The sequence below is a fragment of the Cryptotermes secundus genome, unplaced genomic scaffold (assembly GCF_002891405.2).
Source record: "Cryptotermes secundus unplaced genomic scaffold, Csec_1.0 scaffold66, whole genome shotgun sequence".
Classification (NCBI taxonomy): Eukaryota; Metazoa; Arthropoda; class Insecta; order Blattodea; family Kalotermitidae; genus Cryptotermes; species Cryptotermes secundus.
Genome location: NW_019731262.1, coordinates 2,750,099 through 2,822,187, shown reverse-complemented (window position 1 = coordinate 2,822,187; position 72,089 = coordinate 2,750,099). Strand labels below are relative to the sequence as shown.

Genomic DNA, 72,089 nt, shown 5'->3' with positions numbered 1-72,089 from the left:
ACACTGCCACTTTCAAAATATAGTACTTAAAACTGTAAGTCGGGATAGCGCAGTCGGTATAGCGACTGGCTACGTGCTGGACGACCGAGGGGTCGAAGTTCGAGCCCCGGTAGGGGCAAGAATCTTCTCTTCTTCTCGTCATCCAGAGAGGCTCTGGGTACCACCCAGTCTCCTATGTGGTGGGTAACGGTGGCTCTTTCCTCCGGCGTAAAGCGGCCGGGGCGTGAAGCTGAACATTCACCTCCAACTAGTGCCGAGATGAAGGAAACATGGATCTATACATCCACTCCCCATACGGTTTCATGGCTTAGTGCTTAATTAGTTAAGCACTGGGACGTTGCCTTTTTAGTACTTAAAATTTACAGAGGCATTCTTCTTAGGATTATGCATGGCATTTCAGCAAAATACGAAATATATTTACAGATAAGGCGAGTAAAACTGACGTTTAAACAGTATAAGTACCCAGATATATACAGGGTGTCCCAGGAGGAAAGGTTATTATTCAGGAATGTCATAGTATCAGTTATTCTAAGCAAAAGTTGTATATGTACGAGAACTTGTGTCCTAGTCCGAACGGTTTCCGAGATAGAGCTATTTCACTGTAAACTGTACAAACGAACAACACGCCATGTCCTCACACGAGTTGCAAAGTGCATTGACTAACAGGAGGGATTTAAGAAGTAATCTGTTGAGTATTAGTTCCGTAAATATTACTTCAGGCATTCAAAGGTTAATTAGCGGAGATACACAGACACACAGACAACATGGTGATCTCATGAGCCTACTTTTATTTTTTCTTCATAATAAGGAAAGTAGGCTAATAAAACATGTTGTAATTTTTTTTATGAAACTAAACAGAAAACGTATTTTGAATCAAAAGTACGCAATTCCTAAGCCTTTTCCACCCTGCTGTCTATATCAGCCGTTCTCTGGCAATGGCTTCTAACAGTGGATATTCTTTAGCTTCAGGCGCTCAGATTCTCTCTTCACAGTTTCCCGTGCAAAACTCAACTGACTTATTTGGAGTCAGAGTCAGAGTTGCTTTACGACTGGCGGTTTACCGGAAATCAATTCGTCTTGGCGCCAAGCCCCATGAGACCCACAACCATTACTTTTTTGAACTGAACACTTACGATTATAGTCCTTATGTAACATCGTCTCTGATGAGGATTCGTGCCGTTTACAATTGCTACTGGTCCTCACCAGCGCAGTCATTCTCGAGTCCGAGTACCCCGGGTCTCATGACCACATTTTACTGTCTCATATTCGAGGCTCCCCCGATCTCGAGGGCCAGGGCCCCGTAGTTATATCCCCCAGGAACAGAGTGATTCAATTATACCCCAAGCACTGGATTCCCTTTCCTTCGCATCCTACGACTCGAAGAGCTCTGGTGGAGCTATTCGAACAAGCCCCCGCACGAAGTCCTCAACTGACTCATTGCTCCAGCTGTCCTAGTTACAATTCTCGGCAGGGACCGCATAGAAAACACCGTTCTTCTGCTGTTGTGTGCGCAATCGTTGCAGGGGGAACGTGTTTACAGAGCTGTTTATTTGCCTATCTCGCAGTCATTGCATAGCAACGGCTGTACACGTTACAATATTAATAATCCATTTACACTCCAAATGGTTGTTAGGTCCTTCTTGAACATAAAATGGAAGATTAAGCGACATGTCATACTGAAACAGAAGAAGAAAGTGTAAGCGCGAGTTTTTCGTTCTGCAAATTGATTCCCCTTTCCTTCCCCGCAGCCACTCTCTCTTCACTCAGAGCTATTCACTCGTGCTCTCTCTGCTTCTTAAACGAAAGTCGCAACCACGAATTTTGTTTAAATTCCCTGAGGTGAAACCAAGAATTGAGGCACGATTGCCGAAACTTAACTCCACCGTCTTCTCTCCTGCGACTCTACATTCTTCTAATCAATATAACCTTATACACGAAAGAACATAACTGTGCCTGTAAAATTGTTTCCCTGGGTTTAATTAATCAAGTACCACGCCATGAAGACATATGGTGAGTGGAGGTATAGCTCCACCACTCTTAACCTCAGCCTTAGATGGAGCTGGGCGGTCAGCTTCAGCCCCTACCGCTTTACTCACAGGCAAATACCCCGGTACACATTAAGGAGTCTGGATGGGCCGTAAGGCCCTGTATGGATGTCATGGACAAGAGGAATATTTCTTTCCTCTAGGGGGAATTGAAAAGTTGTGCCTTTGCTTAATTAACCGTTTAAACCTCCGTGAATTGTCTGCGTGTCACGTGGTGTAACGCTAGATACTGCACAGTGAAGTTAGTTATGGGCCTCTTTCTTGGGTTTGGGGATCTCGCGACACTGACAAGAGGATTGTAAGGTAGTGTAGACAGCTTGACGTTTCGGAGGGTCATATCGTCTCCAACTTCAGGGTCGATGAGCAAGCAAGAACTCCTGCTTGCTGTTCGTTTCTTATTGGTTGCTTTCTTGGCTTATTCTTCGACCTTGAAGACTTAAGTAGTAGGTTTCTCCGAAACATCGTCAAACTACTACATCACATTCAAGAAGATAGCATTCTCAACCTTTGATCCTGGATCCGTAAATGTACAAGAGCTGCTTGGATGGTACACGTAAGTCAAATCGCCTGTATCAGATGTGTCTGTATATGCAGCCGACTCACGTTCATCCATAAAATTTGCAACTTAAAGCCATCTCCAAGATCGCGATGCGTGACTAAACTTGCGAAAGAAGAGACGAAGGGGGGGGGAGAAGGTATGAACAAACCCTTGGTCATTTCATTCCAAGTCCCAACAGGTGATTTTGGCACTACGTTGGAACACTATGTAGCAATACATATATACAACCTGTCAGCCATGTTGTTTCGGCCCTGGATATGTGCATGTTGTTTGGTCACACTCCTGGCACATGCGCACTCCTCCTCTTTCCTCCCGCCCTCAATGCCACTGCCTCATCTCAACCCCTCAACCCCCTTAAACTTGTGGTCAAACAAATGCGGGTCTCTGATTCGCAAAACGGTTCAGTCCGTGGGGGAGGGGTGACAGGAGGGGTTGCATGGTTTCACTATGAGAGCCCCCGTTCAATTTAAGGGGGAGTTAGGGGGGAAGTTATGTCCTAGGCTGGGCAAACATGACGGAAGAGGGATGGATAGCGTTGGACCTTTATAAAGGTGGGGAGGAAGATCTAATGTAGGAGGGAACGTTTTGATATAGAGGGGTAAGGGTATTAGTAATCAGCTTCGAGGGAATACCGCCAGACTGCGATAGTACCGTAATGAGGTCCATCGGCAAAGATAAAGAGGGAGGGAAAATTTCTTTGTCCTCCCTTAAGAAAAATTTCCAACCCCTTCGTAAGAGTAAAGCTAAGAACCCTTATGCTGGACTGGCATTTATTTAGAGTAATAATATGCACTCTCTCTTCCACAGCACCCCTCTTTCGATGCGATTCCACCCGTCTATCCGAAGCATCCCCTCCCCTTCTCTTACACATCGGGTCAATAAATCAATAACAGAGGACTTGAACCGTCATGAGTCTTGAAAGGGGATGAAGAAATTTTTTTTTTGTATTTTCTCCTCTCACGGTTATTTTGAATTGAAGTTTCATTAAAATGGAATAGATGTGTTTAAAGGAATCACACAACATTTTCTAAACCTGAAGAAGCCGCCGCTTTGAAATGCTTTTAATTGGTAACCAATAGCACAATGAGATTCTGTTGGTAGTTGTAACTTGTATAAAACAATTTAAAAAAACGTGAAAGAAGTTAACACACTAGGGGTGGTCAAACTTTATAGACGAAAGACAGTATTAAAGTTTTGCAAGTGTTTCACATGGATGAAAACAAACGTCAACGTATTCTTCAAGCTTTCCTTCACAAGCGGCAAAATATAATATGCATAAGATATTACTCATCACATTAGTGCTTTAGATATTGCTGCTTGTAGCATGCGACATTATTTTTATTTTAGTTTTAACAATGTATTAATTACTGATGTTATTGGCATAATTTTCACAATACTTCTGGCGGAGGGACAAACATATCCCACGGGCCAAATCTGGGAAGAAAGACCATGTTTTCCACTCGTATGCTAAAGAAATATCTCATTCTTACATGAACGTCGTTTTAGTTATTAGAATCATCTCGTTGTCTACACAGACAGGGCTGAACAGTAGGACTCTTGCCAAAAAATTAATTGGAAAATTAAAATTGGAAAATGGAGAAAAGCGGTCGTGGACTGATGAGGCACCATGGACTGATAAAAGTGGAAAAAGGTGAGGCAGGATAATCGGTGTCCAGGTTGAGTTTCGAACCTAGCACCTCCTGAATACAAGTTTATAGCGTCAATTCTAGAAAAAAAAATGTTTCCTAGAGACAGGTCTTAAAGAAACATGATAATATTTAAAATGTGTCTTACTAAAAGTCCAGCCGCACTAGGCCCTTGGGTTTACTCAGCCTCTAACAGAAATCAATACCAGGAATTAATTAAATAATTTTCCTGGGGAGTAAAGCACGGCCGCCGCGTAAGGCTGACAACTCTACCGCCATCTTTGAGCCGATTGTCTAGATAATGTGGGACCCTCAGCGTCTCACAACCCTATGGGCCTTCACGGCCTGGTACAGGGATAGCTTTACTTTTTTTTTTGTTACTAAAAGGACAATCTTCCGGGATTGAAACACTGGCAGTAGTCCACCGACGTTTCGGAGGAATATAACGCTTCCACCATCAGGGCCGAAAAGTAAGCTAAGCGGGAAGTCATTAATGCTCGGCGACCAGCAAAATGTATCGCGCCCAGAAAACTAGGCCTGATACACGCCAAAAATGATATACGATAAGAGCCATGTTCATCTTAACATTCAGCAACTCGAGTCTTACCATACACCCGCTGTTTTTCTGCTAAGTGCTTGGCTGGTTACAGAGTAAAGAAGATACTTTGCCTCGTGAGAGGTCTCCAGTTTTCTGTACAAATGCACCATGGTTTTGCGAAAACCAGTTCGCCGTTCTGATACGGCAACTTCTCCGACATGAGTGTTTAACGGGTTATCTATACGCGATCACACAGGCGACTTCTCTCTCTACTCGATAACGCTTCAATCGAAACTCTTTGAGGCCTCCCATATTTAATTTACATGTTTATTTACGTATTTACTTATTAATCGACTGTCTGTCTCACGGTGTCTCATCTTATGGTTGGAGTATTCGTGAAGAATAATCAGAAAATGATGTGAAAGGAAGCGTTTGTGGACTGATTTAATGTAGAATCCCGGTATTTTGTTCGAGGAACTGAGGGAAACTATGGAAAATATTAGAATAGTCGGTCTCTGAGTAGAGAGTCGAATACGGGACCCCCAGAATACGGAAACAAGCGTGTCGTTCACTCGATGTGAGATCTTCTGAGTTATTATGGTCCTGAATGAGATTATCAATGCTTCGACAGAATATCCTGCATCCGTTTTCTGGATAAAATCCAGAACAAGACAGGACTAGTGTCGCAATCACCTACCAGGCTACAAGATATCATAGCTGGAAGACCATGATGTCAATGAATGCAGGAAAGAATGCTTCGTTGCTCTCGTAACAGTTTACGTTTGCAGGCGACGGAGTCTGACTTCCTGGTCCCATGACAATACATACAAAGCAAAATACATAAACTCCGTGGATTCAGTCCGAAAGTGAACTATACCGACCGAGCGACCGCCGCTTGTGGGTGAAGTTGTGCCAACTTTAGCGGATAGAGGGTGCTACGTGGTCAGCATAACAAATCCTCAAGGCCGTTAATTTCGTTTCTCTAGACGGGAGCCGCTATTTCCTTGAAACAGCTCCTCAATTATCCTCACCCACTACTTCTCAGAAAATCTGGTAACGCCGGGAATCGAACTCGGACCTTTGGATCTGTAGCCCGGAACTCTCACCACTAGACCACAGAGGAGGCCCACGTGACAATACATTAACATTTTAATTATATATGCTATTATTCTGCGTACTAAATACTGGTCATATGCAATTATTTCTACTTCAATCTCCTTATATCTTATCATCCTCTCCTATTTCTCTTTACTTTCATCTAGAAGAAATTATTAGGCAAATGTGGACTCTGTGTTACCGACAGGAGCGTAAGCTTCAGTGCTGCCATCTTCTAATTCAATTCCCAACTTCTTGCTAACATGCATAACGATAGAAGAACAAATTGTAGCCTTTGTGTGGTCTTGAGGAAAAAGAGCCTAAGATCAGTGTCACACAGTATTAAATGGGCTAAGCTAGAAAATGTTTCTTCCCTCAATATCCTCAATTGATTTTATCGATCGCCTATACGATTACCAATACCATTCAGAGAAGCTCTGCGGTAGGTTGGAAGATGGATTACAATGGCTGAGAAATTGCATATATGAGATGGGGAAGCTACTTTACCTCAGTGAGGACACAGAAACTGTGTTACTGATACATTACTGATCTGAGACGTAGCTACCAGGGAGTTAGGTGATGGGTGTAAAACCGGTCTATAAGACACGGTTCTTGCAGTTCAGTTTAGCTAGAAATCTTAGTGTAATCCTAAGAATAGAATTTATAGGGCAGTTGGGAACGCAGTTCATCGATAAAATAAGTCAGTATAATTTGTGGTATCAAATCGTTCTCTTTAACTAACGATAGATTTATACTTTTACACAAATAGGTCACGAAACGGGCATATTTAGAGAGGCTGAGTTTTTCACTTCAGAGGTGACAAAACGAACATGCTAAAAGAAATTCATGGTTCAAATCAGTGACTTTAAAAGAAGGATCAAGGAACAGCTCCGACTAGGAAACAGTCCTGCCCGCAGTAGGCCTATGAGACTTATTAAGAATAAACCAGGCCTATGTTAGGATGTGACACGGTGTAAAAGGTGAAGTTATCCCTGTGCTTAATTAAATAAGCACTATTCCATGAAGATATATAGGGGAGTAGACGTATAGTTCCACCATTCTCTGCTTCGATACTTGATGGAGGTGAGTGGTCAGCTTCACACCCCGGCCGCTTTACCTCCGAGGGAAAAGAGCAGCCAGTACGCACTGAATGTGAGGCCAGGTGGGCCTCACAAGCGGTCTGAAAGCTAAGGATTAGAGAAAACTACTTATCTTGCCGGGAATCGAACTCAAGCCGTCCAGCCCTAGATATAACGACTGACCTCTCCCGGCTTCTTGTGGAACAGTGTTTTCTCAATGTAATTTGGTAAATTAAATTAAATTCGGTGGAATCTGCTTACTTCCTCTTCGGAATAATTTCTTCCATTATCCTAATCATACTTAACTAACCAACTTCATACAGCAGAATCCTTCTTGATAAGTTGCAATGTTCTCAGACAATGAAGAAATCTTTTATCTTTACTTATCTTTCATTACTTTGTTGGGCTTGAGGCTCTCAGGACGCTGACAAAGAAAGAAAAGTATCATTCTCAACGATGCAAAGCCATGCACTCATATAGAAATCCTCCAAAATTTCGGGAGAATGTACTGACTCTTATATTTACGATCGAAGTGTAAGCCTAGCAAGAAACCAGCAATAACCATTTTCGAATATGAAATAGGTAGTACATTTCTCCAGTACGTCAGTGGAATTCTACCAGACTACACGGCGTTACATCCCAGTAGACAGAAATCTTCCTGCAGTACTTTTTTAAGCGCTTGATATTACTTTCTATCATGATCATTCCTTCAAATTCATGATTTAGTAACCAAACACTTGACCATTCGATAATACGTAACATACATGGCTGTTAAACACTGTTACTTAAATCAGGAACAACCTATAACTACTGCATGTGCCGCAAAGTCCATTATCATAAACACGAAAGGTAAGCTGTCCCCGTGCTTAATTAAGTATGACGCCATGATGACGCATGTGGGAGTAGAGGTAGAACCTACGCATTCTTACCGAGCAAATTAGCCTAAGCGATAACGCTTCTGGTTTCTATTCGGGAGGTGACCGGTTTGAATCTCGGCAAGGCCACAGACTATCCTGACTGAGGTTTCATGTGGTTTTCCTCAGTCCCACCAAGTATATTTCTGAATAGCATTCAAACATTCAACGCTGTATAGTCGGACTAATTCGATCGAAGCCGCGCGGTCCAAGGCATGAACAATCTTCACTCGCTCGAACGCTGGGATCGTGGGTTCGAATCCCACTCAAGGCAAGGATGCTTGTGTGTGCGTTTATTCTATGTTTGTGTTGCTCTGTATGGAGGTAGCGGCCTTGCGACGGGCTGATCATTCGTCCAAGAAGTTTTACCGTCTGTATAAAAAAGATTACGAAACTGGAGAAGAGGCCGGGGCCCAACAAAGGGCTCTAGAGCCATTGATAAATAAATGGATAAATGAATAAATAAATAATCAGACTAAATGACGGTGTCGTTAAACAAGCTACAAATGCAAATTAGTCTATATTGAACATTGGCACTAGATTGAATTGTGTCAACAGCTTGAAGCTTCGGCCGCTTTAACCAGAGGAAGTATCCCTGTATGCCCACTGGCAGCTTCTATAAAGTGCGTTGTACCTTGGATCACTCTTTCGTTCCGTTTGACATGAAATTGTTTTCACATTTGTGTAAGCTCTGTATGAACGTGTGTGCGCGTGCGTGCATGCGCTCCGTAACTGAAGCGTAACCTACCCGTAATGTACCTCGCACCTCCTGTGCTATTTATTCTATTGTCTGGAAGAAAATGTTGGCTATTAATCAGACGGTGTTGCCGTAGGAAACGCAAGTAGCGAAAGGGAAGAAATGGCACTTGGCTGGAACCTGAGAATGATGGTAATGGGGTGGGTTGGGGAAGTTAGAGGATTTATGTTACAGAAGGGCGAGTGACGTCATTTAAGATTCTTGAACGACTTGTTTTCAGCTGTCATTAGGATCGCATTTCCTGTGTTGCCGTTCGTTCTGTTTTCCAGGATGGAAACGTCAATATATGAGGAAATAATTTACTACAAATACAGGGTATTTCATAATTCTATCAACGCTCAGGCCCGATATGAGTTGTACGAAAGTGTATCTCTTCTGTTTGCTATTTCCTGTCATGGACATGATTGTGAAATTTCATGCGTTTCTTTCCAGTAGCGATTTACATGCCGTATAAAACGCAGAGAATATTTTGGGGCTTAATTCTATTACATGGAGGCATTAAGGAGAAAATGACCAATGTAAGCACTGCATTTTATTGTTAGGATTTTCTTTTTTTTTACCTACTATTCTAAAGTCGGCTTATGCTATCTCCATGCAGGCTGTGTGTCTGTGAATCCTTCTTATTTACTTTTCAGGGTCTGAACCAATATTTATAAAAACTGGTATGTATATATATACACACACACATNAAACTGGTATGTATGTATATATATATATATATATATACACACATATATAACATGACACCTGAGAACATCTCAAACGCGTAGTTCATAAATCCCTCCCATCAATGTGTATGTCTGTCTGTCCGTCCTATCTTTGTTAGGCAAAGGCTCGGTAAACATGTTCCCGCGGGCAACGAATAAAGGTAAAATTGTCTTGTGGTTAAGTAATTAAGCACTACATTATGAAGGCGAATGAGAGAGAGGATGTATTGACCCACTCTTGAACTCGGCACTAGCTTGAGGTGAGTGGTAAGCGTCACACGCCGACCGCTTTACCCCCGGTACCCATTGGATAGGATGTTGGGTGGATCCCAGAGCCGGTCTGGACAACGTGGAAAAGAGAAAATTCTTGCCCCTGCCAGGACTCGAACTCCGACTCCTCGGTCGTCCAGCCTGTAGCCAATCACTACACCGGCTACGCTATTCCTCCCGCGGCAACGAATGCACACAATAATTATTGTATAATAATTATTTATAATAATTATAATTTATAATAATTATAATAATTATTCTTCTATTATAATAGAAGAATTTTTAGACTCGTGTGTTTGTGGGTCTGTGTATCCCCCTATCGTTGCTGGGTAACAACTCGGTAAAGATGTTCCCGCGGCAACGAAGAATTATTGGAGGTATAATTTTCTGTGTTGTCCGTGCCGTATCAGAGGAAAGTAGGCGATTATTTGTTCCCTGAACTTCTGATTTGAGTACTGAGAACATTACGTCAGGTTTTAATTTACAATATTAAAAATTAACTTCTGGAACAGAGGGGATGACGTTTCCCCCTTCTGCCTCCGCAAACTGGAATTTCACTACTACTTTGTTTTAAAAAGAATATATTCCATTTACAAAAACGCACAAAAAAATCGTAAAGAAATATTTTGTGTGTCTTCGATCTCTTTCACAGGGCATAAGAAATATCTACTTCACGCTTCCCCTGTGGGGTACGTGTATCCCCCTTTCAAAACCCTATTCCAGCTGTCACTCTATCGAATTATAGAAATTGTAAAGCAAGAAGAGCAATTTAATTCTAGTTTCCTTAAGCCGCTCACCACAAACCAAATTCTTTTTGTGGGTAATTTTACGAATCTGACAGTAGCTAAACAACATAGCGTAGGGTGAAAAGATGACTGATGAATTGGGAAAGATTTGGACGGAAGTAGAAGTGGCATAATCCGAGGTCTTATCCAGGCATTTGACCAGACGGACTAAGGAATAGCACGAAATAGTCAGGATAGCTTGTGTCCTAGCTTAGAACCGAACCAAGCACTTCCGCAATATGGGTCTGGAGCTACACAGTTCTGTTCGATTAAAATTCTTATACTAGGATGCTGTGACTGCGTAAGTCCTTGACACACATGACCTGAAGATTGGTGTGTGTAAAACTGTTGAAAGTTTACACTTACATTAACAGTGCAACCATCGCCCACTCGATACTAATTACACAGTTTGGACTAACCATGGGTTCCATTTTACTGTATTAAAGTCGTTTAATGCCCATCGAAGATGGAACTGAGCCTTCACAATGAAACTTTCGTATGCTACAGATTGAGGCAGCGGCACGTCGTAGTCCGAGAAGTGCTACCATCTAGCGCCATATAGAGGAAGTACTAGTAACGGTACTAGCGCAAATACGGAACGGGTTCGACTGCGCCCACATTCTCATCTCTATCTTAAATTGATTTTACAAAATCTACTGTAGCATTTAGGGCTTTAGGAAGCGCACCATCACCTTCATAGTATGCTAGCCATTTCTTATAAAAATTATATACAAGATATTTCATTTGGGCCCCTAGCGCATCTATCGTTTGTTTTCCTGAAGATAACATCTGTGCACTTCTATTTAAAAGATGATTTTGAAAAGATGTCGAAATTTATTCAAAATCATTCGAACGGCTTTCGAGAAAATTACAATTTTGTATTTTTGCAGCTCAATTGATGGGGTCCCGATTTTTTATTTTTGAGCTGGAATGTTCAGATTCTCTGCACACAGACCTATGATGGATAAACTTGTAAACATCAAACATGAATAAAATACCTCCAAATGTCCAGGCACTAGCGAGGCTTACATTGTGTAGACAGACTTTCGAAACCCACGTTTGTTATCAGGAAGGGCTGAAAACATGTGATTCCGTTAAAATCTTGCGATCAACTTCTTTGCAATGACAATGCGTATGTGAGGAAGTGAAAGGAGGGGAATGTGATTTGTTTTTATTGTTTTCTTGATTCTCTGCAAACACATCAGAGAGTGCTGCAAGCTGTCAGAACTGGCGAATAGGCACCGGCTGTTATGAAACGCCTTTTATATATCTGCTATAGCGATGCTCTAGCTTCTGGTGTCTCGTACAAGAAACCAATTTATAAACAATTCTTTATAATATGAACGAAACCAGGATAGCTCAGTCGGTACAGTGACTAAGCGACTACATTCTCTACAGGGACAAAGACACTTTCCATCTCATACTACTTCATGACAAAGACAGTCAGCTTACAGATAACGGTCTAGACTGGTACGTATTCGAGAGGTGCTCGGTTCGAATCTCGTCTATCCGGACCGACAGTTTTCATACTTGTCCTTATTCCCTTCACCCAAACATCGGAATAACACGGACCATGAACGCTTCCTTCCAAATCCTTTCCGTTTCATCATCCATCACTATATAGTGTAGACACTGGCAACATTTTAAAGTGAACCACACAGAAAACAGCATCAGGACAGGCTCTGAGAACTATCCAGCCTCCAATTCAAAGAGAAGCAGTTTCTCTTTCCTCGGGGTAAAGCGGCCTGAGCGAGAAGCTGGCCATTCGTTTCCGTCTAGAGCTATGGTTAAAAATACACAGAATATGAGATTATCACAGCAGTAGTTATGAAGATTTATATATCCTGAGATATAACGCAGTGAAGTCCGTTGAAAGACTACCAACGTTTCGAAGGAAAAATTTGCTTCCTTCTTCAGGGCAGAATAATAAGTTGAGTAAGAAACCAGTGTGAAACAGGTAGTAAGCAAAGAGCTCTGCTTAGCTGAGCGACTACTGGCGTCTCAAGAATGATTCTGCTGCTGGGATTCTTCACACAAATCTGATACAAGTATCTCGGCACAACAATATGTTTCGTCAGAAGCTTATCGTAGTTCAGCTGGTCGAACGCTTTTACGATTTTTTGTGGAATAAGAATGTTCAGTAACTCATTCATAACGGTCTGTGACTGAACACCACACAGATTCAGCTCAGCCCAGCTCACAACCTCACATTTTATTCCCATAATGTCTGCTGTAATATTATCCTGCCATCTGTTCTCAGGTCCATCAAGTGATCACTTCCCTTCAGGTTTTCCTATAAAATATTTGTATGCATTTCTCACCTCACCCAAGCGTGCTACATGACCCTCGTGTCTTATTCGATATGATCACCCACAAAATATAGATTCATTATAAACACTGTAAACGCGCATGTAAACGTTAGGTATATATACACTGACTGTAGCCCATCCCATTTTCAAAATTATATTCAATCGTGGCCCCAGTATGAGACACGAAGTCTAGTTCAATCAATCGTATGCTCGAGGCCTTAGGTAGAGCTCGTCCTGCGTCCTGCTGACATCTGTTGGAGAGAACATGAACTACTAAGCTCGGTTACAGTGGTGTCCTAAATAGCGGACACGCTTCCACAGCAGTTGCCAGGTGTTCGACAAACGTAAATTATTTAAATTCACGGTACATTGTCGGTTACTCCACAGGCCATTCTATTACTTCACAAGTCTTCCTATTACTTCACAAGCCCCTCTGTTACTCCTCAAGCCTTCCTGTTACTTTCCAAGCATCTCTGTTCATCTTCAGGCCTTCCTATTACTTCACATATATTACTGTTACGTCACAGGTCTTTCTGTTACTTCACAAGCCCCTCTGTTACTCCTCAAGCCTTCCTGTTACTTTCCAAGCATCTCTGTTCATCTTCAGGCCTTCCTATTACTTCACATATATTACTGTTACGTCACAGGTCTTTCTGTTACTTCACAAGCCCCTCTGTTACTCCTCAAGCCTTCCTGTTACTTTCCAAGCATCTCTGTTCATCTTCAGGCCTTCCTATTACTTCACATATATTACTGTTACGTCACAGGTCTTTCTGTTACTTCACAGGTCTTCCTGTTATTTTACAAGACTCTGTCTGTATTGTTTCAAAGGCTTTCCTGTATCTTTCTGACTCTATTTTATGGCTACCAGGTGATTTCTACAAGTTTTCTAAAATTCTGCATGCATTTCTAATCTGTCCCGTTTTTGCTTCATTCCCCTTGACTCTTTCACTCTAGCTATACTGGGCAAAGAATGCGGTGAAGCAGTGAAGTAGCAGGGCCCTGAAGCTCATCACTCAGGTCCACGTAGTGTCAAGGTTAATTTTTTTGTGGTTTACTCAACTGTGCTGCCACTCAGATTATACAACGTTGAATAGAAGGATAACTGATGCAGGATATATTGAAAATGATCTAGAAGGAAGCGGTCATTGATTATTCCAGATATTACCCCGGAGGATGTCTACAGGGACTGAGGAAAACCACAGCAATTGATAGGATAGCGGATGTCCGGCCGAGAGCATAACCATTCATCACCCTGATACAAGTCTCCAGCTCTGTTTGCTACCTACACTTTGTTTTGCTTATTCTTCTACCCTGATGATGGAAGCAGTATGTTTCTCCGGAACGTTGGGGAACTTCTGCAGGACTACATTATGTCACATCGCAGTCACTGCTGAAAGAACCTCAGATTCAACATGTCGTGTGAACAAAGACTTTTAATTGTAGGATTTGTGGTTCTCACAGCTGTCGTAATGAATCGTTCTATCCTCTGGGATATAGCGCTGTGCCTCCGTCTTCAGGACAGAAGAATGCACCGAGCAAGAAGTCAGCGTGAAAGCATGCTGCTTTCTTGCTTGGCTTATTCTTCGGCCCTGAATATATAGGCGACATTTTGAGTTGCAACGGACTACAAGGCATTATACGTACGTGTATATTAAAAGACAGAACTTTTCAAAACACGTTACGACTCACAGGGCTACGGTGGAAGTGTTCGAACCCGCCCCCATAGCCCCTTGTGGAGGCGGGTTGTCCCTGTGTTCAACTAACTAAACACTACGCCATGAAGGCGTATGGGGGAGTGGATGTATACATCCATATCTTGACCTCGGCACTAGCTGGAGGTGAGTGGTCAGCTTCGAGCCCCAGCCCCTTTACCCCCGGAGAAAGAGCCCCCGATACCCAATAGACAGGAGGTTGGGTGGACACCAGAGCCGGTCTGGATGACGTATAGAAGAGAAAATTCTTGACCCTACCGGGACTCGAACTCTGACACCTCGGTCGTCCAGCCCGTAGCTAGTCGCTATACTGACTAAGCTGTAGTAAGAGGCCACAAAAGGGGAACCCGGCGCCTGGGAGTATAACCGGGCCACCCTGTTCCTGGGGGATATAATTACGGGGACCTAGCACTCTAGGTTGGTGGGGGAGTCTCGAATCTGAGACAGCAAAATGTGGTCTTAATTTCTGAGGGACTCAGACCTGAGAATGACTGCGCTGGCGAGGCTCAGGAGTAATTGTAAATGACAGACCCGTCTTCTCGTTAGAAAAGATGTTACATAAAGACTATTAGCGGAAGGGTTCGGTTGAAAAAAAAATAAGATAATATTTCTCATCGCGAGTCTCAATGGGCTTGACGCCAAGACGAATTGACTGAAAGTAAGCCGTCAGTCGTAAAGTAAGTCTGACTCTGACTTTCCGACACGTTAAAATGTTTATATCTGTTTATTATGATGATTCGTTCGGCATCTTGCATTACATCTGTATGAACATAGAGGAACATGTTCACGTAAGATTTGAAGTTTTCACGGCGGTGACTATGAAGAATGCCGTCTTCTGGGATGTGGTGCCGTATAGGTATTATGTTAACCCACGTTTCGGAGGAATCTATCGCCTCCATCTTCAGGGTATGCAGCCACCTACTCACGCTGGTTCATCGGTCGCGGATTTCTTATACCCTGAAGATGGTTGCTATACGTTCCTCCGAAACGTCGGTTAACACAATATCTACATGGCGCCACATCCCAGAAGACGACATTCTTCGTAAAGGAATATGTCGGTTTCTGACTGTAATATTTGTGGCTCTGTTAGTGGTATTTGTGTTTAGCAATGTTCGAATTTGTCACCGTGCACGTGTTTCTTGAGTTATTCATATTCTCGTAGGTCAAAAGTGCAGCAGTCACAGATCATGCTCATAATCATTTATAAAAGTGATATATTGTGCATGGCGGGGAAAAAATGGCTAGAAATATTGAAGCTGAAATGATAATTAATTAGCGAACATGTATGTACTGTGGAAAGACATACAACGACATGACATCTTAAGCGGTACTTTGCGGCCAGACTTACGGTCCGTGATGTTACTTAAATGCGTCATTCCACTGAGAATTGATTCAATGAATATGCTAATGACAAATAAGACATCCATGTATTTTTACTTATATAAATTCATGGAGTACTGTAGAGAATTTTTATTAATAATTTAAACATTGAGATCCAACTAATTAGGACACAACCTATATGTAAATTATGGAGAATTCTTGCAACTTTTGCGAAATTTAATGCGTGGATAATAAGATACGAGAAAATCCTTAAATGCCGTTGCTAAGATACGGGGAGAATCTGATACAGGGCACTCTTATTAAATTTATCTTCATTTCTCTAAAGCTGGGTCCTGACGGGATCCGAAACCAAGACTGACTGTGCTCGGTTGGGTCGGATAAACTTCTGCTGGTCCTCGCCAGCACATTCGTTCTTGGTTCCGAGTCCCGCAGCACTCATGGTCACATTTTACTCTCTCACGACTCTTGAGTGTAGTGAACCTCGGCCTACTCCGACTGCGTTGACAAGTACCAATAGAAACTTCCCCCAATCGACCGAAAGTGTAGTGAACAGTTGCAACTAACAGAGTCATGAGTTAGAAAAGTATGGTCAAGAATCCCGCAAGACCTGGAATCAAAAATTACTGTGCTGCCGAGGACCAGCAGGAATTTACCCAACCGACTGAAGCTAGAGTCAGCAATATTTTTTGTAAAGTCAGTACTTGTCTACCAATCTATATGGCGTCACGTTCCATGGGAATAATTTCAATATCTATCACCAGGAGAACCACAATTTTCCCATTTCCTACCTTGTTTTCCTCAGCCCCCTCCAAGAAAAAGCAGGAACAGTATCTCAAAAGAGTACTAACTTCCTTATTCCATACCAGACAACTTGCATTTCAGAAATGGATCCCCAAACTTAATGTTTGGAGATGAGATAATCAAGGGGGTCGGTGACAGAGGAGTATGGGTCAATGATGGAATGTTGATTAATGAGGCAAAACAACAAAAAGAAAAAAGGAAAAAAATCGGTATCATTTTATCCACAAACAATCTCATATGAATAGATTTTAAAGGGTTCTGACGATGGTGTACAACACACAGATTTACTGGATTTTTAGACTTTTTCCATCATCCGGTGTTCTAGAGAATAGAAAACACGACGTTTCGGAAACTGGATCTGTTTCTGTCTTCAGGTGAAGGAGAGAGAAGACACCTAATCAGTTGGGTCTCTTAGAAAGAGCTAATCTCAATCACTGAACTGAGATTAGCTCTTTCTAAGAGGCCCAACTGATTAGGTGTCTTCTCTCTCCTTCACCTGAGGACGGAAACATATCCAGTTTCCGAAACGTCGTGTTTTATATTCTCTAGAATACCAGAAGATGGAAAAAGTCCAAGAACCCAGCAATTCTGAATCCCATGAAGTCAGGCTGAACTTTAACCGACGCTCATCAGTGAGAATCCGCTGTCATATTGTCGCAGCCCCCTCATTTTGGGCCTATATCGCTGTAAATTCTTCCACATACTCTTCATCGCTCAATATTCATGGCCACTTGACGCTAATCTATGATGCTGAATTAACTTCTATGAATAAATCTGTAAGTTATCGTGATTCGTGAGGCAACATAAAATTTCTCAGCCACGTGTTGTACATACCTGTAATTGCATATTCTCTGGTGTATATCATACAGATTTCCGAATGTGTTAGCAGCTCGGTTGTACCGTGTTCTTACTAGCTTAAACAGCCGCTCGCGTCTAATAAACTTTCCACCTGCTGAATACACAGCTAAGTAGATCCTGATGTATAAATCAGTTATATAAAAGAATGCATGTGATGTAAAGGGGAGGCGGCAAACACGCTTGCTGTTGCAGAATTTGCTGAGGGAGTTATACAAACCGAGCAATAATCAGGCATAACGTACCACACGCAGAGACCACACACACGACCTAAAGATATACTGTTATTATAAGCTAATACATATTATTAAAAGCCGGTAAGAATATTACCTAATTAAATTAAATTATTGCCTCAAGTTTGCCTTATATTAAGCTTTTTTGTATATGTACGTTCGTTACAATAACGAATAGAAATCTTATAACAGGGGAACAGGAAATGTGTGACGTTGTTTGCGTCTTATATGGATCAGTGACTGGGATCAACTCCTTCAATAGGACCCGCCTTTATAGGTAATCCTGACTGAGAACGGAAGCAGACTCATGTATCGAAACCTTAAATCCTACTTGACAATACTGGAGGATACCCACAAAACTACAAATACAAAGTATACATTATCAAAAATAGTTTTCATGATACTTATAAAAAAGGTAAAGCTGTCCCTGTAACAGACAGTGGAGGCCCATAGGTTTGTGAGTCGTCGAGGCCCACACAGTTTCTAGACAACTGACTGATAAATGGCGGTGACGTTGTCAGCCTTAAGCGCCAGCCGGCCACCTTTACCCTCAGGAAGATCCCTGGCTCTCATTTCTGTTAGAGGCTGAGTCGAACCCAGGGCCGTAGTGCGGCTGGAAAGTTTAGCTTAATTGGAAAATACAATAACCTCATCGGGAAATCGAACCCGCGACCTTCCGATTTGTAGCACAGTGAGTCAACCAACTACGGCACCGCGTGCCCCCTTCATAACTTGTAACCCTCTCCAAATGCTATTAGAATGACCAAATCGAAGATTAGATGGACATGTAGCAAGCATGAGAGCAAGGGAAATTGAAAACGAAATATTGAAGAGAGCACTAAGAAGACCTTGACGAATGTGGGAGGATACTATTAAAATGAATCTTATGCAAGTAACGTGGGAAGGTGTGAACAGAACTCATCTGGCTGAGGATGAGGACAAGTGGCGGGCTCTTGCAAATGCAGCAATGCATCTTCGGTTACTGTGAAACACTGCGATTTTCCTGAGCAACTCAGCAAATATTAGCCTCTCAAGAAGGACTCGGCTCCACGGACTAAGTTCGTTAGTTCTTTTTCAGTTGCTTAGTCATGACAATAAGACTTCAATGGTTCGATAGTTTTTAACAAGAAGCTCAAACTTTTAACGAAAATTGTCTGGGGGACCATCAAGCCCCTTTTGCACTTGTTCTCTCATATCACGAGAACCGCTTTTCGCTTCGTCATATCTGTCTAATTACATGAAACAACGCGGTTCTCACCGGATCAATTTTCATGACAATTTACACTGAGGAGTTTTATTAAAATCTGTGAGGGGAGAGGATATTCAATGTTGGCTAAAATCGGACGAACACGACGGGCACACAAGTGAGAATCTCCCCCTGTCTCGCACTCCAATTACCAGAGCACAACTGGGTTGCCATGGCAATACGATCCATTTATTTATTTTTTTATTTTTTATTTATTTATCCATTTATAGATAACATTTCCGAACCCCCCCCCCTTCAAATGTGACGTAATACGTACCAATTCCTATCTTGTTTTAATTCGCCAAGTAAATTCCATGACGTATGTTAAAGAGGGGAGACATGTTTGGGTACTGAAAGAGTTGATCAGGCGGAGAGAACAAGCCATCTTGCTCAATCTCTCCCTCTCTTGTTGAGGTGACCTTGAGGTCACACTTGACCCCAGGCCGTCACGTAACTGACCGCAATGACCTGCATGGACCTCATCCTCGTAATACTTCAAGGTGTGGCGACAGAGGGCTGAACTCTAGATGTCTCCCGTGTGTTCAGATCTGTACGTAGCTGAGATGGTCGATAGGAGATGTAGGCACTGTTTCCCTGCCATTGGGATACCTGGTAATGGCCACCAAAGCACCCGGTACGAATATGCAAATATGCATAAATTGAATTTGTAATAGAAATTATGTGTCTGATTTCCACATGAATATTACTGAAGAAAATAACATCAACAGTTTCCGAAGTAAAGGACACAAATGTACCGGCTTGTCAGGACGTAAGGAACTGAATAATATAACAAACATCACCGAGATGCACCCTTCTTAAGAGGCTGGCAGTTGTGCAGCTACTAAGGAATTCCCTGAATTTTATGGGACCTACAAGTTCATTACCGTGTTCACAAGAGCCCTCCATTGGACCCTATGTTCAGCCAGATCAGTCCAACCCATATCATCCCATCTTAATTTTATCCAACCACCCACGTCTTTGTCTTTCCAGTGGTCTCTATTCTTCTGGTTCTGGCTCTCTCACTAAAATCCTATATACATACTTCTTCTGCCTTATTCGTGCTGCGTACCCTGCCCATCTCATCATCGTTGACTTCATGATTCTAATTATAATTGGCGGATAGTACAAGTTACGAANACTCAGGTTTTGATTTGTTACCGTCGTTCCCAAATATCTGAACTGTGTCACATTTTCAGAGCATCTGTTAGCTATCTTCATGCCATGATTTTGCTCTGCATTCTGTGTCTCTCTATAGACCTACAACAAAACAGCACCGAGCATACTGGTGTAGCAGCAGTTTTAAATTTTGTTTAAGAGGAGCTCGGTTCGAATCTCGCGGGACACAGAATATATTGCTGGAGGTTTTCATGTCTCTCCTCAGTCTCCCCAGACAGTGTCAGCTCCTTCCAAATCTTTTCCGATTCATGATCTATTAATCTTCCCACAACTCGCTATGACGTAGTCAATATACTTACGTCGTCGTTAAGTAAACCACAAACGAATCAAAAGAATCGTAATGATGCTGCTTGATGCAATTGTAACACAGTGCACCGACAGATCTCTGCACTCGTTGGTTGCAGGTAGTACTAATTCTTCCGGTATCTGCATCAGCCACTAAGACTGCTGTCGTTATTTTAATAAAAATGCTTATTTAGAACATCTTGGTTGTAAGGTAAATTTAAATTTGTCCTCGCGCTTAGCTAATTAAGCACTGCGCCATGAAGACGTATGGGGGATTGGATGTATAAATCCACGCATTCTTGACCTCGGCACTAGTTGGAGGCGAGTGGTCAGCTTCACGGCCCGACTGCTTTACCCCCGGAAAAGAGGCCCCGCTATCCGCTCTATAGGAGGCTGGGCGGGCATCAGAACCAGTCTGGACGACGTGAAGAGGAGAAAAATCTTGCCCATAAAGGGACTCCAACTCCAGCCCGTAGCCAGTCGCTATACCGACTGCGAGTACGCGAAACAAGGCGTCTAGGGTGATGGGCGAGACACAGAGATTTCATGATAAAGAGTTTAACTTTATTGGATTGAGGTTATCACAGCGGTGACTACTTAGCGTAGGCCTACTGTCTTCATGATGTAACGGCCAGTAGTTTCGGCAGCCGTTTAGCGAAGTTTCGGAGGACCATATTGCCGCCAAGAAGCAGAGATGAGAGTTTAATGTGTCCGGAAATGGGGGAAGTCATAAAACACAATTTTATTCTTGCTTTATTTAACAAGTTGCTGACTTCACTTGTGTCAACTGCGCTGGAGCCGGAGAGGATACCTTGTTATCTGCAGGCTGTGTGCTGAAGCGTGGCGAAATGATGACACGGTCATATAATTTCGGGTCTCAGCTCACAAGATAATGGCAGACCTTTGTTCCAGAGGGTTCTGCTTCGATTTATGAGGGATTACACATGTGTGGACAGAAGAGGAATAAAGAGGGGGCACGATTCTTTGTATCATACTGTTACATTAGCCCGCAGGTTCAGTACACACGCTGTTGCTTGGATGATTACAGACTAGTGATTGCAACATGGTAAAAAGGTAAAAAAGCTAAAGTTATCCCTGTAATAGGCCGTGAAGGGCCGCGGCATACCTCAAGCGGTTAGTCGCTGGCTTCCCACCGCGGCTACCCGGGTTCGATACCGGGTCTGGTCAAGTGGGATTTATGATGGAAAAAGTGGCGCTGGGGCGGGTTTTCTCCGAGTACTTTGGTTTCCCCTGCCAATCTTCATTCCACCAAATTCTCCATCATCATAATCACCCGGAGGCAGGTACAATAGGCCAATCAGTGGCCGCCGTGCCGAGTGGACCCAGTTGGACTCCACCCACCACTAAGCGAATTTAATAAAAAATAAACAGACCGTGGAGGCGCATAGGGTTGGGAGACGTCGAGGCTCCCACATTTTCTAGATAATCGGCTCACAGACGGCGGTGAGGTCAGCCTTATGCGCCGGTGGCCCTTTAACCCCCAGGAAGATCCCTGGTATTCATTTCTCTTAGACGCTGAGTCGACCCCCAGGGCCATAGTGCAGCTCAAAATCCAGTTACATCATCGGAACTCAAACCCGCGACTAACCGGCTTGTAGCCTAGTGCCTCAACCAACTACGCTGCCGCGTGCCCCCTGTGATTGCAACCTAGAGAGTTAAAAAGAAGTTCTGGGAAGACACAATCACCTGCTTTCATGTGATGCCACAAACACTATATAAAAAGACGGGTCCAACAGTTCTACTGTTGAGTGCGTATTCGTTGCAGCGGTAACGTTTCCTACGAAGCCGCTGCCTAACGACAATAGTAGGGTAGACATATAGATATACTGATGTGCCAGATTAATGAAATACGCCGCTGAGATTGGCTAAGGCGTCATGATATACATACAAAGTTTCATAAACATTGATTCAGCCATTCAGAAGTTGGTAAGGGAGGGATACAGACAGCATTGTGATCGCATAAGCCTGTTTTTTTTTTAAGTGAGGAAAGTAGCCTAAAAAAGAGGTTAAGCATCATTTTCCGCCGAGTTAGAAGTTTACTGCCTGTAAACTAATTCTGTACTTCATTCGGAATGTATGCGGACCGCAGAACTACCAGTGATTTCGAAAACATTTGATCGCGACATAAAGTAAGATGATACGAATATCTTGGCATTCACCTGCAGAAACTGAGGACAACCAAGAAGGGCTTCGCTCCTGATACTGGACATCCCGCCCGGAATTGAAATCCGTCACTACTACGGACACAGTGAACTTATTCGGTAAAAGGATGTGGAATGAAGTGGTCGTGGCCCACTTTAAAGTACTTCAATTTTTCAGGCATTCAAGACTGCCAGCGTAAGTTCATTGAAACGCCTTGTGATTCTTTTCAGACGTCTTTAGAAGATTTGCAGTACATCTCACATACACTACTGTCCCATTATCTCGGTATTTGACTTGCGGGACTGAGAAAAACCACGATAAATCTCAATCAGTATAGTCCGGCCTAGATTCAAATAGGTCACTTCTCGAATACGAGTAAGAAGCATTACAGCTTAAGAGAAGGAACGTTTCGAGGAAGGTTTGGACCAACAACAGAGCAAGGCATTTTGAAGAATGAGGGCTAAACATAAACTGAAGGGAATTATACAAAACCCCTGATCTGGTAGAAGATTGGATTGATTGGGGGCTTGTGATTAGAGTGGAAGAGACAAGACTGGTTAAGGAAAAAAGTATAAGAATACTGGGAAGACCCAGATTGAAATGAAAGATGTACAGAATGATTTACGACTACCGAAATTGAAGAAACACAGATAACGTAAATTTATCCCTGTGATTAATTTATTAAACACTAGATCACGAAGACGTGAGGGGTAACTGAGATATAGCTCCACAATTCTATAACGTCGACACTAGATGGAGGTGAGTACTCAGCTTTATGCTCCGGCCGCTTTATTCACGGGGAAAGAGTCTCCGGCATCTATTGAGTATGAAGCTGGGTGGGCCCCAGAGGCGGTCTGGATGCTGTGAAGAGAAGGAAAATCTCTTGCTCTTGCCGAGAATCGAAACCTGGTCTTCAAGATCGTAGCTTGTCGCTATATCGACTAAGCTACCCCGGCCCCTGAAGAAATATATGTAAAACGATAAAGAAGAAGAGCTGTACATGTGTCACAAAGAAGTGCGGGTTTCTGAGAGGGCTGCAGTGCCAGTGAGTGGAGTGTGACCTCTCAATCCTCGTTGCTCTTTATAACTTATTAGATTTACTAATTTTTATCTAGTAATTATTCCCTTACACTAAAGTTACGTATAATCTACAAACCGAAATAGAAAGAACGACACATTCCTTTGCGCAGGCCTATGCTACGATCATCTCCGCTAACCGCTTCACGGGCAAGTTCTTCGTTCATCCAATATTTTTTCTCTTTTTACTTTTTTCCCAGCTGCGTGCAGTGCATAGTAATTTGAATATCTGGAGTTCCGCACACGCCAAACAACCTTGAAGGGATATCAGTTTACAGCTGATTTTCATTCTAAAATTGCTCATGCAAAACAACATTAGTTTTGGCGTACACTTTTATGTCATGTTAAGTTATGGAATTACTAGCTTCAGTCCACATAATCTGGCTTAACTAAGCAGACTTTGCATGGCTACACAGTAGCAACATGAGAGTCAATCAATAATAATAAAATAAGACGCTAAATACAGACTATAATGTAGTTAAATCAGCGTCAACCATTTTAGAGCGCCGTTGTTACCTATATGTAAAATCTCAAATAAAATACATAGTTTATGTAGTTAATTAAATAATTAATGTTTCGGTCATTTACGACCATTATCAGGCGTTTATAAACAGTAAAATGATTCTGTGTTCATTACTAGACTGCGTGTACCAATGCATCCATTGCTACTAATCTTCTCACATACAAGTTCTTATATAAAATTACAATGTATTGACATATTTATCTAAATTAATAAAGTTTATGTTAAAATTATTAATTTTTCTTAAAGTTATCCCATTCAATATAGGGGATTCTATTTCCGGAATGGAGTAGGGACAGTGTCCCAGGAGGAAAGGTCAATATTCCGGTAAGTCACAGTATCGGTCATTCTAAGGAAAAGGTGTGTATGTACATGTGTCCCATTCCGAACGGTTTCCGAGATAAGCTATTGCAGTGTACAGTTCCAAAATTGGTGCTAAGAAAGAGATATTACGTACTGTTTCTAATATCCATGTGTATTGTTCAAGTGACAAATTTGGTGCAGTTTACCTAGTATAATATATTTTCGAAAATTGCACCGTCAACATCAATGCACTTTGCAGCTCGTTTGAGGACATGGCGTACTTCTCGTCTATACAGTGTACTGCACAGTGAAATATCCCTATCTCGGAAACAGTTCGGAATAGGACATATGTACATACACAGTTTTTTTTTCTTCTTAGAATGGCCGATACTATGACCTCCCAGAATACTGACATTTCCTCCTGGGACATTCTGTATATGGTGTGTTTCGGAACTTTTATCCTTTGTGGGGACATTGGTGCTAATGGTTGCACATATGTTATTTTGACTGGAAATGGGACATTTCTAATTTTTAATTCTCGATGGCCTTGTGTCGTTTTGTTTTCTTTTGTTGCTTCTTCTTTTTTACTTTCTCTGGTAGGCTCGCTGTTCACGTCTTTTATTTGTTGTTCTATACTGGTATGCTTTTGTTTACTGGAGTTTTGTCCATTCGAAGCAACACAAGGGGTACAACACCACATCAGTGGAAGAAACAAGACTGCACCTCAACAAGAAATCAGGAAAGAGCTCTACTCTGAGGCACTATGCTCCAAGCCGGAAAGTCATTTGATTTTCACTTGACGTAATCATTTCAGCAGCACTATGACCCTGGGGTCGGTTCAGCCTCTAACAGAAATGAGTACCAGGAATCTTCATGGGGGTAAAAGGCGGCCTGCGCGTGAGGCCAACACCTCACCCCCATTTGTGACCCGATTTTCTATAAAATGTGTGAGCCTCGACGTCTCACAACCCTATGGGTCTCCATGGCCTGTTACAAGCATAGCTTTACCTTTTTCTTTTTGACCTACATCAACTTCTGCGGCTTGTAACGTCGAATACGATCAACAGACATGAAAGTAAAACAGTTTTTAATTAAGGCCAGGAACAACTACATTTGCTTCCAGTTCAGTATCCTGAGATCTGAGGTTCTCAGTGAGTGCTCAAGTACAGAAATATCAATATAGCGCGTGAAGAGAATGGCTGCTTATCTATCATTTATATACCTGACAGGCTCTGGAGATGAGGACAGGCGTTGAGAGGTTTCTGTTGTCACTGCAAAAATTTGAAGTCCAGCACACCATTCCTGTACTCCCTTGAAAAGCCAGCAACCAAGAATGATTTATATTAACATACGGGTTGGTTATGTGAACAGCACTGCCTGGTTTCCTGAACGAACACGGTGTTCCGAAAGCACAGCAACTGTCCTGCGGAATGCCGCTTAAAACGGAATGCAACGTCAAACCAGTTTCCAAAACGGTGTCCTTTTTTCAGCTATTCACACCGAATGTTTTCATTCTGGATTACTGAGTTTTGGACTTTCTCCATCGTATATCTATCTATCTATCTATCTGTTTCCTGTTACTTCCAATTTGAACATAGGCCATCCGTGAAACACTTCGTTTCACTACATTTTCTTAATCTTAGAGAGTGGATTGGATTCCTTGGACGGGGGATCAGTCCGACGCAATGCCGCTGCTTACACAGGACAACATAAACACAGACTAAGGGCAAAGAGACATCCATGCCTTGAGTGGGAATCGAACCCACGATCCCAGTGTTCCAGCGAGGTCACTGTGAACGGCACGCCATCGTCTGGTATTCTTAAAACACCATACAAAACTAACACAATACCGGATGATGGACAAAGCTAAAAAATCCCAGTAATTCTGAGTGTTATACACCACCGTCAGAATCCTTTAGAATCTACAAATAATTTGCGTGTTTCCTTCTATCTCCCACGCTTACAGCATTCCCGACAATCTAATCATACTTGTGCTGATCATCCTGTTAATGTTTGGCGAAAATTATTAATAATGAAGTTCATCTTAATGATATTTCATCCAGCCTCCTGTTACTTTTTCCTTCTTCGGTGCAAATATCCACCTCAGCACACTGCTCTGCCAGTTACGGGCGACACTGCGTGTCTGAACATCTCTCAGTTTGCGCAATGACTAGGCAGTGGCACAGACTGCAATCACAGATTTACTTCACTCTGTGAAATTTATTCACCATGTTGGAGAACTGCTTAAACACCCTGCAAGACTTCCCTTTCATACCGCCCCTTACTCAAGCAATTTTTATTTTTTTAAGTCCCTTGTACTGCGACCACTTCTGGCCTATTGTACCAGCCCCAGATGATAGGTGAGGATGATTGTGGAGCAATTTGTGGAATGAAGATTGGCAGGGGAAACCGAAGTACTCGGAGAAAACCTGCCCCAGCGCCACTTTGTCTACCACAAATCCCACTTGACCAGACCCGAGATCGAACCCGGGCGGACGCGGTGGGAAGCCAGACACTAACCGCTTGAGCTATAGCGCGGCCTATGTTTAAAAGTTACTACATATTCACAATGAGTCTTTTAAACCTATTTAAAACCAAATTGTATACTACATGCTTCGACCGTCATTAGTCATCATCAGATTGTTTTAAAATTGTTTGTGGAGAGTGCTGTGTTTGCGTTTTGCCCTTCTAATATTCGATGTGTAGTTCCAACAAACGTTCGTGTTGGGTGTTTCCTCCTGCTGCGTTGTGTGTTTTTACATAAAGTTTATGGGGAACAATATTGTTTTACAGCTTGTAGTGCACCTGTCTGTGAAGTACTGTAATATAATCAAACACGCATGCTTATAAGACGTTGCGTACAATGAAAGTTAATGGAACAGCTGTATACTGTACGTCTGAATGGTGCCATTCTTTTTGTAGTGACATGCCAAACAGGTTTGTCGAAATTATATAGTGAAAATATTTTGAATATAAAATTGGGCGAGACTAAAATAAATTCCGAAGTATTCGATACGCCATGCCAGATAGCTAACGTTTATCTTATACATCATATAATGAACTTGTGAGGCGGTTAGAGGCTGGTTTCTCACCATGGAGACGTGTGTTCGATCCCTGGTGAATCCATGTGAGAATCCTGGTGGGCAAAGTAGCAATGAAGTAGGTTTATGTCCTGGTTTCTTTGGAATTCCTTTAATAATCATCATTCCACCGCCTTCCCCTGAGACGTGCGATAACCGTGATCAGGCAGCACATTATCACATTCGCTGTCTTTAAGCTTGGGGGCTTCACCTCTGACCCAGCATTTGGCTGGTTACAGAGTGAGGAGCTTACGTGTGGCCTCACAAAAGGCCGCGCCATAGCTCAAACGGTTAGTCGCTGGCTTCTCACCGCGGCGGCCCGGGTTCGAGCCCGGGTATGGTCAAGTGGGGTTTGTGGTGGACAAAGTGGCGCTGGGGCAGGTTTTCTCCGAGTACTTCGGTTTCTCCTGCCAATCTTCATTCCACAAAATTCTCCATCAACATCATAATAATCCGGGTAGGTACAATAGGCCAATCAGTGGCCGCCGTGCCGAGTGGACCCAGCTGGACTCCAGCGAATTAAGAGAAAATTATGGCCTCTCAAAATTAATACTAATTTTGTCCAAAGACAACTAATTTGTTTTTATTTGATAACAAAACCGTTTAATTAAAGTGGGGGCACGCGGTAGTGTAATTGTTTGAGGCACTGTGCTACAAGCTGGAAAGTCGCGGGTTCGACTGAGTCACTGGACTTCTCAACCGACCTAATCCTTCCGACCGCACTATGGCCCTGGGGTCGACTCGGCCTGTAACAGATATGAGTACCAGGAATTTTCCTGGGGGGTAAAGGGTGGCCGCCCGGCGCGTAAGGCTGACAATCTCACCGCCATATGTGAGCCGATTATCTAAAAAGTGTGACAGCCTCGACGTCTCACAACCCTATGGGCCTCCGCGGCCTTTTACAGGGACATGTCTACGTTTTTTCTTCTTAATTAAAACTTACACTTGAAAATTCACATACTGTTAGTCACACATGTGTATTTCTGAATTCTAACTTTATGTTCGCTCTTTGTAGAGTAAAAGTGGGTTTATATTGAGGCAACCATTGGCAACCGCGCCGCATGCTGCAAGTTGCTCACTGGCAGGTAGTGGGTAGCGCAAACGCATGCGGCTTGCGTCCCGCGTCCTCTAGTTGCTCCAGGCCGTAAAGTTGTCCATCGCTCGTGGGTTCAGTTGCCTACTCGCATGCGGCGTAATGGGACACGGACAAAGCCAAGTGTCTTATCGAAGAATACCGCGAAAAGAGCATTCTGTGGGATTTGCGGGATCCCAAGTATAAAGACATTCAGAAGAAGAAGTTGAAGCTATGGGAAGAATCGGCCACGAAGTTTGAATGTTCGGTGAAGGAAGCGAAAGAAAAGGTAAAAATCTCAAAACGACCTTCCACGGGTATAGAAAGAAGAAGAGCGGATCCGCCAAAGGTGATCAGTGGGTGCACTTCCCTTCATTGGGTTTCCTTCCTACACAAGCTCTGGGTGTAAATGGGGTCGGTCGCATGCGGCAACGGTTGCTCCTGGCCGCATGCTGCTTGATAAATTGGACGGCAAACATTGTCTCCCGAGGAGGGCATTTTGGTTGCTTTAAGTTGCCCCAGTGTAAACCCGCCTTAACGTGACTCTGCCACTTAAAAGTCGCAAGGATTTGCTCGCATTACGTCAGTGGCCCTGCTGATAAGATAAGTGTACCAAGGTGACCGTCCAACAGTGAAATATTGTACTATACGAACTGCGAGAGTCATTACAGCTTCTGAGACATTTTCCTTGTGCAAAATGTGGCCTCTAGTAATGTAAAACAAAAGTTTAATTTCCTCATAATTTGACCGGCTCGAATCTTGACCGGGACATCGACTATCTTGACTGAAGTTATTCACTGTTTTTCTCAGTCCCTCCAGGCATATGTGCGCGCTGAAAACATATGCCTGACGTTCGGACTGTGTTTTACTACTGAAATTTCAGCTCTGAAGTTCAAGATCTCTATAAACGAACAGTAAAAATTTCTTCGCCTTCTCTTCGCTGTAGGATAGCAGACGTCATGATAACAATTTCGTGCTAGACTATAAAGAAAGACATTTCCGAAGATGTATCCTTCTCCACTGAGCAAAGCGTCCTCTTTAGAAGGCAATAGTCGCTCAGCTGGTCAGGCAACGGAAGCTGCTCACTCCATGTTCAGAGTGACAGAACTGACGATACCTCTCAAAGTGTAGGTCGTCACATTCCAGAAGACTGTAATCTTGACAGTACTGCAGACTTTTATCCCGCTGTTACCACCACATTTTATAGATTCGTTACTTATTTTTAACTCATAATATGAACTTATTAGGATTGATACCATGAAAACGGAAGCAGAAAACTTCTCCGAAACGTCAGTACCTACCTACTACGCTTCATGGAATCGCATACTACAAGATCGTACTTCGATAGTTATCACTGAGGCACTGTGCTGGTATGGCACAGTGCAATTACCAATTACCAAACATGTAGCCTCTTTAGCTCAGTGGCAGAGCACTGGTCTTGTAAACCAGGGGTCGTGAGTTCAAACCTCACAGGGGGCAAACTAAAATTTTGTTTTAAATTATATAACTCGTTAACGGGAGAGAAAACGAAATTTTGGTACTGAAATTCACAAGTGACGGGTAGGGCTTTAGTGTCTTGATTACTGACCAATATCCTATATGCATTCCTTTTCTCCCCCCATCGTGCTACATGCCCTGCCCACCTCGTCCTCCTTGACTTACTCATTCTAATTATACTTGGAGAAGAGTACAAGTTATGAGCCTCTCGTTGTGCAGTTTTCTCCAGCCTTCTGTCACTTCATCCCTCTTAGGTCCAAATATTCTCATCAACACCCTGTTCTCTTACACCCTCAGTGTATGTTCCTCCTTTAATGTCAGAGACCAAGTTTCGCACCCATATGTAGTCTGGTACATATTTAGGAATATTCCGGAGGAACCTTCTACCTTCATCTTCAGGGTAGAAAAGCGATTTCACATTCCTACACTTAAGATAGACCCTGCAGTTTCTTTCGAAACGTTGGTCATTATCTACCAGAATATATGGCAGCACATACCAAGGGACAGGAATCAGCGCCTTCAGAACCTGCACCCGTACAGATCCCAGTGCATCCTGGGTATATTTTGCGTGTATGCAACTTAACCCGACGATGTAATCGAGTAGGGAAATGCTACTTTTACATAATCGCGATGCACCATCGGGAAACGTGTCCACTCTGAGTTGTACGTCTTGACAAAACATTAGCTCACGATATAGATTTTTCGAGAAATAAAACTAAATGGTCCAATTTGAGCTTCCTCAGAATCAAGAATTGCGCTGGACCGATAAGAACAAGAATTCAAATCAGCCGATACCTTTTGGAGCAGACTTAAAACAAAATAATGGAAATCTGTCCGTTTCTGGGCTATTCGGAAAGTTACCACCGTTTTTTAGGCAACTATTGTAGAAGAGGAGGACGGCTCACTCATGCGACGTAGCCTTGTAAACTATCATATAATTGGTCACCTAGTGATTGTTCTTGTCTCTACAGAGTGAGTTATGGTGTGTCCTGCTATTGATAATCCCGCCAGCTACGAAATTATCGTTGTTATCCGCTTTCTTCACACTAAAATCGTGAATTATGCTCGCCGGTTTACAGCCAAAGTGCAATGAGCGAAGGAACTGTAAGACAATGGTGTAAAATGTTCAAAGGTGGACTAAGAAATGTTCATGTGGCCGGCGACTCACGTCCGTTTAGTGCCGAGAACATGAATGACGGAACTATATTTCCACTCCCACCATACGTCTTCATGGCATAGTACTCGAGTGCTCAACTAATTACGCACAGAGATGACTTTACCGTCACCTTACGCATAGTGCTGGTAATCACTTGGCGGGCTGTTTTAGACACTCAATTAATTTAAAGTATTCAGGGGCCTACTTACAAAAATAATTCGCTTCTGAACTAAGATTCTTGATGTAAAGCTAGTAGGAATGGGACTAACGCACCTGGTTGTTAATAGTAACACTCTTGACCTGAATTCGGGAGGTACTTTGTACGAACCTTGAACGCAACAGCGGTTGTTACTGTGAGCTTTTTCGTAGTTTTCGGCACTACACAGAAATTAATATGGCGATGCTGCCTTCATTATGTCACAATCACTTCCTTCCAAATCCTTTCCAATTTATTATTCAGCAATTATCCTACCACACGACCTTACGTGGGGCACGCGGTAGCATAGTTGGTTGAGGCACTATGCTACAAGCCGGAAGGTTGCGGGATCGAATCCCGATGTAATTGAATGTTTCAATTGAATTAATCCTTCCAGCCGCACTGGGGTGAACTCAGTTTCTAACAGAAATAAGTACCAGGAATCTTCCTGGGGGTAAAGGGTGGCCAGCCGGCGCGTAAGGCTGACAACTTCACTGCCATCTGTGAGCCGACTGTCTAGAAAATGTGGGGGCCTCGACGTCTCACGCTCCTATGGGCCTCCACGACCTGTTACAGGGATAGCTTTACCTTTTTAGCTTTTACGACTTTACGTAGTGTGGCAGCATTGTAAAATAAAACACAAGCGAAAGAAAGGAAATAATTTTTCTTGTAAAACAGAAAGGACGAGAATGAGCACTCACTGTGATGTTATCGAAGCCAGCACAGGAACATATGAGCACTGCCGGGAGCTCGAGGGTACGCGGAACACAGGTCTGTACCTGCAATATAAATAATTAAATGAACAAGAACCGTAAAGCATTTTAACTCGGATACTTATCGAAGTGTTTAAACTCAGTAGCTGAGAACAGGTTTTAGAAATCATGGGTCGTAAGTTCAGATCCCTCACGAAGCAGCGTCTTATGTAAGTACATGAAATGTAAATAAGACAGAGGATAACATTCGCATTAAAATCCCATTAATTTTTTTAAAGAAGAACCTCCTTTCATTTTATTCGTTGTCCAGGGTCATGCATGTGCTGAGGGGAATATGGATGAAGGGGGATGAAGTAACAAAAGCTGAGGAGGAGGGGCTTCATAACCCTCGCCAAATATTATTGGAATAATCGAATGAAGAAAAATGAGAGTGACAGGGTATGTAGAACGCACAGGAGACTAGAAAAATACATAATTTTTTGTTTGAGAATCTGAAGGAAAGTGTCCACTAAGAAGACCTAGACGTAGATGGGAGAATAATATTAAAATCCACCGAAACGAAGTAAGACGTGAGATTGTGGACAGGATTCATGGCTCTGGATAGGAACCAGTGGCGAGCTGTTGTGAACACGGTAATGAACCCTCGGGTTTCACAACATGATCGGAATTTATTAAGTTGCTGAGCAACCATTAGCTTCTCAAGAAGAACTCAGCTTATGGATTTAGTTACTGCCAGGTCAGACAAATAGCTCAAGTGTGGAAGGCAAAATATCGTATCCTGGTAAATAAACTGAAACAACTGGCCAAGGTAGACTTCGGGCGATTACGTAACGACTTATCACCACCGCATCTCGATTTGGCCCTGAGCGAGTTCGTCCTGGACTAAGGGACGCTGGAGCTGAGGTGTGCGATAGCCCTGATCAGGCAGCACATTATCACATCCTCGGGCTTTGAGTTCCCTGGTTACTAAATAAGGAAGTAAGCTGTGATTAATCACGGAGTTGACTCGGATAAACGCTAAAAGGTTGACAATGAACATGAATGGTTTGAAAAAAAAGCAAAGCTATCCCTGTAACAGGCCGTGGAAGCCTATAGGGTTGTGAGACGTTGAGGATCCCCACATTTTCTAGTCAGTCGGCTCATAGATGGCGGCGAGGTTGTCAGCCTTACACGCCGGCCGCCCTTTACTCCCGAGGAAGATTCCTGGTACTCATTTCTGTCAGAGGCCGAGTCGAACCCAGGGCCGTAGTGCGGCTGTGCTACCTCATGCCTCTTACCTCGGTCTGTATATGGTGACATGTGCCACAGTTCGTATAGGTAAGTAGTACAATTCATTTCGCTAACCCACTACGTCCATGTTAGGTGGGTCTCTGTCACCACTGCATGGCGCGTCCTCAGGTTGCGGATAGAGGAGACGGCCTCCAGGTATGAAGGGTAGCTGCGAATGTATTGCATAAGCAGTCGCGGACAGCCGACGAGCTAGGGGTTTTGGCGTGGGTCTAACAACTCCTCACCGTAAAAAGAAGTTTGTTACGAAATATTTCAAGAAGCCTCGGATACGGTATTGAACCTTCGGGTTCCATAAAATGCTGGGAAGTTCTTGAGTAACTGCAGAAGTGGCGGGTTCTCAAGAAGGGCTCGGCTCCATCAGTGAGTGAGCGAACCGTGCTATGTACAGGGGACCTGTATCCAACTGAACTGTAGGTGGGAATGTTCAATAATTATATACCGGAAGGGGCTTTAAATAGTGAATGACGAAACAAAGGAGGAATAGAGAGGAATAACTGAAGAAAGAGCTGGTAGAGGAAATTAGAAGAACAGTTCACTTTATAAGGCCGTCAGTGAATACTGTTAATAAACTTCGGTTTAAATTGTGGTCTTTACCTGTGGTTTCTTTAACGACATCATCAACGTAAGGACAATTGACAAGTAACGAATTAGAAAATATTTTGGAGGAAATAGTTATCGAGATACTCCCCCCACCATCTGCTTCGAGTGACTAAGGAAAATCACGAAAAACTTCAGGCACAATAATCGCTGTTCCAGCCGGGATTGGAAACAAGCACCTCCCGAGTACAGGTCTTGGGCGTTACTGCTACCTCAACCTGCTACAACTTGTCACACCGTATAGTCTTGTAGGCGGACACCGAAATTTCACATTCTGGTCGAGGAATGGGGTGAATACATATGGACTGCAATCAAGCTAATCTTTGAGAGAAACGTGATATCGGTCTAGACGGTGTCACAACCCCGAAAACCAAAATCTAAGCAATCACCGCCGTGGAGACCCCAAAACTTGTTAACTTCGATTCATGTTACGTGCTTTCTTTCCCTTCCAGCCGTCAACAATAAGAGCCAGCAGCCGTGACCTCGTGACATTTGATAACACTAACTCGATATGACTTGCACTGTCGGTGGAGTACCGCACTACATACGCACTGAAATCCAACCAGGAAAACCCTATGAATGTCTTTTCATCTTCTTTCCCTATGATTCCAAATTCCACCAAGTTAACTGACGAATTCATGCATTGTTTTTGTTTCTGCCAGAGCGGTGAAGTACCGCGCACTGCGCAAGCCTATAGCGTGCTGGAAATTCCTCTAAATCTCACACGGTATATAAGATTCTCATCTGTTCTCGATTTCGTACAGATCCATCTGCAGGTTCAGCACCAAAGAACATCACATCTCGTTCAGCTGCTCCTCTGTAAGTACAATTAATTTAAATACAAAACTATTATAGCATGATTATATATAATGACGCGCACTGTATATCGAGCAATTGTAGTAGATGTAATAAATCGATTATTGAAACTATCAGCTAATTCGAATATAGTAAACATTCGATAATCCGGATCGAAATATGAAAAATTCTATTCACATTTGAGTACAGGTTTTGAAATACACGTGGGATTTAGGAGCAAGGGGGATTAGGGGCAAGAGGGCTTTCAGGCTGTGTTGTGGGTAGCTGGAGAGACTGAAACTACACAAGAAAATATCCAAGATTGGCTTCAGCTGGATGAAGAAGACCCTGCTTTCAGCTTCTGACAGAGGAAGAAACTGCTGCAGTGACATTTTTTATTTATTCAGCAGCATTACCTATATTATTACATTTTCCATTCACTTGTTTCATAAGGTTTATTGTCTTCTAGGACTATCTTTTGCTTCATTAATCCGGATGCCCCCCCAATCAATCCGGTTTATCGCGGGCTTACTGTAATTTAAGAAGTCGATTGAGCCGAATATCACATTCTTTGTACGTGCTTCGCTTCTGGACTTCTTGTAACTGACAGGGTTAGTTTCTATCGCTTACGTCTTTACATATTCATCTGAAAAGTCATCATCAGAAAAAAAATTGCAGAAATTAGGCATTTAAAATATAAATCTGAATTTCAGCTTAATGTACGCTGTGTAAAGTATTAATCGATTCAATAACAAAAATATAAATACTCTTTCGAGAATATTTATTATAGCGACAGACCACGGCCTGAACGACCGGGGTTCGATTCCCGGCAGGAGTAACTTTTTTTTTCTCCATAGCGTTAGCCCGGTTATGGGGTCCACTCATCCCCCTATCGAATGGGTACCACGGGTTGTTTTCCCGGAGGTAAATCAGCTTGGGCGTGAAGCTCACCACTCATCTCCATCTAGGACGAGAACAAGAATGGTGGAGCTACACCTCCACTTCTCCATGGTTCTTCATGGCGTGATGCTTAAGTAATTAATTAATTAAGTACAGGGATACCTTTACCTCAGCCGCGCCATAGCTCAAGAGGTTAGTCGCTGACTTCCCACCGCGGCGGCCCGGGTTCGACCCCGGGTCTTGTCAAGTGGGATTTGTGGTGGACAAAGTGGCGCTGGGGCAGGTTTTCTCCGAGTACTTCGGTTTCCTTTGCCAATCTTCATTCCACCAAATTCTTCATCATCATAATCACCCGGGGTAGGCTACAATAGGCGAATCAGTGGCCGCCGTGCCGAGTGGACCCAGTTGGACTCCACCCCCACTAAGCGAATTACCTTTACCCCTCTACATTATTTACGAACCATGATCAAAGAAGTCAAATACACAATCACAGATTTGTGTTATGACTTGATGTCGATGGGTTTTCTTCAGTTTTGACGATTTTGAAGTTTAATACGAAGAATAAAAGCGATAATTCTAAACGAATAAAATATGCGATTCGGAAATAATCCACTGTCTACATGGGTGACTTAATTGCCGTCCGTGTTAGCCAGTCTCTCTTTCCCTACTTTTCGGGTAGAAGTATTCCAATAAATAGCCATATTCAGATACGAAGAACGTCTCATAAATCATTCTGTGCATCTTTCAGTCAAGTTAATTAGGGTCCTGAAAGAGTAAAGTAAGGTAAAGCTATCCCTGTAACAGGCCTTGGAGGCGCATAGTGTTGTGAGACGTCGAGGCTCCTACATTTTCTAGACAATCAGTTCACAGATGGCGGTGAGGTCAGCCTTACGCTCCGGCTGCCCTTTACCCCCAGGAAGATTCCTGGTACTCATTTCTGTTAGAAGCTGAGTCGATCCCAGGGTCATGGTGCAGCTTCAAGGATTAGCTCAGAATCCAGTGACTTTATCGGGAATTGAACCCGCGACCTTCCGGTTTGTAGCATATTGCCTCACTACGCTGCCGCGTGGCCTTTGACAGTAAACTGGTAGATCTGATACTTCATTGTACTTGAGCATATAGCAACACTTTGTGTTATAATTTAGTTTACGGTTTTCAGAAAACAACTGGTGATTTGTCTTGAGTGACGAGGAGTTCTTTTCGTCAAAATGAAACTGATGCTGACTGTTGCAATTCTCGTGGCCGCAATAGGGTTCGCTTCAACACTACAGACATATGTCCCTTATGCACTCATACGTAGCGAACTGCAACCGGAGAATTATGACCTTGTGCTGGTGCCAATACAAGAGGGATCCCTGCGCGTAGCCCAAGGTGATGTTTCGTCACCAAAGGAACAAGACAGTGATCCTGACGGTCAGGAAATCTTCACGGTGAGATAGCTGTAAAACGTATCCAGCAGGCATGTTTCTAGAAGTATAGCTAAATTTAGTGATCCTGACAGGAAATCTTCGCGGTGAGATAGCAGTAATAAGTATCCAGCAGGAATTTGTTTAGAAGTATAGCAAAAGATAGTGATCCTGACAGGAATCTTCACGGTGAGATAGCTGTAATATGTATCCAGCAGGAATTTGTTTAGAAGTATAGCAAAAGATAGTGATCCTGACAGGAAATCTTCACTGTGAGATAGCTCTATTATGTATCCAGCAGGCATTTGTTTAGAAGTATAGCAAATCATTTGGTGATGAAGCCATAACCTCTCATCTGACGAACTTAAGAAGATCATCAAAATTTGTATATGCCTGTAACTGTACTAATGCCCTGTGTAAATGTTCTTATTTCAGGGAGAGCCCAAGTCCCGGGTCCGAAGGCAGGCTACAGTAGACGTTACTCGTAACACGCGAACTGGGAGCACAAGTGTCTCGGCACAAGGGCAAGGCAACTTGTGGGCAAGAGGGCCTCACAGAGTAGATGGAAATGCCCACTACTCGCGAGTTTACGGGGGCCGACAAGGAACAATGCACCCCAGTTACGGTGGCGGGCTCACGTACTCTAATTCGAATGGAGCCAGCGCCGGGGTCGATATAAGTCGACAGCGGCCTTTTGGGACCCAAGTTTCTGCCCAAGCTCAAGGAGTCCTCTGGAGAAGTAACAACGGCCGAACATCTGTTGACGCCAATGCCAGGTGGTCAAGAAATTTTGGTGGAGCTTATGGCACATCTCGGCCAAGTTACGGCGGTATGGTTACCTTCAGACACAGATTTTAGGAAGCACAGAAAACACCTGTTCGTCTTCTCCTCGTGTTCCGATAATCTAGTCCATTGTCTCACTCAAATCGGGTTCCGCGAAGCGAATATAAGAGTCTGCAAGAAAATTCCTTTATGATACGAATAACACTTTCCAGCATCAAGCCAAATAAAATGGGAATCTGTGAAGAAAAAATAAAACCCACTCTTCGCACTGAAAATTGTTAATAGGTAGCATAGTAGTTTTAAGCTTAATTTTTAGTATGTGTGAAATATGATTTTTTTTCTAAATATGTGCAATTAAATAATATATTTATCTTACATCTCTGTTTGATGTTTATTTCCTATTATCCTTATTATTTGTGGTCTAGTTCCTCAGTATCAAATATAAGCATTTTATTAGGGGTTCCGTAATTTTTTTCTAGTGTGAAATAGTTACATGGCCAAATTAAATTAAACAGGCTGTCCTGATCGAAGGATTTGATCTTTTCCTTAGTCCCTTGAACAAATTTCCAGAATAGTGTGTCGATATGGCTACGATCGCTTCCTTCCAAATCCTTTCGAATTCATCATTCATCTAACATCGAATTAATTAATTCGCTTAGTGGGGGTGGAGTCCAACTGGGTCCACTCGGCACGTCGGCCTCTGATTGGCCTATTGTACCTGCCCCGGGTGATTATGATGATGGAGAATTTGGTGGAATGAAGATTTGCAGGGGAAACCGAAGTCTCGGAGAAAGCCTGCCCCAGTGCCACTTTGTCCACCACAAATCCCACTTAGCCACACCCGGGATCGAACCCGGGCCACCGCGGTGGGACGCCAGTGACTAATCCCTTGAGCTATGGCGCGGCCGATATCTGATATCCATACATTCGATACTACATAGTCAAGCTACCTGAAGTGTCGTTAAATAAGCCGCCCCTCCCAGAGAAAAAACTTCATATTTCTAGTGCTAGCCAATTATGTTAAAAGACTTTCAAGAAATTGTTCTTTATTTACGGAACGTTTCTGAGAGTGCAATGTTCACTTCATTATGTTCTACAAGTAAGTGAGAATAATACAACGAAATAACACAGTCCTCTGTGCTTGTCTTTAATATAGAGGTGGAACTACAGCTCCACTTCCCCATACGTCTTAGGGGGAACACGGTAGTTTAGTTAGTTGACAGACTATGATACAAGCCGGAAGGTCGCGGGTTCGTTTCCCGATCAAGACATTGAATTTTTTTAATTTACTTAATCCTTCGAGCCGCTCTATGGCCCTGGGGTCGACTCAGCCTCTAACAGAAATGAGTACCAGGAATCTTCCTGGGGGGTTAAAGGGCGGCCGGCGCGTAAGGCTGATAGCCTCACCGCCACCTGTGAGCCGATTATCTAGAAAATGTGGAAGCCTCGACGTCTCACAACCCTACGGGCCTCCACGGCTTGCTACAGGGATAGCTTTACCTGTTTTTACATTTTATTCATTCTAAATAAAAATCCTGTGCTAGGATATTCATATCCTCAAGAGTGTCTTCTGATATGAAGACTGTTAATAAACTCTTCGAAAATGTAGCAAGGATCAAACATTTTGGTGCAAGGGAAACCAACCTAAATCAAAAGAACAAGTAAATTCAAAGCAGCTTAAACTGGTGGAATGTTGATGCTGCCCCGCTCGGAAACACTGAAACATGAAAATGAGAGTTACAGAACTATCGCCTTAATTTTTGTTCTGTATGGGTGTGAAGGGGGGAGAGGGTGGTGAGGGTGTTTGAGTATGCCAAGGACCCTGAGAGCTATACCAGCGGTAGCGTAGCTACTGGCAGGGCCTCCCTTGCTGAACAGGGTAGGCATCAGACGAAGAGAGACACCAAAAACTGATGCCGGAAGCAGCGTCATCAGCGGCGACTTGAAGCGCAGAGCAAATGATGCTCGAGATGGTTCAAGTTCGTATAGCAACAGGCGTGACCAGAGTGGTTTGAACGGCTGCTGTACTGCGATGTGGAAAGCAAATGGAAAAACTACCACATTATCACTTTTCCTGGATAGTCTCTTTCCAAAAACAGAAGATCGCATTAAGTGGAGAAACTGTTTTGGAAGAGGCTGTGGACCTGTCGTCTGACAGATTACTGATGAATGAATGAATGGGTGTGAAACTTGGTCGCTTGTATGAAGGGGAGAACGTAGACTGAGAGTGTTTGTGTACAGGGTACCTACTGCAATAACTGGACTGAAGACGAAGGAAGTGACGGGAAGTTTGGGTGTGAACCCACTTCATAATGAAAACTTTCATAACTTGTACTCGCCGCCAGATATCGTTAGAACCATCAAATCACTAGAGATGAAAGGGGCAGAGCATGTAGCACGCATAGGGCAGATGATGAATGCATATAGCATTTTAATTTGCAATCCTGAAGGGAAAAGACCACTTGGGAGATTTAGGCGCAGATAGAAAGGTAATATTAAAGCGTACCTTCAGGAAAAGTGTTGACCTATACATCCACTCCCCCACAAGCCTTCATAGCGTAGTGCTTAATTAGTTAAGCACAAGGACAACTTTACCTTCAAGAAAAGGCATGTGTGGGTGACGATTGGATTCATCTGGTTCATACCAGGGACTAATGGTTGGATGATATGAATATGGCAATGAATCTTCTCGTTCCATAAATGTCGGTGAATGTTTTGTGTAGCTGGACAACTGTCAGCTCCATTGGGAGTAAAAATGTTAGACCTATTGTCTTTATAACAATACAATAAGGCAAGAAAATTCTGGAAAAAGAATTAAGCAGTGGTGGTGGAGTAATCAATGCCGCATAGTTAAACGGAAGGGTCGGTGTGGCCACGCTGTGCATGCAATAGCCAGCACATATGTTATACTGCAGAATTATAATATGCGGAAAAACGTTATTTAACTGTGCAAAGATAAAACGTATGAGTTGCTTTCGTGAAATATGTACCAGGCACGAGATTCGGCCTTTATAATATTAAAATTATGCAGTTTATTGTGGGTTTCTTCAGTCCCTTCAGGCGAATGCATGAACAACAATTTCGACGGTTCCCATAACAGACATATCTGTGCTTGCACAGAGTGCTTAAAACACATTGCGTGTAAGGGATAGATCTGTCCGTCTATTCTCATATTTGAGATCGAAACCTATGGAATTTAACTAAATTAGATTAACCCAAGATGTTGTATGCTCATTTTGTTAATTTAATAGGAGCTCATCCTCCGCAAAACCCAATCATAACATCCAGTAATAAAGAAATACAAAATACGGGTTTCAAGCACTTCTAAGCGAGAATTTCTCGTGAAGACGACAGCTGACGACAGAGACCACTGTTTCAGAACCACCTGCTGGCAGAAATAGTACTGCTTGGAACCAGTGCGTGCAGGCCTCTATCGGATCACTGTGCTGTCAAAATCTCACTCGGTATAATTTCATAACTTTCTGTGGACTATTTAAGGGTGCTTACAGTATCCAGAATGATGAATTAGGAAGGATATGGAAGGAGACGGTGATTGGCTTAAATGAGGTGCTATTCTGCCGTTAGACTGGAGGGACCGAGTACAAGAAGCCTCAGTCAGGTTAGCCAAAGTCCCGGCCAAGACTAGAACCCAGTGAAAGTCTACAGCAGTTCTGATATAGCAATGTGCTCGGTGCTACTAGGGACATCACTAGCATCAGACATGACTAGAATGAAGTGATTTGAGGTTCTCAAGGTGGATGCCGATACCTGAAGATGGAGGCAGTAGATTGCTCCGAAACGTTGGTTCGTACCTATATAAATTACAGGCTAGATTTGAAACTTAAAAAATATACAGGATGTGTGGGTATGGAGTGGAGTCAGCTGGCTTAGTATATGTTCCAGTGATGGACAACGTAAACTTGTCCGTGTTTAATTAAGCACTATTTCATTATGACGTATGTGAGAATGGAGGTATAACTCCACTGTCCCTAACCTCGGCACTAGATTGAGGTGAATGGTCAGCTTCACGCCCCGGCCTCATTCCTGGGAAATTAGCTATCGGTTATCATTGGTAACAAAATTGCCTGTCTGGAATCGAACTCAGGATCAACGCATAATTTGGTGGGATGGAAATTGGTAGGGGAAACCGAAGTAGTCGAAGAGAACCTACCCCAGTGCCACTTTATTCACCACAAAACTCACATGACCTTACCAGGGATCGAACTCGGGTGGTCTTGGAGGAAAGCCGAAGACTAACCTCCTGAGTTATGGTACGGGACTACTCTAAGTTTGAGTGAGCGGCCTGAAAAAGGACAAAAAACCTTCCTGTTTATGTATTTTTCGCTTTACCTGTTATGTTCTGAAAATACAAGTGCCATGTAAATCGGAATATAGTCCTACAGGAATATTTCTATCTCCTGAGATGTGACGCCATGTAATCTGTGGTTTATTTTACTAGTGTGTCAACATCTGACGTCGTATCGTATGAAGGCTGATGAATGATGAGGCGGAAAGGATTTGGAAGGAAGCGATCATGCCCTACTCGAAAATACCACCCCAGTATATCTTGAAAGACTGAGAGAAGCCATCATGAGATCTGGTGTCCCGGTCGATATACGGAGCAAGCAGCTCCAGAGAAGAGGCAGACTCCACTGCTTCGTATTCCAGAAGACAGGATAGGCAGTTCCTTGAGAACGTTAAATGTGGAAAGAATATAACTCCTTCACCTGACTTGCCCCACTTTGTGCTTGCTGCAACAGGTGTTTCTGCATTACCGGAAACTGCATGGAATGGCCTCTACAACCACTACGTGTGGGGGGAGGGGGGAGAGTAAGGAAAGGTCATGAGATGTGTTGCCAGTGTCGGCCACTGTATGGTACCAAGTCTCTGCTTCCCGCCTTATTGCAGCTATTTTTACGATGGTTTTGCCTGATAATGCTAGAGAGAGGGACGAAGAGGGTTGTGGTGGACATCAGCGGACCACCGGACTCCTGGGTCACACAGCTAAGCGCTACCAGGTACGGACATCGCCAATCGAAACCCCTCGCATGACACGACAGAAGGACCAAGCGGTGGACACCTCCCACCCCCCCGCAACTCACCTGACTCTACAAGGAACGTGGGAACGTGGAAGCAATCCTGGATCAAATATACTTGCGTCTCAGTCAATACTCAGAGCTCCTGTGACTCAGTAAGTATAGTGACTAGATTACAGGCTGGACGACCGAAGAATCGGGGTTTGATCCCAGGCAGTAGTGATTTTTCTCCTCACTGCCTTGTACACATCAGCTCTGGGGCCCACTCAGCCTTCTATCCAAAGAGTACAGTGGGCTCCTCCGGAATAAAGTGGCCGGGCATGTGAAGCTGACTACTCATCTTCATTCAGTACCGAGATTAAGAATGCATGGAGCTTTACCTACACTCTTTCATACGTCTTCATTGCGGGGTCCTTAATCGGGCACGTGCTGAGTCTTGACTCCAGTCAAAAACTAACGATTGCTGCCATCAGGAACAGGACGCCGTATAATCTGGTAGATTTAGTAAATACATGCCAGATTACAAAGTGCGACATCCCAGAAGACAAATCACCTACGTGAGAACTTCAAATCTGTACAAAATAAAGAAACCATAATTTTACATGCAACTTCATCAGGCTGTGAAACTTGATCTCTGACTCAAAGGGAAAAGAAACGCCCTGCAGCAATATGAGAACAGGGTGCCGAAGAAAATATTTGGGCCTGAAAGAGAGGAAGTAACAGGCGAATGGGGGAAGATACATAAAAAGGGCTTAATAATATGTCATCTTCAGGGCGATCAAACCAAGCGGATTGAGAAGGAAGAGACATGTAATACAATTAATGGATATCATAAATGGATACAAAATTTTGATTACAAAACCTGAAGGGAAAAGTAAACTTATGAGCCTGCAGTTAGTAGGACAGTAACATGACAGTCACAGGCAAATAAATTATGCGATTTTTATTGCAATACAATTTTCATTCCAGTGAAAAAAAAAAAAAGAAACGTATTGAGGAGTTGAAGTATAGCTCCACGCATTAAGCACTGCATGGTGAATGTTCAGCTTCAAGCCTCGGTAGCATTCCTGGAAAGGGAACTCTCGGTTCCCAGTGGTAGCAAGATGGGTAGGCTCCAGAGCCCCTTGTCCCTACATGGAATCAAACTCCAGATCTTCGATACACAAAGTAAATACCCTGAATAATGCCCTGCCGTGACAGTAGTGCGAAATTAGTTCATAAAATATAGAATCCATTCTAACAATATGAAAGGATGTGAACTTGATTTAATTGCCAGCAGGCGGTGTCCTATAGCTACTTTGCAGTTTATTAGAACTTAATTTTTATTTTAAAAATACCGGCAAATACTGAATAAGCCTAGAGATAGGTGAGACATGTATCACACATGGGATATATGAGAAATGCATACAAGATTTTGGTTGGAAATATGAATAGAATAAAACAATGAGACAATAATTTCAATAAAGCATATTGAGAGTGGTGGACTGGATTCATCTGGCTCAGGATTGGGGCCAGTGGTGGGCTCTTGTGAAGTCAGTTATAAACCATCGAGTTACATAAAAGAACGGGGAATATCTTGACTAGTTGAGCTGCTACTAAATTCTCAAGGACTCTGAGCTGGAGTTAGATACTTAAATACTTAGTGGCTCTAATGCAGCTGTTGAAACTTATATTCCCTCACAGTTCCAGTCTCTTGAGTAAACTATTGTGGCAACATCTATGCTGTCATTGGCAGCTCTACCAGTTACATTCCACGTTTCCTCGCACATTTTATTTGTAGCATATTTATAGGATTAATAGCAATAAAGTTCTGTCAACTTTCCGTCATAATCAATGAATCTCACCGCATAACATAGATTAAAACTTGAGTAAATGAAAATCATTTGAACCACATTTTCACATACAATCCCCATACTAGATTCATAGCAGTCACACTACGGTAGGCCTAGCTACATGCATTAGAAGAGATGTAAGTTTTCATTCACCTGCAACTAGTCGTCTTGCTCAAAATTCGCTTCTGCACTGTAAAATCTAAATTATCATAGACATGGGTCTAAAGCCTATCTTTCTGAATGTAAATTATCATTCTCGTGCTAATTTAATACAGTATAAAAGATAATAAACACTATAACCAACACAATGGGAGTGATTTTAATTAAAATATCCGCAAGTAATGTTTAACTGACTAACCTGTGGCACCCTTACAGTGGACTCTTCGAGGTTAGGAATTATGCTGCAAAGACACGTGGTACGCAGTTCACTGTTCACACTTATCACACTATTTACATCACTCACGTTCTTTATATTACACAAATTAAGCCGAAAAAAACGTTCACTTACAATGTTTTATGTGTATTATCAAAACATTTTCACACGTTCGGCGCGCGCACATTGCCACGATTCTTGGCGGTTATAAAACAAAAGACTAATGAAATGAAGTGCTGTTGACATCTACTGGACGATAGCTGAACTGCTGGGTATGAATGTGTAATGGAGGGAAGTTCTAAAAAATAGATAATTCTGGTATAGAAGCAAATGTAGATGAGACTAGGTACAAGAACAAGACACAGAATCAAGAACAAATTCATTATATAAATATACGTAAGTATTTCATAAATAATTTGAGAGCATTTCACAATGTATCTTGGAATATTACTAACGGATAGAAGTGACTTAGATTCGAAGTTCTCACAATGATGGCTATGAAGAGTACCAGCTTCTGGGATGTGATGCCGTATAGCCTGGTAGATATTTATAGACGTTTCGGAGGAACATAATGAGCCAAGTAACGAGAGAAGCATGCAGCAAGAGGTACTTACGGCGATAACTATGATTGTCTTCTAGGTTGTAGTCTGTAGTTTCGTCGATATGTACGGATGTAACTGCTTCATTCAGGGCATAAGAGGAAGTTCTGCGTTTGTACTGTGAAGTTGGAGGCAGCACGTTCCTCCGAAACTTCAGCAACCTTCTACCAGATTATATGCTATCACATGCCAAAAGACAGCAGTTTTCTTAATTGCAGATAGATCGAAATAGGTCAGTTCTAGTAAGCCTGTATCTGACCCCTGTTAGACTGTACTTGGAAGGGATTATAACTTTGTTAGGTGGGTAGAAATTTCTTCACGGAATTTTGACGGAGGTGTAGTTAAGTTCACACAATAGCATTGACTGGAAGGCGAGAAAGAAATGATGAATAGCACAATAGTCATTAATCTCACTGACAGAGTGCAGCACGAGTATTTCTCTTCTTCGAAGCTGATAACTTTTTCCCCTCCATCTCTTTATCCTCGTTGCTTCTGTTTCCAAGTTGCCTACGTAGGGGTATGACAGTTGACGTATCATTCTTGTCCGGCAACGCTTTCCGATAGCTTCTACCCCCCGCCTGCCCCGCTACTGCTGATCGTTACGGGATCGTCTTACATTGTTTCTAGAGCAAGGTGTTTCAGCGCTGAGGTTACCACATCTTGCAACCGAACTTTTATTGCTTATACGGGAAGTTCCTCACTCAATTCTCGGCCAGAACACCGACTATCCTATGACATTTCGTCATTTTCCTCAGTCCTCCTAAATATAGCTTCCTTCCACGTGCTTCTTAATGTATCATTCACCCTCACCCTATGGCTGAAAATACTTTTGGTGTGAGTAAAATTATGACCACCTCTCTTTCTATCTCGTTGCTGCTATCCTAGAGACAAGTATTAATCCGCGAAAACGTATAGGGGCTTGGATGCCAAGCTCCAGGCATTCTTTATTTTACACGAGGCGAAGGCGAGGGTTCAGCTTCACGCCCCGGCAATTTTACACGCTAGGAAAAGCGCTCCTGGTACACATTGGACAGAAGGCTGGGTGGACCCCAGCGACTGCACGGACGTCGTGGAGAGAGATAAAAGTCATCCAACCTAGTCACTACACAGATTGAGCTATCCCTGATCATTCCTAGACGTAAGAAAGATCAACAGGCATCTAGAGTACGGTCGTCTGGATTGCAACGCCGTGCAGTTCTGAAGCAATCCGACGTTTCGGAGGAACATAGCACCTTCACCTTCAGAGTCGAAGAGTAAGACAAGCAAAAGAAGGCAGCTTACACTTCGACCATGAGAATGGAAGCGGTATATTTCTCCGAAACGTCGGGCTGTCTCCTAACTACATAGCGTTACAACCCAGAAGATAATACTGTTCATAGTGACCTCTGTGACAACAAGAAGGCTAGCAGTGGCACCTCTTCTGACTTGTACGAGTATTCTCTTATAATGGATTTGAGGTTCTCACGGGCTCCCTCTCTGTTGGGATACGATCCCTGCGTTTCGCTGTTCTCCGCAATTCACTATTCGCGTTTGTCCTTCCTAAGGATTATAGAAGCAGCTCAGTCAGTATAGCGACGGGCTGGAAGGCCGGGGTTCGATTCACTGAATGGCAAAACTTTCTCTCCTCCGCAGCGTACAGACCGGCTCTGACGCCACCTATCCAATGGGTACTGGGAGCTCTTCACCCTGGGAAAAGCGACAGGAGCAAGCTAACCACACACTTCCAGCTAGTGCCGAGGTCAATAATGGTGGAGCTTATACTTCCACTCTTTCATACGTCTTCATAATGTGGTGCTTAATTCACGAAGTGCAGAGACAACTTTACCTTTAAGGATCAGAGAAGCTGTACTGTGCATATAAATGTCCCAAGCCTTTCTTGATATGGTAAAGGTAAATTTGTCCTTGTGCTTAACTAATTAAGCACTACGTCATGAAAACATATGGAGGAGTGGATGTATAGATCTGCGTTTTCTTGATCTCGTCACTAGATGGAGGTGAGTGGTCGGCTTCACGCCCCGCCCGCTTTACCCCCGAGGAAAGAGCCCCCGATATCCATTGGATAAGAGGTTTGGTGGGCCTCAGTGCCGGTCTGAAAGACGTGAAGAACTGAAAATTCTAGATCCTATCGGGACTCGAAGTTCGACCCCTTGTCCTCGCAACCCCTAGTCAGCCGCTATACCGACTGAGCTATCCCGGCTCCCTTTTTTGATAGGGGTAATATTCTTCCTGCCACCCTGGCAACATTCTCAGATAATAAGCCAATAATCTGTACACTAGCCCCACTATTTCCAGACAATGAGAGTAGACCATTGGACGTGAATGGTTACAGGATGGCTAAGGGGTTGAAATTGAAGGGATAGTCTCAAGAGTTGACCCTTTGAATGAAGTTACAGTGAAAAGGGACAATATAGGATGGGCAAAGGACCGTTTCTGATGAAGTGCAGCCCACCAATCGCGGAGGGGTTGAGGAGACCCTTTGCTGACCGTTTGACCGTTGGTCATAAAAGACTGTTCCTATAGGCGTGGCCAGCTTTAAGAACCATGAAAGTGTTTGTCCTTTGTATGTATAAAAGAGAAGTACTTTATATTTAAGTGGTTAGCAATGCATCACGGTTTGTGCTTAGGTTACTGGTCCATGGTGTATTGTGAAGTCTTTAAACGTTGGGCGTTAATCGACCTTTTAGCACAAAAAAAAAAAAACTTTATACGAATACGAAGAGACCCTGTTCTGGGGTTTGACGTAGTTCTTGCTTGACTTATTAGTGGATCCTGAAAGTGGTGGCCCGAGCTCCTCCGAAATATCGGTAACCCGTTACCAGAACACGCAGCTTCGCATCTTCGTTGTCATCTGAATGAAAACCTTTGAATATTGCAATATTATGTACATATGTAAGCCTATATATTTTGTTCTCTATATATACTTATGTACGTAAATAGACTTGTTTATGTTTACGTCTGTATATATTTATGCATTTATGAATACATATAAGTGTACATATATATACATGTATACTATATGTGTATACTTGTGCATGTTTGAATGCATGTGTACTAGTAAACATGTCGCGCCTTAGCTGAGCTCCTCAGACTAATGATCTGGGATTTGTGGTGAATAAAGTTGAACTGAGGCAGGATTTTCGTAGAGTACCTCAAAATTTCCCAGTGCATTCTCATTCCGCCAATGCTCCACTTCTCTCCTCTATAATCCATGAGTGGTACAATGACCCACGACAATAACAATAACAATACACCTAATAATAATAATAATAATAATAATAATAATAATAATAATAATAACAATAAATGTAAAAAGTAAAGCTATCCCTGTAACAAGCTGTGGAGGCCCATAGGGTTGTAACGTGTCGATGATCCCATATTTTCTAGACGATTGGCTCATAGATGGCGGTAAGGTTGTCAGCCTCATGCATCTGCCGCCCTTTACTCCCCAGGAAGATTCCTGGTACTCATTTCTGTTAGAGGCTGAATCGACTCCAGGGCCATACTGCGGCTGGAAGGATTAGGTCGCTTGAAAAATCCACCTCATCGGGACTAGAACATGCGACCTTCCGGCTTGCAGCATAGTGCCTCAACCAACTACGCTACCGTGTGCCCCACAATAATAATAATAATAATAATAATAATAATAATAATAATAATAATAATAATTCAATGAATTTCTTTATTTAAGCCCTTGCCAATAGCGAATGGCCTATAACGGGCGATAACAACAGGTAGATTAAAGCTAGAACTAAGCCTAACTAAGATTTAATCCAAGACAATAAAATAATTCAAGTAATACAATAATTACGTAACTCAGCAGGATTAAGCAAAGGTAAATATATCTTCAAGGGAGATGTTATATTTATTGAAAACGTTCAAAGATATGTAGTTGTTGCTTGCAACCGTGACGCACCTTGTTGAAGGGCTAAGCTTTGAGACTTTTTTTTATTGGCGCTACAGCCCTCATTTGGGCCTAGGCCTACCTCCATGAAACTCTCCGTTTCACTTCGGTTTCATTAGATCTTAGACATACGGTAGGACTCCTTGGGCGGGTGATCAGCTCGTAGCAAGGCCTCTACCTGTACACAAAGACATATAAACGCACACAAACAGCCATGCCCTGAGTGGGATTCGAACCCAGGATCCCGGCTTCCGAGCGAGCGAAGACAGCGCATGCCCTAGACCGCTCGGCTAACGTGACCGGCCTAGAGATATTACTGACGTTAAATGTGAAAAGTTCCTAATTTGCTTAGCGGGTACACGGAGACCAACAATATTCATAATAGAACAGTCAATTTTGTTCTTGGAAATGTTAGTAAGAAATAAAGCGTCAAAGTTTTGTTGCCTGGAATAAAGCATTTTAAGATGTAAATTCAGCATTGATTAATAATTAGAAAAGGAGTTAAGCTGAATATATCGATTATAGCATAAATTACAAACTTTATTTGTATGTTATCCAGCTTCTTGGGATCTGCTAAAGTAAGGTTATTTTAGACCACAGACCCGTATTCAAGCTCTTCACTAATTAAGGTAGTCTATCTACCTATGGCTCTACAGCCGTTTGTTGAGCCTTGGCCGGTTATTCAGTTCCTTGATCTCTTACACAGTCGTTAGGACTCCTTGGAAGGTGGTTCAGTCCGTCGCAAGGCCGCTACATGTACATAGGACAACACAAACACGCAATAAAAGCACACACATCCAATCCTCAAGTGGGATTCGAACTCATGGTCCCAGTATATGAGCGGGCGAAGACAGTTGAAGCCTTAGGCCGCGAGGTCACTGTGATCGGTAGTTAAGTTAATATAATAATACATCTGATAAAAAGTAAAATCTTTCAGACTTTCTGGGCCAATGTAGTGTGGATATACACGTAAAGGCGATCGTCCCAGATGCGACGTCTTCATAGAAGCGTCACTATTCCTCCTCATGCTGACTTTGCACGGAGGTGACAGCTGGCCCCTGATCTCAATTAACAAGAGGAAGTCACCCGCCATGACACTGTACGTGTCTGGACAGCAAACTAAATTCCTATAAGTGGCCTTTCACCTCGCGAGGTCCAGTTCATATCTCAACACAATCTCTGAATATTCAACACCTTCTGTGTATGTAGTAGAAACGTCCATTAAGGATCAAACACACCTCAAGACTGCAAATGATTACCTGGGTAACTCAGTGTAGTTCATGCATTGTTTGAGCTTATAACGACTGCTCAACAGGCAGGATATCCTGCTCGTGACGAGTAGAAAATTAACTCCGACGAATGTGGCGGGGAAAAAATCGTTTGAATTTATCTGTTTTAATATTCTCTTCAGCTATCTTCATTTATTCCTCCATAGATGTTTCATAGTAAATAGGTAAATGTATGAGAAGCTCTGTTAGCTGTACACTGATGTGTTTTGACCCTCTGAGGCATGGATGCGGTGGGGTGACTAGGAATTTCTCTAAAGGCGGGCAGCAAGGAATTCTGCTCACGCAATTACGTCTACAACGTTTATACTACCATATTTACTGATCATCCCCTTCCCTTAGATTATTTTATAATAGAGACACATTTATTAGAATTATTTTAAATTTTGGAAAAATAATTGGTATATTTCTTTTTTTTTTTTTTCCAGTTTTGATTCTTCTCCAAAAAACCCGGGACGTCAGAAACCAAGCTTGCATTCCCCTCTGAGGGCCCATGTATGCTACCAGGTAAATAATATTCATATATAAATTAATGATTTAATTCAATTCTTAGCAAGGGTAGAAAATTCTCTTTTCTATAGAGCTGGTCCCTTCCGGCCTCCGACCCAGTGGGTTCCTGGGCTGTTTTCCTGGGTATAAATCTGTAGGGGTTCAAACTGACCACTCACTTCCATCTTGCGCCTAGTTAAGAATGTCTCAGCTCCCACGTACTTCTTCATGGCGAAGCGCTTAAATTGAATTCACATTTGAAATTGCGCAATAAGGTATATAGGGTATCAACATGTAACAAAAGTGTAATATAACAAAACCTCATCAAATACCTCATATCTGAAGAGATAATCGCTTGCAGTCCTAGGGGGCTCCTGTCCTGTCCTACTAGCAGGATAAAGACATACAATATGTTACAGAGGGCAGATAAGGTACGTATGACGTATTGGAAATATGACAGTTGTGGAACAATAGGGTTAGGTGTTGCCCAGTTTCCAGACATCTGCAGCCAAGGTTCTTTTGTTACGGAACACAATAAAGGATTTTATATTTTTTTGTGTGACATACTGTCCGTGTTGTAGGTCTATCTGCCACCCTCGGCCCCTTGATGCTTCAGGAAAGGACCACTTAAATAACGCAACCGTGCTGATTGCTGGGCCCGTACATTTTGATTTCATCTCTGACCTGATTGTTCAGCATATTAACATACTTAACACATAAATACACTGTGTTGGCAAAATGCAGCATATATAAATTCAGTCCGTACCTCACAGGAAACACGTTACGTCTGCACTACAAAGCCCAACCGGTTAATGTTGTTTAAGGAAATAATCGCTGTTTATGGTGAGAACCATATGGAACACATAAGTACACTGTGTGGGCAAAATTTAGCATATAGAAATTCAGTCCGCACCTCACAGGAAACATATTACGCCTCCACTACAAAGCCCAACCGGTTAATGTTGTTTAGGGAAATAATCGCTGTTTGTTGTGAGAACCATATGGAACACATAAATACACTGTGTGAGCAGAATGCAGCATATATAAATTCAGTTCGTACCTCACAGGAAACACGTTACGTCTCCGCTACAAAGCCCGGCCGGTTAATATTGTTTAAGGAAATAATCGCTGTTTATGGTGAGAACCATACGGAACACATAAATACAATGTGGGGGCAGAATGCAGAGTTTTACTGTATTAAAGCGGGTGTTACATATAGTAACCACTAGACTTCATAGAGTTAGCTTTAAAAAAGTTCTGGGTTCGAGTTGTGGCCCGAAACAAATTGGTCTCACTGAAGAACTTCCGTGGAATTCATCAGTTACTCCAGTCAAATACTGAGATAGTGTCTCAAAATATGTCACGACGGCTTCCTTCCACATTCCTCCAGTCATTATTCACTCATCATCCTACTTTTCCAGCTGTTGAAAGCATCGTTAAGCAGGCCATGAAGGATTGTCCCATATCAATTCTGTAGTATGGTTTTTCTTACATCTCGCGGTTGATTACATGACACTGTCAGTATATCATAAAAAAAAGCCTCGGCTATGACAGCTTGCGACCTCACAATCGAGACACTTACATTTTTAACACTCAGGTCTCATTTTACATTATATCCACACATTTCGCAATCTTTAATTCACGTAAAATATCTCAAGAAAACCTAGCAAATTTTGAGTAATCTCTCGAAATTCGATGTCTAGAGCCACTGATAGAAATGCTTTACAGGAGAGTCATCAGTTGATAAAGTGACTGTATGATGTAATGCCATTCAGTACCAGTGTGGTGTCGAACCCGGAAATCACTGGTCAAACCACCTGCACGACCTGCAGATAGAAGTCGCCAGGCTGACATCACACTAATGCAATTAATCATCGAAAAATTTACGCTTGCATTGTTTACTTAAAGGTAATCTTATGAAAGATGATAAGTTGAATTTTGGTGTCTGGATTTGTTTTCTTGACAGCAGGTGTTTACCTTTGGAATATGACGGGCACAGACGAGTATAAAAACAGGGGAATTGAACAAACGAGAAGAAAACTTTCAAGAATGATTACTTGTACGTCCCTACTTGTCAGAGTTGCCGTGTTACGGCGCTACCAGACGTTGCTAGACTCAAGGAATAATGCTGACTTCTGACCTCAGGCAAGTACTAATTTGTCTCTGTCCGGAATCAATGGTCTTGGACCTTCGAACTTTGTCCAATAATGTACGTAGCGACCATCGCTTGTTTGGCCAAGATTGCAAAAAGTAAAGGAATGAATAAGCGTCAATGCATCTCATGAAATTAATGAAGGTGGGGCTGCTTTATAACGTATTCAGGGACAGAAATACCTCACCAGAACTACGCGGTTACTCCAGTTAGATCTAGGTAGACACTTCAGTTCTAAATTAGATGGACGCTCCAGTTCAGAAATAGATAGACCCTCCAGTTCAGAAACAGGTAGACGCTCCAGTTCAGAAAGAAGTAGACCCTCCAGTTCAGAAACAGGTAGACGCTCCAGTTCAGAAAGAAGTAGACCCTCCAGTTCAGAAACAGGTAGACGATCCAGTTCAGAAATAGGTAGACGATCCATTTCAGAACTAGGCAGACGCCCCAACTCGAAACTAGGTAGATGATCCAGGTCAGCAGAAACGCCCCTGGGAATGGTCAGAAAATATTCAAAGGAAGTTATCACAATGTAGGCTCGCGAACTTATCCCTACATATATCGCTGTTGATAGAGACAACTACAATGTCTTGAGGTTGTGCAAAAAGCTTCTTCAAAAATGAACTGACCCTGGACTAAGCAAACAACGTCTACCCGAGTCAACCTAAATTTCAGCCCTCATTTTACTGCTTTGGGATTAGGTATATAAGTAAGTAAGTAGAGGTATACCTGTAATAGACCGTGGAGGCCAATAGGGTTGTGAGATGCTGAGGTTCACACATTTTCTAGACAATCGGCTCATAGATTGCGGTAAGGTTGTCAGCCTTACGCGCCGGCCGCATTTTACCCCCAGGAATATTCCTTGTACTCATTTCTGTAAGAGGCTGAGTCAGCATCGTTAAACAAGTGAAATAAATGTAAAAAGTACTGTCACGTGTTGGGTGTATAACGCGACAAGGAACTTCACGCCGTATTGGATATAGCGAATTTATTGCACATTCGCTCTTACAATCACACAATTTACAATCTCACAATTACTGCCCTCGACAGCATCACAAATTATCACATCAAATCTTCCAGCCACGCGTTCGGGTCTTCTTTCCGCGACTGCTGCTATATCTCAACTGTCTTCGGCGACTGCTACATTTTAACTGACTCCTTAGGCAGTGTAGTTCTCTTATAAACACTCAGCCAGACAACGGGAAAACGCCTAGCTTCCTTGTTGCCTAGTCGCCGTGTTTATAGGTGTTGGTGGGAACGCTATCGAGAGTTGTTTATTGCTGCATAGCAACCGCGGCATCCCCCGCTACGTCACCGCGGGGAAGGGGGCGGAGTGTTGACCGGCCCGTCACCGTAGCAGCGGCAGCGGTGTTACGCCACCGTTGGCGGGGGGAGGGGGCGTCCTGCATAGCGCAAATACGTCACAGTACTTTCGGTTGGATGGCCGAGGAGTCGAGGTTCGATTCCAGACAGTAGCAAGAGATTTTTCTTTTCTCCATAACGTCCAGCTCGTCTCTGGGGATAACCCAGGCTCATATTCCAGTGTGTACCTGGGGCTCTTTCGCCAGAGATAAAATGACCGGGGCATGAAACTGACAACTCACCTCGGTCTAAAGCCGAAGTTAAGAGTGGTGGGGCTATACCTCCACTTCCCCACAAGCCTTCGTCAGGTGTTGCTTAATTAATTAATTAAGACCAGGGATAATTACATGACGCCATATGCAAGAATGTCGCGATCCTTATACTCATTGTGCTTTCGTGCTGGGTTTGAGACTGTGTTAAACACAGATTACAGAGCAACCACTTTTGGGTTTCTGTATAAAACGTAATAGATGGAAATGCTTAGTGAGTAGAGGTGACCCGCCGCTCGCCATGTTATTGAGCAATCAGTTACGTTTAACAGCCTATCTGTGTGCCTGGGGGGGCTCAACCTGTGGAACACAGAAGCCGATTTTTCACTTCAATAACAAATTGTTACGTAGACTGGATTCATGTCACGGGAACTCAGCGGGGTCCACCGGGCGCTCAAGAAACAAGTAACGGTCTGGAAAGGTCCACTTCAATACCATTTTTATGCCAATATACTTTATGTAACAATATGAGTGTGTCTGATTTTTTCTTATTTTGATTAAATATTAATCAAACAAGAATATGTTTCTGTAACGAATGACCACCTTTATGTCAATCATGACTAGAAATGTCGCGCTATTATTTAACCAGCCTAAGAAAATACACTTAAATCTATATACTATATATGCGGTGACTTAACATCTTGCAGGACTCGCGGTTCCCATTGCAGCGATTATTAATACAGCAAACCCTCGCTTTCCGAAGTAATTGGGGAGAGGAACGGTCATTCAGATTAATAATACGGATTTGTGAAACAAAAGGTAGCCCTAAAAGACAAAAGAAAAACAAAAATAAACGAAAAATTTAATAATACACGTATTGGTGTTGAAAATAAAAAATATCAAGGTAAAGAATTTATTTAGAACGGTAAAAAGGCAATACGTTTGTTCGTCGATAGAAGACTCGGAAGTAGTACTTGTTTTTGAACGTAATAATGCAGTCAGAATTGCTGTTTTCTTTTTAGATTTTGTTCGGCGTCCGGTATTCTATAAACTAGAGAACACGACGTTTCAGAAACTGGATCTGTTTCCTTCCTCAGGCGAGAGGGGAAGACACTTCCTCAGTTGGGTCCCTTAGAAAGAACTAACCTCAGTCACTGGACAACCCTTGTCGAGTTGAGTTCGTGGTTTTTCGCGGTCGCTCCTTAAAAATACCGGTATATTACCTCTATTATGTTGCGACAGTTTCATTCCAAATGCTTTCAAATTTTCCTCGCGTCTATCGATATTCCTTTCGCCGCTATATATCCCAGCTGGTGAGAGCGTCGTTAAACAGTCAATTAACCTTACACGGCGTTACAAACCGGGAGACCACGATCAGGAATTCAGAATTAAACCGACAGGTAATATTTACGTGACACTTCTTGTTACACTCCCTGTGGGAGAGGTTCCGAATCCCTCCTGCAAATGAGCGACTCATTACTCATCTGTGTACTGGTCATTCTACCATCCGCACGGCACATCGTAATGAAACTACGAAACCCTCACTGCAGTACTGACAACATCTGAAATGTAACCACCCAGAATCACCACAAGGCAAATACAGTTCTGCATGACAAGAGCAGGGTATAACACTTCGTGGCATGCAATATTACATGGCTGCAAAACGGCGATGGAATTTTAAGATGTAGTAATAGTGGCTGTGGTTTCTAATTTTAAAAATATATCATTGCTAAAATGCTGATCTTTCCGATTAATTATGTAATTACGGCTCTTATTCTTTAATCGATTAATAAGTGTGAGATGCTGCAATTAACCATCTAAGCCATAATGGTTGCTATATGTACTGCCTGATTTAACATTTAAAGAATTTTCCATTTTGATCGGACATATGTTTATGTGTTTTGTTATGGTTTTCAGGATAAACGGATGTTATATCTCGAATCAGCAGAAATTGCTTGGTTTTTGTAATGTCAATGCAACGTGTTTTCTGTACGGTAGGGCCTTCTTTTCGAAGAGGATGAGACTCACCACTCACTTCCAGCTATCATTCTAATGTCTTCATTTTCTTTCTATTCTTCTCAGAAGGAAGGACGGGTGAAGCGCAGGAACCTTTCAACAAACTGACGCCCTTTTCCCTTCCTCACAGTGAAGTGTCTCTCACTTTTCCTAAAATTTCTCCGTCCACCTACTCTTCTATTGTGTTATATACCTTTCGCTCTTTCTCTCTCTCTGACACACACACACACACACACACATCTATCTATCTATCTATCTATCTATCTATCTATCTATCTATTGCTGTTGTTCCCACTTAGAATATAGGACATCCGTGAAATGCTTCATTCCACTTCAGTTTCTTAATCTTAGACAGTGAGTAGGTTTCCTTGGACTGGAGATCAGCCCATCGCAAGGCCGCTTCCTACAAGCAAAAACAGAGAATAAACGGAGAGACACATCCATGCCTTGAGTGGGATTCGAACCCATGATCCCAGCATTCAAGCGAACAAAATTATTTCATACCTCAGAACGCGCGGGGACTGTGGTCAGCTCACATCCTACTAGTAACAAAATTAATAATATCCCCGAGAAAATTTTAGCACATTCATTCGTCGTGAAATCTTCAAAGCTTGCGTGTAGGTTACCATTCGATACATTTGCATACTCATATGCATATGCATTTTGTTTGGGGTGCCTAACCTTTTTCATGTTGAGATACTGTGGTCCCTCTCAGACTAAAGAAATACCTAGGGCCATTTAGCTACTTCTGTAACTTAACTTAATGTAACCGAACGTAACTTAATCTAGTACAACCTAACCTAAATATATATGCTCGTATATGTAAGAAATGTCAAATACGAGTACAGGAGAAAATTTCACCTGCCGCCTTTCCTCTGTCTTATAATACGAAACCGATCAAGTTCGCTCAACCGGTAACCGTTCAGTGTTGTGTTCAGGAGGTGATGAGTTCAAATTTAAGAGACTAGGGATTAGTATATTAACAGAAGGTTTTCATCGTTTTCTTCAGTCTCTCCAGCTATGTTAGGAGACATATTCCTAAATCAGGTCAAGAATATTTTCTTTCATAAAGGTAAAATTGTCCCTACGCCGAATTAATTACGAACTATACCATGAAGAAATGTGGGGGAGTGGGGGTATAGCTCCGGCATTCTTGAACTTGGCACTATGTATAGGTGAGTAGTGACCTTCACGCCCCGTCTGATTTACCCCCAGAGAAAGAGCCCTATGTACGTATTGACTACGAGGCAGGGCGGGCCCCAGAACTTGTCTGGACGCTGTGGACAAAAGATAAATCTTGCCCCTGCCGGGAACAGAACCCCGGCCGTCGCTCCACCAACTGAGCTATCACGGCTCTAAATAAAATACAAATAAATGAACGAAATAGAATAATAAGAAATTGTGTTTTAGACTGTGCTTCCTGTCATATAGCTAACATCTATGGACACTAAAGTTTTGGTCCAGTGTCAAAGTGATGTGACGTAAAATACCATCCAAAACTGCACCCATAAGTCGCTCAGATAATAATGTAGCGTGTAGAGTCATTTCTAGGCAACGGCTCGGTAAACACGTTTCCGCTGCAACGGATACGGATGCGACAATAGAGGTACTGTTGTAAACGTTGTTTTCTACTCGGTCCGTGCAAAAGGATTAAAAGGAGGAAAATTAAGTAAGAATAATTCAGTTAGAATGGAGCTACTGTTAAGAGAGGGCTAAAGCCCGCAAGCAGAGGTATAGCCATTGCTAGAAACCGTTACCAGGAAAAGTCTAGTGAAGACACTGCCGGCTGGAAAAGATTTTGCGTGATTTTGTAAAGTGTGGAAATGGCGATAATATTATAACTGTTATAGTTACGACCTATAAGTGGTCCATAAATCCAATATCCAATCCAAAACCCCGTCTGTAGTCACCCCATACTCGGTGATAATAATGTTAGGCTCAGAATGGAGATATTGTCAGTAACTTAATTTTTAAACGTTTATTCCGTTCAACTGAAATAGCCCTCACACAAGAGATTCGCAGCTTTCAAAACGGCACAAATGAAGGAAACAGGTCTCTTGGAGTAAAAGTATTGAGCTCAGATGGGATTCGGGCCAGGGCCATACACAATAAGACCTTACAAAGGAATATTTTTACAAAGTGCATCAGATAATGTGTAAAAAGAAATGAATCTGTTCTTTTGAGAGTAAAAATGTTGTTCACACTCGAAAGATCAGCGAAATTGACCCCAAGGAGAAAGACATAATATAGGAATAATAGAACACAATGAGTTTATACTCCGTTTGAGACCTTCAGTGAACTTCTTTATTAGATCTGCTTCCTTGAAAAGCATGGGACACATTTGTGTGAAAAATGGACTGGAATTAAATTTCTTATAAAAAAACTTAAAATCAAAGACAAAATATTCTCTGTCTAAAACATCTTGAACATTTCATCATGATCTGACAACAACATATCTCTTTACGTCAATATTAATAAGTTACTAGCCTATGTTTTCTAAGAACCATGGGAACAAAATTCCCATACCAAAAATCTGGCTGCAGACGCTGCTGGACTTTCATCTTGTGAAGTTGCCTACAACGCATATGACGTAATGTCAGAGATGTTACAGACGTAGTATAAGGGACACGTTTATCTCTATCTGCACTACTCTGCTTTACCCTCAGGGACTGGTACTTTGGAAGTGTAGTTTTGTTCTTTATCTTTTACCTGAGTTGGGAAAAAGGTCATTTTAAAAAGATCATGTCTCTCCTATATTTGACAGGTTTCCTGAGTCCACTACCCGGTTCTGCTGAAACATGGAGCCACTGTATTTCAGAGGTTTTCAGTTAGGGCAGTGGTAAAAGCGGCCCCTTATTATTGCTGACTGATTTCGAGGATTAGTTTTACTTCCTGGAGACAGAGGCAGTATATTCCACCGAAAGTAAAGGTAAGGTGTCCCTGTGCTCAACGAATTTAAGCACTACGCCATGAAGGCCTATGTAGGAGTGGATGTATAGATCCACATTTTTCTGACCTCGGAACTAGCTGGAGGTGAGTGCTCAGCTTCATGTCCCGGTCGCTTTACCCCCGTGGAAAGCCCCCTCACCTCCCGGTTCCTATTGGATAGGAGGTTGGGTGGACCACACAGCTGGTCTGAACGATTTGGAGAAGAGAAAATTTCTGACAATACAGGGACTGGAACTCCGAACCCTCAGTCGTCCAGCCCGTAGCCAGTCGCTATACCGACTACTTTGTCACGGCTCATATATTCCTCCGAAACGTCGGTAAATTTGTACCAGACTACACGGCGTCACGTCCCAGAAGATATTACAATAAACCCACTTTATAACGGTTGTTTGATCAATATATATTTCAGTCAGAATGCAACGCAAGTTGGCTACAGACATTTTAATCTTCATTCTCAATATATTTCGCCAGACTACTGCCATCATCAGGTAAAGTGTTTACTCAATTTTAAAATTAAAATTAAAATTGCGATTAAAATTCAAATTGAAATCGGTCGCCATATTAATATACATTTATAAAGGACCCACATATATCGGACTTGATACGACTGTGTACAATTGCTAATTTTTATGGATTTTGGGGCACTAAGAGGGTTTGGTAGTTATGAAATTATTCACTCACTCATGGGGCTGAGTCTTTCTTCAGAAGCTGCCTATCGTGCACCTACTCAAGAACTTCCCAGCATTTTATGGAACCCGAAGGTTCATTAACGTGTTCACAAGAGCCCTCCAGTAGTCCCTATCCTGAGCCAGATCAATCCAATCCATCCCATCCCATCCTATCTCTCTGAGAGTTAGAAAACTACTTAAAATAAAAAAGAACCAAAATATAAGAACCTTTATATAATCACTTTATGTTTTTATTGCGTGCATTGACGCTGTATCCTACGGTGCACTGCCGTGAATACCTCGTTCACTTGGTTTTAGCGGACATTGGTGATAAAGGACAACCTGTCCGTTATAACGAGGGTGTACTCTCCTCTTCATAGACACAGGTATGTGGATCTCAATTATAGATTTTATGGGGAGGCTGCTATTCGCTCTGGTTTCTGACTGTTTCTTATTGGATGGTTGTTTGGCTTACTCTTCGACCCTGAAGGTAGAAGCAGTATTTTCCGGCGACAAGTCGGTACACCTCTACAAGATTACACGGCGTGACTTGCCACAAGGCAGTAAGTACTCTTAATACGTCTACTTAACCATATTTAAGTATGTTATACGTTCTGGATGGAATAGGAGTCGGGGTTCGGGTCCTGGAATATGCAAGGTATCTATACTTCACAGCGTCTAGACCAGCTCTGGTGCCTATCCAATGAGTGCGGGGGGGGGGCACTTTCCTCAGGGTAAATCTGTCGGGGCTTCACTCTAACCCTCAGCTCAATCTAGCGATGAGGTTAAGAATGTATGAAGAAATTTTACACCCAATTTTCGATAGGTTTGCTTAATAAGCATTGGAAATTTACCTTTAAAGTTAATTCAGTTCTTGGGAGTTTAGACCGTAAGGATACGGTTAATGTTATTGATGCTTCGAAGATATATACTCCCTCCTTATTCAGGGTGTAAATATAAAATGAGGGCGAGATTTTGAAATGTCAGCAACATTTTCTACATATGCAATGTGCAAATATTTCATAATTAATACAAAAATTAAGCAATTTGAATGCATGAAATTATAGATTAGTCGGTATAGCGACTGGCTACTAGCTGCACGGCAGAGGAGTCGGAGTTCCAGTCCCGGTAGGGTCAAGAGTTTTCTCTTAACCACGTCATCCAGACCGGCCCTGGGGCCACCCAACCTCCTATCCAATGAGGCTCTTTCCTTGGGGGTAAAGCGGCAGAGGTGTGAAGCTGACTACTCACCTTCAGCTAGTGCCGAGGTCAAGTTATGGATATATACCTGTACATCCACTCCCCCATGCGCCTTCATGGCGCAGTGTTTAATTAGTTAAGCGCGGGGACAACTTTACTGTTGCCTTACCTTTACTTTTACATTAATCCTTCACGTTTCTTAATTCTATTTAATGACCTTCCTTTATTCTCTCATTCCGTTTCTTACCACAGCCACAGTCATCATCATCATCATCATCATCATCATCATCATCATCAATGCCAGGACCGTAATTCTGTCCCTGCATGGCAGTCATCATCACCGTCACCCCAAAATATACCATCGCTCCTATTGTCCTATTGTCCCATTGTCCCATTTCGCTGTCCTTACACAATGCACCTGGGCCGCTGACCTCCCCGAACACATAATCTCCTGTCGAAAAGGAACCGGATGGATAGACTCTTGTTCTTTTTTATCAAGTTTTTTCAATCTTTCTCCTCCTCCACGCACTTTTTTTCTCTTCAAAGACATTTTTGTTCCTCGGATTGTGTCTAGAAGTACTACCTCGGGTCCTGTTGACCCTCTCATGTTTTTGTTGTTTGTCGCGTCCCCCTCAAGCCAAGACCAACTTCCCGACAGTAAACCGGCCTCGAGGGCTCAACTACTGTTACAGAATGTGTAAATAAACAGTACTCGTAAAATGGCAAAACTATCCCTATAACAAACCGTGAAGGTCCATAAGGTTGTGAGACATCGAGGCTCTCACATTTTCTAGACAATCGGCTAAGAGATAGGGGTGAGATTTTCAGCCCTACGCAGAGGACGGCCTCCATTTACCCCTAGGAAGATTCCTGGTACCCATTTCTGTTAGAGGTTGAGTCGACCCCAGGGTCATAATGCAGCTGGAAGAATCAGATCAATTGATAAAACCAATTAACTCTTCGGGACTGGAACCCGCGATTTTCTGGCTTGTAGCATAGTGCCTCAACCAACTCCGCTACCGCGTGCCTCACTGTGGTTAGTAAGTTTACTTATATCCCCAAAGACTCTTTTGACCAGATAGGTGAAATACATATACAACATGTCATGCTGTATTCTGTGCTACACTTAAGAAATGGGGGACAAGATTAAAATCGATCATAGAGGAATTATATTTGCGACATGCCTCCATTCGTGTTCAGGCTCCCTTCTAGGGAATCCGCCCGCTTCTTGTGACGCGGAGGGACATGACATGTCGGACAGCACGGTGAGAGCTGAATGTGACCGGTAAAATGATATTCCATTGCCTTATTCAGCATTTCGTATGCTGCTTTATGGTCCAGTAGCAATGATCAGTAGGGTCACACCTGCGCACTGCTACGCGACGACACTCGATTCGGAGAATAAGGAAATTCAGAATTAAGGAAATTAAAACTTAAGATTTAAGGTATTTAATACGAAATAGTATGACAATTTGTAATGAAGTTTTCTCGGGTGACCAAACGTTACAATGTCGATTTAGTGTCTAATATTTCGGAGGCTCTTTCTGCATCCATCATCAGGGGTTGATGTAATCTATTTATGAAAACGATATCGAAAACCGAGCTAACGGCCAGGACCTCAATATTCAGTGTGGAAATTATCTAGAGCCTCGACAACGCCCTCTAGCCTACGTGTTCGTTAAAGGATTTGTGGAGCGAGTGGAAACACTGCGGGGGACGGGGCAACCTAGTGCCCGCCCGCCCTTGTAATAGAAGTACGTTTAAGAAGGGTGANTTTCGTATGCTGCTTTATGGTCCAGTAGCAATGATCAGTAGGGTCACACCTGCGCACTGCTACACGACGACACTCGATTCGGAGAATAAGGAAATTCAGAATTAAGGAAATTAAAACTTAAGATTTAAGGTATTTAATACGAAATAGTATGACAATTTGTAATGAAGTTTTCTCGGGTGACCAAACGTTACAATGTCGATTTAGTGTCTAATATTTCGGAGGCTCTTTCTGCATCCATCATCAGGGGTTGATGTAATCTATTTATGAAAACGATATCGAAAACCGAGCTAACGGCCAGGACCTCAGTATTCAGTGTGGAAATTATCTAGAGCCTCGACAACGCTCTCTAGCCTACGTGTTCGTTAACGGATTTGTGGAGCGAGTGGAAACATTGCGGGGGACGGGGCAACCTAGCGCCCACTCGCCCTTCTAATAGAGGTACGTTTAAGAAGGGTGAGTTCAGGAAGTGAAAAGGTAAAGTGTTGGGAAGTGAACTTCTTTCTTGAGCAGAGGAGAGAAGCTGTGAAAGGGCTTTACTGCGTATGGTCGGAATTTTGTTGGCTGAGCGGGTAAATTGCTGCTGGCCTTCGCCAGCACGGTCATACTTGGTTCCGAGTCCCATTGGACTCATGTCTTTACTTAAAAATCTGACGGCTCTGGGAGTCTTTACACACTCGATTGCACTCCTGAACATTCGTAAGGTACTCCATATTGGAAGAGAGAGAGAGAGAAGGGAAAGTGGGGAGGTAGTGAGAGACACTACATTAGAGGGGGGGAACTATGTCTTCTGTTTTGAAGGTTCCCAGGCAGTGCCCGCTTGTCCTTCTGGTATAGGTAACGAATATGATCGGAATTCATTTTTATATGACGCTGAAAGGGCTGTTTTATAGTGAAATTTGAACTAACATTGGGAGGGCTACATTAGGGTGAAATTTTTTATATTCCCAATGGGAGGGCTGCATGTGAAGCATGCAGTGCAACGTGAAATTTGGGTACCAACTCAGCATTTGGTCTAGCACCGAGAAAAACCAAAGAAAATCATGATCGATTTCGCCGGTCGCAGGACGTTCCGGCTGCAAACTGACTTCTAGTCCGCAGTCCGGCATTGAACACGTGACCCCTAACGTCAGTCCCTATCTGTGCTGCTGCTTTGAAAAAGAATTAAATCTTTGTTTTTACAGATGTTTCTTTTTATATGCATAATTTTGATGAGCAGCAGACAGTTGTGTATAACATCTGAGAAGAGAATACGTGCATATAGCCACATATCCATGAATCATCCTCCCATTCGACGCCGAACAACATAGACACTGGCAGCGTCGTAATGCATCTCACATATAGAAACCTCGGCATTATTCAGTGCCAGGCTTCGAAATCTCTTCCCCTAAGAAAGATCAACCGACGACTACTGGATGAGAAACTAAAACACAGCGTCAATATAAGTCGCGTAGCGCTGTGTTGTAACGGTGTGACCCATGGATCTCAACTGACGTCAATTTCAATCCCCTGATAAAACGTTCAACCTTTTCTCTCTTTTTTTTTTCCTTTCATCCCCAAACACCCACCCTTTTGCTAGACTTCACCCTCCGTCCGACCTCTTATCCCTTTCTTTTAAAAAACTGGCAGAGGGACAAAAGGTTTGAGCGGGTGGCTGGCCAGGCTCTCTGAATAGCCCTTAAATAGAGCCTTAAGGTTAATAGTGACATAAGTATCAACTACAGTACTACAACTAATTAGTCATGTTTGGACTTCCTGTAAATTGACCACTAACTATCCTTGTTACATTCTTCAGTGGCGTTAAATGTCCGTTTCTTCAGAAGAATAGACAAAGAATTTTAGCAATATAGTCTGAAGAGAAAAGAGAATTGAAGAAATTTAGTAATACATTCGGAGATAATATTAAAATGTATCTTAAACTTCTACGTACTGAGTTCCTTTTGCTTAATTCAGAACAGGGAGTTTTCATTGCCTTCACAAGGAGTTGAAGAAGAAGGGTTAAACATTTCGCCATTCAAGTCTGAAAGTTAAAGCTAATTGTTTTAGCTCTCGCTGTGCTCTATCTCTTACGTTTATAATGTTTCTTTCGTCTTATAAAATGTTACGCTGTTAAGGCCTTTATTAATTTTGTTCTTTTTGAAGGAAGTAACATAGATTGAGGGCGTTTTGGAATGAAATGCTGAGAAGAATTCTTCAACTGAAGTGAGAGGAAGTAACAGAGGCCTGAAGTGAATCTCATAATGAGAAAACTTATAATTTGTAATCTTCCTCAAATATAATTAGGGTGAGTGTGAAATGTTTGTTACTCTCTTGAGGAGAAAAGAAATATACTTAGAAGCATCTGATCAACAACCCCTTAAGATAAGAGACAAGTTGGCATAGAATGAAATATAATATTGAACTGGATCTCACAGAGCGTCTTGATATAGCAGAAGATATTCGGTTCTAGTCTAGGCCCGAACAATAGTTATCCTGACCGAGATGTTTTCTTACATTTCTTCAGGCCCTCAAGGCAATATCCGGTATATCACTATCTTAACATGACCACTTCCTACCAGATCCTTTCCAATTCATCCTTAATTGTTCACGCTACTATTCAGTGCTGTATAACCCAGATACTGACACCGTCGTTAAGTGACCTATCAAAATAAAAAAAAAAACCTCCGTAATTACAGCGAACTATACCGACCGAGTAACCGCCGCTTGTCGGCGAAGTTTAGTGCCAAATTTGCGGATTGAGGGTGTTGCGTGGTGAGCGCAACGAATCCCCACGGCCGTTAATTTCGGTTATCTAGACCGCAGCCGCTATTTTCTTGAGATAGCTCCTCGATTATCATCATGAGGCTGAGTGGACTCCGTTCCAGACCCACTACTATTCAGAATATCTGGTAGCGCTGGAAATCGAACCCGGATCTCTAGATCTGAGGCCAGGAACGCTGACCGCTAGACCACAGAGGCGGTCCTATCAAAATTAATCTTGCAAATATAAGTTATGGCATATGTTGAATTAATCTGGCTCAGGATAGGTTTCACTGGTTGCCTCTTCTGAGGATGGCAATAAACGTCAAGGTTCCATTAATAGCGAGGAATCATTTGAGCGACTACCGGATTTGAACAAGGGCTCTGCTCAGTGGGGTTATTACGTATAAGGGTGCATCTGTCGCGTCGAAGAGAGTGCGTTGGGCCACTCTTCGTCTAACGGTTAGGTATGTTAAGCATGAGGCGTGCAGTGTAACCAAGCTTAATACGCCAAGTCCTCTGAGCATCACCAGGCCCCAACACCCGACTGCGGTCTACAGAACAGAGCCCAGAAAGAATACTCACCACTTGAAATGAATTACTGCCCTTCTTTTGCATTCCGAATGAGGCAGTCTCCGTTGTAAAAGCGACGACTTGGTCCCCTAACAACACTATCTTGGTGCAGGCAGCTTAAATCTGTATCGAAGCATCCTGTTGCTTTATTGTTTAAAGAGAATTATTTTCGCATTTCTCTAGACAGCGTTTTAGTGATGTTCTAAGGCTGTGTGATTTTTCGTTTATTTAATAAAGTAAGGAACTGGGAAGTGTCAGTCCTTATACCGACTGGTCTAGGAGCTGGAAGACCGAGGATCAACTCCAGGCGAGAGAACATTCTCTACGCCCTTTGTCCACAATGGCTCTGACGCTCAGCCAGTCTTATATCCAATGTGTACCGTTGGCTTCTTTCCCCGAAAGTAAAGAGGCAGGAGCATGAAGCTGACTACTCACCTCCATCTAATGCCGAGGTCAATAATGGTGGAGCTACACCTCCATTCCCCCATAAGTCTTCATAACGTAATGCTTAGTTAATTAAGCCCATGTACAACTTTACCTTCTTCCTAAAAACGATAAACTTCTGTCCGATTACAAGGCGTCGCGTCCGTAGAAGATCGAACTCTTATAGCCATCCTCTTGAAAACGTCGACAAATCTAGTGTTATATCCTCAGGATATCATTAGCAGGTTTCTCCGAAACAATGGTGCCAATCTCTTCTATCCTGAAGATAGCAGCAGTGTTTTGCAAAACGATGGTACAAATATCCTCTCCTACTTTGCAAATGGAGGATGAAAGCTTCTCTGAAATATTTGTAACCAAATTACACGGCGTCACATTCCAGAAGATAATAATCTTTATATTCGCCGTCTTGAGAAACTCAAAGTGTCACAAATTCCCCCTTGTATAGAAACTTGGCTTCTTCCTATCTACAGTATTATCCTGAAGATGGAGGCAGCAGATTCCTCCTAATTGTTGTTAACCACCGGCCTACAAGACGTTATATTCTGAAAGTGTCCCAAGTCCTTTCTTATGTAGGAACATGGCGTCTTCCTATCTATAGTTTTATCCTGAAGATGGAGGCAGGAGATTTTCATAACTACTAGACTACGCGATGTTGCGTTCTAAAGGATAGTAGCCTCCACACTCATCGCCGCAAGAACTTCAGATCCACAGCGGTTCGTTTCATTCATACGACAACCTCCACAGTCTCCTTACTTCAAATTCATGTTCTATTCTTAGTCCTACTTATATTTTTGAGTGGACTCCATGTAAAGGTAGTTTTTTTCCCCGTTAGCGCAGTCTCCCCCTATTTCCGTATAAGTGCTTCGAGTTTTTTGTGAGCAGCTGCAGTGTGTTGTATCAGGCTGCTGACCGCCTACCCTCATCCCGCGTCAGCCCAGACGGACACCACATTTTTCTTTCTCTGATCCCCTTTTTTTAAGTTCTTCTGTTCAAGGTCATTCTCCCTCTCCCTTGCCCTTAGTATGTGGGTCAAAGGGGATACTGGCTATACACATGGGTAGTGAAGTCCTTTCTTTCCCCTAACTTCCTCCCACGCTCAGATGGACTCCACTCAATAGCCTCGAATACTAACGGGACTAAAGATGTTGGTTCCGTTAATAGAGCCCCAGTTCATAAAATCAGATAATAAACTTCAGATAACACAGCATTGTGACTGTACTATGGTTAGAACGACCAGAGAATCGGGTTTGATTCACAGTAGGTACTGCTCCACAGTGTCCAGACCGGACAGCAGTGGGTATCAGAGGTTTTTCTATAGAAATAAAGTGTCAAGGACGTGAAGCTGACCATTTACCTCCTACTAGTGTCGACGTTAAGAATGCATGGAGCTATATCTCCACTCCCACATCCGTCTTCATGACATTGTGTTTAATTAAGTAAAGGTAAAATTTGCCTTTAACTTACTGTGTGCTTTTGTGTCCTAATCAAGTTTATAGGCGCCCAGATTTTATATTGAACCGGCACGTCTGTTGTTATCCATACCCTCCCATGTTCCTTCTTCAAGATCCAGTCCCCCATCTACTCCTAGGTCTGCCAGGTGGTCAGTTCTCTTCAAGTTTTCTTATCCTTAGACATTACATGCCTCACACATTTCATTCTCCATTGTCTGATAATCCTAATTCGTTCTTATTTTACGGCTCTGTCAAAATTTTGAGCAGTGATTCTCGAACTCTTTCGAATCACCGACCCCTTGGTTCCATAATCCCAGTTCAGTTGCATTAAAAAAAAGTAAAGTTGTTCCTGTGCTTAATTAATTAAGCACTACGCCAAAAACTCGTATAGGGGAGTGGATGTGTAGATCCATATTTTCTTGAACTCAGCACTAGCTGGAAGTGAGTGGCCAATTTGACGCCCCGGCCGCTTTACCCCCTGTGAAAGAGCTCCCGGGGCACATTGGATTGGAGATTGGTTGGACCCCAGAGCCGGTCTGACGACTTGGAGGAGAGAAAATTCTTGATAATACCGAGGCTCGAACTCCGACCCCTCGGTCGTCCAGCCCGTAGCCAGTCGCTATACCGACTGAGCTACCCGGCTCTATACCTTACCCTATAAAAAGCATTCTTCAGAACAGCGGTTTGCACAACCCAATAAGGAAGTTCATACAATCCAATAAATTGCCATATTCAGTAACTACTTCACTGATAGCAAATTCTCAAGCTGTGGATGGGTTGGATGGAGTGATACCAACTGCATAATATCCGCTCTACAGTCACTTCAATCTTAAACATGCAAAAACTCGCTAAGAGTGGTAGACGCCAACGCCCCCTTGCTATTTAGCGACCACGTGGATAATCCCACCGCCCCTAGGGGGCGATACGGCCCACTTGGGGACTACTGATCCAGATTATATATCGTCGAATCATACGATGATTAATGAATTTGAAAGGATTAGTAACGTAGAGGTTGTGGCTTAATACTCGTAGATGCACTCTCCCGCAATTTGCTTATCATAACTGAATAAAACCACGAAAACCTCTGTCAGGGTAATCGATGTCTCGGCCGAGTTTCCAGCACTTCCCGAAAATAAGTCTAGAGCGTTACCACTACGTCAACCTGCTCAGGATCCTAATAATATTTGGCCAGGAGATAGTGGGGGGTGGAGTCCAACTGGATCCACTCGGCACTCGGTTGATTATGATGATGGAGAATTTGGTGAAATGATGATTGACAAGGGAAACCGAAGTACTCGGAGAAGACCCGCCCCAGCGCCACTTTGTCCAACACAAATCCCACTTGACCAGACTCGGGATTGAACCCGGGCCTCCACCATGGGAAACCAGCGGCTAACCGCTTGAGGTATGGCGCGGCCATGGCCAGGAGATAACTGAAAGGATGTGTGAATTGTTGTGTCATGCATAATGTATCCTAAATTATTTTCCTGACCAACAAGAGCAGTAGTCCAACTATATTCGTATATGAAGAAAGCAGTCTTCTGGGATTTGGCACCGTGTATATGTGGTGTTAACCGACGTTTCGGAGGAACGTATCGCCTCCATCTTCAGGGTAGAAGAAAAAGTATAAGAAATCTGCAAGCGACAAGGCCGTGAGAACGTTAACACCACATATACACGGTGCCAAATCCCAGAAGACTGCTTTCTTCATAGTCACCGCCGTGAAAGCCTCAAATCTTATATATTCGTATATCATTCTCAAAACGCTCCCCCTTCTCGTCTCTTCTTCCTCCGCCCGCCAGACACACACAGCCAGTGAAGCATGACAAGGCTTCGACTCTATCTACAGAGAACAACTTGACTGCTCGTACAACAACTTTGACCATAAAACACACAAGTAACGATCTGAGTGTAAATGACCAAATTCACACCAAGGAAGGTATGTATGGCGTGTAGCAGCTCATGCAGGGGGCATGTCATGACTCATATACTGAACTCAAGATGTATTAATCTTTGACGGAGCACATAGGCTCAGATGGTAAGGTACTGACGTGTTCACACCAGTTATCATGACTGAGGTTTTCTTGTAGTTTCTCTTAGTCCCTCCAGACAAATGCTGGGATTATGCCTTAAAATTATGCGACTAATACTTGTTTCCTCACGATGTAGCCTAGTTGGTTGAGGCACTATGCTGCAAGCTGGAAGGTCGCTGATTCGATTTCCGATAAGGTCATTAGATTTTTCGACTGACCTAATTCATGCAGCCGCACTATGTCCCTGGAGTCGACTCAGCCTCTAACAGGAATGACTACCAGGAATCTTCCTGGCGGTGAAGGACGGGCCGCCGGCGCTTAAAGATAACAACCTCACCGCTGTCTGTGAGCCGCCTGTCTAGAAAATGTGATAGCCTCGACGTCTCACAACCCTATGGGCCTCCACGACTTGTTACTTCTTGAAGAAAGCAGTCTTCTGGGATGTGGCACCGTGCAGATGTGGTGTTAGCCGACGTTTCGGATGAACATATCGCCTCCATCTTCAGGGTAGAAGGAAAAATAAGAAAATCCGCAAGCGAAGAGACAGAGAGAACAGGTGCAAGCAGACTAATGATGGAAATAAACTCAGCAATATGAGAGCAGGGAAGGAAGGGGACAAGTCTACACGGGAAATCAGTGGAGAGGGAGAGGGGAAGGGTCTGGGACAGGAACAAGGTTAGAACAGGTATAGGATATTGTGACGGGGGAGAAAGGCAAAGATAACGGGAGGGCATTAACACTTAAGTCGGGGGCGTGGTTGCTATGTGAGTCGGTCATGGACTGTGTGGCCTTGTGGATTGTTCTCACTGTCTCTTCGCTTGCGGATTTTCTTATTTTTCCTTCTACCCTGAAGATGGAGGCGATATGTTCCTCCGAAACGTCGGTTAACACCACATATACACAGTGTCACATCCCAGAAGACTGCTTTCTTCATAGTCACCGCCGTGAAACCTCAAATCTTACATTATAACTTCTTGTTTTCACATGTTTTCCAGTTCGTTATTCGCTATCGCCAGGAAATTCGGCACAGCGTAACCCGAGGTCGTGACGGCGTCGTTAATTAAACAACAGAAAAAAAATCAGACGTTAGCTCAGGACACATGAA

At 42.9% G+C, this 72,089-nt stretch overlaps 1 protein-coding gene and 1 non-coding gene across 2 annotated transcripts; both read left to right on the top strand.

The window, feature by feature from the left end:
* The first annotated feature begins 29,978 nt into the window (after positions 1-29,978).
* Trnat-ugu lies at positions 29,979-30,050 on the top strand. Its single transcript has one exon. It is a non-coding gene; the product is annotated as a tRNA-Thr (tRNA).
* Positions 30,051-34,686: 4,636 nt separating this feature from the next.
* LOC111866693 (sarcotoxin-2A) lies at positions 34,687-38,279 on the top strand. The gene is made up of 3 exons (XM_023855880.2): positions 34,687-34,839; positions 36,875-37,145; positions 37,557-38,279. Exons 2-3 carry the CDS (start codon positions 36,924-36,926, stop codon positions 37,977-37,979), a joined length of 645 nt encoding a protein of 214 aa, XP_023711648.1. The 5' UTR covers positions 34,687-34,839; positions 36,875-36,923; the 3' UTR covers positions 37,980-38,279.
* Positions 38,280-72,089: the final 33,810 nt, after the last annotated feature.

Excerpts from the sequence above, each read along its gene's own strand:
- LOC111866693 (XM_023855880.2), top strand. The coding sequence starts at position 36,924 with ATGAAACTGATGCTGACTGTTGCAATTCTCGTGGCCGCAATAGGGTTC. Across the intron at positions 37,146-37,556 it reads ACGGTCAGGAAATCTTCACG|GGAGAGCCCAAGTCCCGGGT; the intron begins GTGAGATAGCTG and ends TTCTTATTTCAG.